Raw genomic sequence first — 72,089 nt, 5'->3', positions numbered from 1 at the left:
CAATAAGCAATTTTATTGTTATGTAATTTTCAATACAGTTCCTCTTTAACCTTTTGGGGACCGCCTATATTAGATCCTACGCTGCACTTGTGGCTGTTCTAGCCTGATGTGGCGTAGGATCTACACGACCCGCCGTTTTCTGCTCCCGACGCGATCATGCGCACCCGAGAGCGGAAATTAAGCTGTCATTTGACAGCTGACATCTCCCTTCAGTGATCAGAAGCCATCGCGTATGGCTTCTGATCACGTGATCACTATGATCGCCGGTGGATCATAGTGATCACTGTGACAGCTGCGGTGGTGGGGGGGGGGGGGGGAGAAAGAGGATCCACTCACCTTTCTGCTGTTCCCACGGCGATCGGCGCTCCCCTCCACTCTGACCAGCATCCCAGCTCGCTCTGATGTCAGTGCTGGGTCCTGGTTTGATGACATCATGAAGCCACGACCCAGAACTGAGTGGCAGTACGAGCGGGGATGCCGGCAAGAGCAGAGGGGTCCACAGCGGCTCATTGCTGGAGCCTGGGAGGTGAGTAAAGGCTGAAGCATACAGGGGGGACACCTGGCCACATGGGACACAATGCCTAGCAAGCCCCTGCAGTGATCTAGCTCCCTGACCTCCCCAACCCCCCCCCCCCCCCCCCCAATGCAAATTTGACTAGTCCTTAAGGGGGGTTAGGCAGCCGGTCCCCAAAGGGTTAAGTAGCAAACCTGAAGTGAGTTTTATCACTTCAGGTGTGCTTTAACGTCATGGTTAATGCAAAATTATACTTGCAATAAATAACACTTTTATGATTTCGTAATGCAAACTCTGAATCCATGAAATTCAGAATTCATTCTGCATTTCACATACACATTCAGAAAGATTTCTGAGTACAAATTTATGAAGATGTTTAAGACATTAACAGAGGGTTTAAATTGTGGAATGGGATTCATGACTCCTTATGCAACATGATTTACTTGGCTTCATGATCTTCAGAAACCTGCTAGATTTCATGTTTGCTTGCATGAGCTCACTGGCTCCAGCCTGCTGATCACCTGACGTCTAACTGCTAAACAGCAACCAGCACAACTGCCATCTACGTGTTTGATATTTACCTGCATCAGTGTTTTACTACAGCTAACATCTGGAAATATGCCTGAAGAAGGGGGGCTAGATCACAGAAAGCTTGCATTATTTAACTTTATCAGTTAACCATTAAAAGGTATTACTTTTACAAGACTTTGTTTTTTTCTATCTACATACAAATTCAGAATTTTGGTGGTTTCCGAATCCAGCTATTCCGACCATCCCTATATTCCACTCTTAAAAACTCAGCCCCACTGACTCCACTATCTTCTAAGAATGGGGATGACTCAAGGATAAAGAACATTGCTTCAATGGTCAATGACTTCTACTGATCCTTAGAAGCTCTTCAAAATCCCGACACTCAACTTCCATTCAATCACTTCTGCCTTTTTAGCATTCTAAAGCAACTAAAACGTTTTTTTTTTTCTTATTAACCTGCATGAATTGCAGATGATGCTAATTAAAGACCACGTTACTCCAAGTTGTCCATCAACAGTCAAAGACACAGGGTAACGTCAAGTAAATAAAAGCGTTCAAATAGTGAAATTGATACAAACCAGGGCTAATAGCGGCAAAGTAATGAATACATCATGTCAAGAATGGTTAGCTGAGGAATATTGGCTGAGCCCTTTGGAAATGACTACATTATAAACAAGGGGGAGTAAGAGAAAAAAAAATCTCGAGACGATATAAAATGTCAGATACAATCAGACTTGTTACATGATGTGTAATGAACAATCCGCATGTCTTTGATTAGCACAGCTCGATCGGAGTTCATTCAGGCAAACATTTAATAAGACCCAATCAACGTGGAAAGCAGCGGCGAGTGCGTACAAAGACTTGGAAAGCAAATCGGCCTCAGCGATCAGCTTATTTCTGTCGTAAATGGGAGAAAGCACAAGAAAGATTCATCCTGTCCGTTTGATGTCCCCATCTGACGACTGGCGGCCTTAAAAGATAAGTAATAGAGTTGGTCAATTGATCTTCTGAGTTTAAGGTCAGGACAATGGACAACCAGCTGAGAAATGTGCGGAGCACACCTGTTCAATTATAGTAGTATGATTTGCTCTCTATCTTTGCTTCAGGATGTTCTATAAGGGGGCCTTTTTCAGTCCACCATGGGAAGCTATCACACATGAGCTTGTACAGACCAATCCGAAACCGTATGTATGCATGTCGTATTATTGTGGCTCTGTACAATTAATAAGCTGACACATCATTGCATTCCAGCGGATCTGGAGGTGTGGTTAGCTTACAGGGACAACAAAGGATGATTTGCATAGTCAGCAGTGATGCATTGTGGGAGATATCATATGCTCACTCCAACCAGAATTATTTCAAATACCTTCTGTTTTAAAGCGGAACTGAAGATCTTCTAAAAAAAAAGAGTTTCACTTACCTGAGGCTTCTGCAAGCCCCCTGCAGCCGTCCTGTCCTGTGCCGGTCCTCTATTCTCCCGCCACCAGCTACTTTTGGTTTCGCCGTTGGGCCACTGCACCTGCGCGGCTCTGGCCACGTGTATCCTTCTTCGCGTTCCAGTCCATAATAGCGCTATTGCAGACAGGAGCACGGAAAAAGGATACGCTTGGCCAGAGCTGCATAGGTGTGCAGTCGGCAAAACCAAAAGTAGCTGGTGTCGGGAGAACGGAGGATTGTGGAGGACCGGTGCGGGATGGCTGCAGGTAAGTGAAACTCTTTATTTTTTGAAGATCTTCAGTTCCGCTTTAACCACCTTGGTGATAATGATGAGCTCAGTTCATCCATTACCGCCGCGGTGGATTGCTCAGCCCCTGGAGGGTCTTTTTTAAAAAAAAAATTGTGGGGTGTGTAGCTAGCACTTGGCTAGCTACATCACCGCCAACCCTCCCCCTCCCCCCCACCCCCCGATCACAACCTGGCCTCTCCGTTCCGCCACCGATCACCGCGGAATACATAACCCCCGGAGCCCGCGCAGCCTCTCCATAGCCTCCAGGGGTCGTTATGGCGGCGATCGGAATTGCGCATGACGTCGATGACGTCAGACGTCATGCCCGATCATCGCCATAGCAACGCTTGAAGCTATGGCGAAAGTCTCGGCCATCGCGGGAACGCGGCCAGGTAAATATTACCGGCGGCAATCGGAGGGGGGAACAGTACCGGGGGATTTGGGGTGAAAGTGTAACTAGCCTAGTGCTAGCTACACCAGCTTCAACACTTTTTTTTTTTAAAAACCACCCGTGGCCGCATGGCAGCTATTAATTGAACACCAGGGTGGTCAAGAAGGCAAACTTTTGTGTTACGGTAGAGAAAGTAGGTTGAGGGCGGTGAATTCACCACCCTTCAGCTGCAAGGTGCGAATGCTAATCACTACCACATTTTAAGAAAACAAAGAAATTATATCTTAGTAGTCTATAGAGCTCAGATCCCTTTTGAGGGACACATTTTCCATTATATTTTTCTCTGTTTTGTGTGTGCTTTTTTGCTGTCCATCAGCACCGTGAAACTCACTGTAAAACATGGAGTCACCGACGAACTCTTAAAAATACTTTAAAATTTCTGTGAATTTTTATACTGCAGCACACAGATGTTCTTTGGGGAAAAAAAACACCCCCTTTCTAGAAACCTTATCCCTTTGATTGTTCTGATTTGCAGAGGGCACACACCGATCTGTAAAGACTCCTCCGGTGATATTATTTATGTGTTACATAAGGCTTTTTTTTTGTACCCCTTAAAGATAATAAGACCAAGAGAGTGGCCTTATTGGCTGACATCTGGTCCGCATTGCACAGATACTTCGGAGCTAGATCCATCATTGCAGATTGGGGAATGGAGAAAATGTAGCCTTTTAACACTCCATAAAGCAGCGATAATTGACAGAAGATGCTCGCTTGAAGAGCCTGCGTATTTTGTTATAGGAATTTGACACTTACAATACCCAATAAAAGGGAGGGGGAAAAAAGAATTCTCATCATTTGGAAACTTAATGCCCAATATTGCTTCCATGAGACGAGGATGGTGTTTGGATGATCTCATTCCTTTGGGTTAAATTCACGACATGCTTTGCACGCTATGTTCCGTGTTTTCGAAAAGGAATGATAACCTTTGAAGATAAGTGAATTTATACTGTGCATATATTGAAACAGGTCATACTTCTTTCTGTGGAATAATGCAGAATTGATTTTTGCTTCCCTGGAGAGACCACCAACATAGCCTGACAAAAGCCCAAATAAAAGGGCGATAGAACGATACAAGGAACGATACCTAGAGGCAGAGCCGGGACAAGGCAGAGGCGAGACAGGCTCCAGCCTCATGCTGGGCATACACGGCAGTCACACAGGCTTATCAATCGAGCATGATAGCTCAATTGATAATTACCCGACGTGTCCGATCACTGCGGGGATCGATTCCGTGCTTGATCCCTGTGGGCGGACAATAGCAGCGAATCGAGCGGGAGATAAGAAGCACTGGCGAGGACGAGCGGGAATTGATCCGGGCGAACGCGGGGACGCGGCGGGAGTCGATCCAGCGGCTAACCGAGCCGCCGGATCGACTCGTATATGCCCAACATCAGGGCGCAGTGTAGGAGGGGGCACACAACTCACTCAACTATCATTACCGTATTGTGTTTGAAGCATAGAGAAATAAGAAAAGGGGATACATGGCGGTGACTGCAAGCCAGATAACTAGAGATGAAGGTGTTGGGGGGGTGGGGGGGGTTGGGAGCCCTGGGGTGCCTCTTAGTCTAATAGCAATCAGTGTGTGACAGCTGGGGTGGGAGGGATGGAGGCGTGCACTTTGGTGTCTCTCTTTGGTGCTGGAGGACCTTGTCCCGGCAATGTCTAAAGGACAGGAGGAGCGACAGGAGGTACAACACAACTCCCAGAAACTCACCGTCTACCAATCACTGCAGAGGGAATGCACATTGGCCCCATATCTGGAGAGGCTGCACTATCCCAAAGACAGACGACCCTGAGCCTGTACCGCATAAGCGCCCACAACCTGGAGATAGAGATGGTGGCACAGACAGACATGGAAGCCCTGGGAGGAGAGACTGTGCATCCTGCCCTACCCCCTCCCTCCCCGCGGCCGCCGCTCTGTTACCTTCTGAGCTGGTGGCCGCTTCCTCTATGTTCCTCCCCGGCCCCCTCGCCTCTGTCATAGAATACTTCAGACAGTCACAGCAGTGCGACCTGGCTGCTGTGCAGAGGAAGCAGGACAGCGGACTTCTTCAGTGGCATTATACAGGAAGTAAGTACTTCCTGTGTACTGCCCCTACCTGGGGAACCACTAGTCTGATTCCTCTGCACAGCAGCCGGGTCGTGCTGCTCTAACTGTCTGAAGTATTCTATGACAGAGGCGAGGGAGGCTGGGAAGGAACATAGAGGAAGGGGCCGCCAGCTCAGAAGGTAATATAGCAACTATACTGGGGCAACTATACTAGCTAAACCGGAGCAACTATACTTGCTATACTGGGGCAACTACACTAGCTATACTGGGGCAACTACACTAGCTATACTGGGGCAACTATACTAGCTAAACTGGAGCAACTATACTAGCTATACTGGGGCAACTATACTAGCTATACTGGGGCAACTACACTAGCTATACTCAGGCAACTATACTAGCTAACCTGGAGCAACTATACTAGCTATACTGGGGCAACTACACTAGCTAAACTGGAGCAACTATACTAGCAAAACTGGGGCAACTATACTAGCTATACTGGGTCAACTATACTAGCTATACTGGGGCAACTATACTAGCTATACTGGGGCAACGATACTAGCTAAACTGGGGCAACTATACTAGCTAAACTGGAGCAACTATACTAGCTATACTGGGTCAACTACACTAGCTATACTGGGGCAACTATACTAGCTATACTGGGTCAACTATACTAGCTATACTGGGGCAACTATACTAGCTATACTGGAGCAACTACACTAGCTATACTGGGGCAACTATACTAGCTATACTGGGGCAACTACACTAGCTATACTCAGGCAACTATACTAGCTAACCTGGAGCAACTATACTAGCTATACTGGGGCAACTACACTAGCTAAACTGGAACAACTATACTAGCAAAACTGGGGCAACTATACTAGCTATACTGGGTCAACTATACTAGCTATACTGGGGCAACTATACTAGCTATACTGGGGCAACGATACTAGCTAAACTGGGGCAACTATACTAGCTAAACTGGAGCAACTATACTAGCTATACTGGGTCAACTACACTAGCTATACTGGGGCAACTATACTAGCTATACTGGGTCAACTATACTAGCTATACTGGGGCAACTATACTAGCTATACTGGGGCAACTACACTAGCTATACTGGGGCAACTATACTAGCTATACTGGGGCAACTACACTAGCTATACTCAGGCAACTATACTAGCAAACCTGGAGCAACTATACTAGCTATACTGGGGCAACTACACTAGCTAAACTGGAGCAACTATACTAGCAAAACTGGGGCAACTATACTAGCTATACTGGGTCAACTATACTAGCTATACTGGGGCAACTATACTAGCTATACTGGGGCAACGATACTAGCTAAACTGGGGCAACTATACTAGCTAAACTGGAGCAACTATACTAGCTATACTGGGTCAACTACACTAGCTATACTGGGGCAACTATACTAGCTATACTGGGTCAACTATACTAGCTATACTGGGGCAACTATACTAGCTATACTGGGGCAACTACACTAGCTATACTGGGGCAACTATACTAGCTATACTGGGGCAACTACACTAGCTATACTCAGGCAACTATACTAGCTAACCTGGAGCAACTATACTAGCTATACTGGGGCAACTACACTAGCTAAACTGGAGCAACTATACTAGCAAAACTGGGGCAACTATACTAGCTATACTGGGTCAACTATACTAGCTATACTGGGGCAACTATACTAGCTATACTAGGGCAACGATACTAGCTAAACTGTGGCAACTATACTAGCTAAACTGGAGCAACTATACTAGCTATACTGGGTCAACTACACTAGCTATACTGGGGCAACTATACTAGCTATACTGGGTCAACTATACTAGCTATACTGGGGCAACTATACTAGCTATACTGGGGCAACTACACTAGCTATACTGGGGCAACTATACTAGCTAAACTGGAGCAACTATACTAGATATACTGGGGCAACTATACTAGCTATACTGGGGCAACTACACTAGCTATACTGGGGCAACTATACTAGCTATACTTGGTCAACTATACTAGCTATACTGGAGCAACTATACTAGCTATACTGGGGCAACTACACTAGCTATACTGAGGCAACTATACTAGCTAAACTGGAGCAACTATACTAGATATACTGGGGCAACTATACTAGCTATACTGGGGCAACTACACTAGCTATACTGGGGCAACTACACTAGCTAAACTGGAGCAACTATACTAGCTAAACTGGGGCAACTATACTAGCTATACTGGGTCAACTATACTAGCTAAACTGGAGCAATATACTAGCTATACTGGGGGCAACTATACTAGCTATACTGGGGCAACTATACTAGCTATACTGGAGCAACTATACCAGCTATACTGGGGCAACTATACCAGCTATACTGGGGGCAATTATACTACCTATACTGGGGCAACTATACTAGCTATACTGGGGCAACTATACCAGCTATACTGGGGCAACTATACTAGCTATACTGGGACAACTATACCAGCTATACTAGGGCAACTATACTAGCTATACTGGGGCAACTATACTGGGGCAACTACACTAGCTATACTGGGGCAACTATGCTAGCTATACTGGGGCAACAATACTAGCTATACTGGTGCAACTATACTAGCTAAACTGGAGCAACTATGCTAGCTATACTGGGGCAACTACACTAGCTAAACTGGGGCAACTATACTAGCTAAACTGGAGCAACTATACTAGCTATACTGGGGCAACGATACTAGCTATACTGGTGCAACTATACTAGCTAAACTGGAGCAACTATGCTAGCTATACTGGGGCAACTACACTAGCTAAACTGGGGCACCTATACTAGCTATACTGGAGCAACTATACTAGCTATACTGGAGCAACTATACTAGCTATACTGGGGCAACTATACTAGCTATACTGGGGCAACTATACTAGCTAAACTGGAGCAACTATACTAGCTATACTGGAGCAACTATACTAGCTATACTGGAGCAACTATACTAGCTAACCTGGAGCAACTATACTAGCTATACTGGGGCAACTATACTAGCTATACTGGGGCAACTATACTAGCTAAACTGGTGCAACTATACTAGCTAAACTGGAGCAACTATACTAGCTATACTGGGGCAACTATACTAGCTATACTGGAGCAACTATACTAGCTATACTGGAGCAACTATACTAGCTATACTGGGGCAACTACACTAGCTATACTGGGGCAACTATACTAGCTATACTGCGGCAACTACACTAGCTATACAGGAGCAACTATACTAGCTATACTGGAGCAACTATACTAGCTATACTGGGGCAACTATACTAGCTATACTGGGGCAACTACACTAGCTATACTGGGGCAACTATACTAGCTATACTGCGGCAACTACACTAGCTATACTGGGGCAACTATACCAGCTATACTGGGGCAACTATACTAGCTATACTGCAGCAACTACACTAGCTATACTGGGGCAACTACACTAGCTATACTGGGGCAACTACACTAGCTATACTGGGGCAACTATACTAGCTATACTGCGGCAACTACACTAGCTATACTGGGGCAACTATACCAGCTATACTGGAGCAACTATACTAGCTATACTGGGGCAACTATACTAGCTATACTGGGGCAACTATACTAGCTAAACTGGAGCAACTATACTAGCTATACTGGAGCAACTATACTAGCTATACTGGAGCAACTATACTAGCTAACCTGGAGCAACTATACTAGCTATACTGGGGCAACTATACTAGCTATACTGGGGCAACTATACTAGCTAAACTGGTGCAACTATACTAGCTAAACTGGAGCAACTATACTAGCTATACTGGGGCAACTATACTAGCTATACTGGAGCAACTATACTAGCTATACTGGAGCAACTATACTAGCTATACTGGGGCAACTACACTAGCTATACTGGGGCAACTATACTAGCTATACTGCGGCAACTACACTAGCTATACAGGAGCAACTATACTAGCTATACTGGAGCAACTATACTAGCTATACTGGGGCAACTATACTAGCTATACTGGGGCAACTACACTAGCTATACTGGGGCAACTATACCAGCTATACTGCGGCAACTACACTAGCTATACTGGGGCAACTATACCAGCTATACTGGGGCAACTATACTAGCTATACTGCGGCAACTACACTAGCTATACTGGGGCAACTACACTAGCTATACTGGGGCAACTACACTAGCTATACTGGGGCAACTATACTAGCTATACTGCGGCAACTACACTAGCTATACTGGGGCAACTATACCAGCTATACTGGGGCAACTATACTAGCTATACTGGGGCAACTACACTAGCTATACTGGAGCAACTATACTAGCTATACTGGGGCAACTATACTAGCTATACTGGGGCAACTATACTAGCTATACTGGGGCAACTACACTAGCTATACTGGGGCAACTATACTAGCTATACTGCGGCAACTACACTAGCTATACTGGGGCAACTATACCAGCTATACTGGGGCAACTATACTAGCTATACTGGGGCAACTATACTAGCTATACTGCGGCAACTACACTAGCTATACTGGGGCAACTATACTAGCTATACTGGAGCAACTATACTAGCTATACTGGGGCAACTATACTAGCTATACTGGGGCAACTACACTAGCTATACTGGGGCAACTATACTAGCTAAACTGCGGCAACTACACTAGCTATACTGGGGCAACTATACCAGCTATACTGGGGCAACTACACTAGCTATACTGGGGCAACTATACTAGCTATACTGCGGCAACTACACTAGCTATACTGGGGCAACTATACCAGCTATACTGGGGCAACTATACTAGCTAAACTGGAGCAACTATACTAGATATACTGGGGCAACTATACTAACTATACTGGGGCAACTATACTAGCTATACTGGGGCAACTATACTAGCTATACTGGGGCAACTACACTAGCTATACTCAGGCAACTATACTATATATACTGGGGCAACTATACTAGCTATACTGGGGCAACTATACTAGCTATACTGGGGCAACTATACAAGATATACTGGGACAACTACACTAGCTATACTGGGACAACTATACTAGCTATACTGGGGCAACTACACTAGCTATACTGGGGCAACTATACTAGCTATACTGCGGCAACTACACTAGCTATACTGGGGCAACTATACTAGCTAAACTGGGGCAACTATACTAGCTATACTGGGGCAACTATACTAGCTATACTGCGGCAACTACACTAGCTATACTGGGGCAACTATACTAGCTATACTGGAGCAACTATACTAGATATACTGGGGCAACTATACTAGCTATACTGGGGCAACTATACTAGCTATACTGGGGCAACTATACTAGCTATACTGGGGCAACTATACTAGCTATACTGGGGCAACTATACTAGATATACTGGGGCAACTATACTAGATATACTGGGACAACTACACTAGCTATACTGGGACAACTACACTAGATATACTGGGGCAACTATACTAGCTATACTCAGGCAACTATACTAGCTATACTGGGGCAACTATACTAGCTAAACTGGGGCAACTATACTAGCTATACTGGGGCAACTATACTAGCTATACTGCGGCAACTACACTAGCTATACTGGGGCAACTATACTAGCTATACTGGAGCAACTATACTAGATATACTCAGGCAACTATACTAGATATACTGGGGCAACTATACTAGCTATACTGGGGCAACTATACTAGCTATACTGGGGCAACTATACTAGATATACTGGGGCAACTATACTAGATATACTGGGACAACTACACTAGCTATACTGGGACAACTATACTAGCTATACTGGGGCAACTACACTAGATATACTGGGGCAACTATACTAGCTATACTCAGGCAACTATACTAGCTATACTGGGGCAACTATGCTAGCTATACTGGGGCAATGATACTAGCTATACTGGTGCAACTATACTAGCTAAACTGGAGCAACTATACTAGCTATACTGGGGCAACTATACTAGCTATACTGGGGCAACTACACTAGCTATACTCAGGCAACTATACTAGCTAACCTGGAGCAACTATACTAGCTATACTGGGGCAACTACACTAGCTAAACTGGAGCAACTATACTAGCAAAACTGGGGCAACTATACTAGCTATACTGGGTCAACTATACTAGCTATACTGGGGCAACTATACTAGCTATACTGGGGCAACGATACTAGCTAAACTGGGGCAACTATACTAGCTAAACTGGAGCAACTATACTAGCTATACTGGGTCAACTACACTAGCTATACTGGGGCAACTATACTAGCTATACTGGGTCAACTATACTAGCTATACTGGGGCAACTATACTAGCTAAACTGGAGCAACTATACTAGATATACTGGGGCAACTATACTAGCTATACTGGGGCAACTACACTAGCTATACTGGGGCAACTATACTAGCTATACTTGGTCAACTATACTAGCTATACTGGGGCAACTATACTAGCTATACTGGGGAAACTACACTAGCTATACTGAGGCAACTATACTAGCTAAACTGGAACAACTATACTAGATATACTGGGGCAACTATACTAGCTATACTGGGGCAACTACACTAGCTATACTGGGGCAACTACACTAGCTAAACTGGAGCAACTATACTAGCTAAACTGGGGCAACTATACTAGCTATACTGGGTCAACTATACTAGCTAAACTGGAGCAATATACTAGCTATACTGGGGGCAACTATACTAGCTATACTGGGGCAACTATACTAGCTATACTGGAGCAACTATACCAGCTATACTGGGGCAACTAAACCAGCTATACTGGGGGCAATTATACTACCTATACTGGGGCAACTATACTAGCTATACTGGGGCAACTATACCAGCTATACTGGGGCAACTATACTAGCTATACTGGGACAACTATACCAGCTATACTAGGGCAACTATACTAGCTATACTGGGGAAACTATACTGGGGCAACTACACTAGCTATACTGGGGCAACTATGCTAGCTATACTGGGGCAACAATACTAGCTATACTGGTGCAACTATACTAGCTAAACTGGAGCAACTATGCTAGCTAAACTGGGGCAACTACACTAGCTAAACTGGGGCAACTATACTAGCTAAACTGGAGCAACTATACTAGCTATACTGGGGCAACGATACTAGCTATACTGGTGCAACTATACTAGCTAAACTGGAGCAACTATGCTAGCTATACTGGGGCAACTACACTAGCTAAACTGGGGCAACTATACTAGCTATACTGGAGCAACTATACTAGCTATACTGGAGCAACTATACTAGCTATACTGGGGCAACTATACTAGCTATACTGGGGCAACTATACTAGCTAAACTGGAGCAACTATACTAGCTATACTGGAGCAACTATACTAGCTATACTGGAGCAACTATACTAGCTATACTGGGGCAACTATACTAGCTATACTGGGGCAACTATACTAGCTAAACTGGTGCAACTATACTAGCTAAACTGGAGCAACTATACTAGCTATACTGGGGCAACTATACTAGCTATACTGGAGCAACTATACTAGCTATACTGGAGCAACTATACTAGCTATACTGGGGCAACTACACTAGCTATACTGGGGCAACTATACTAGCTATACTGCGGCAACTACACTAGCTATACTGGAGCAACTATACTAGCTATACTGGAGCAACTATACTAGCTATACTGGGGCAACTATACTAGCTATACTGGGGCAACTACACTAGCTATACTGGGGCAACTACACTAGCTATACTGGGGCAACTATACTAGCTATACTGCGGCAACTACACTAGCTATACTGGGGCAACTATACTAGCTATACTGGGGCAACTATACTAGCTATACTGCAGCAACTACACTAGCTATACTGGGGCAACTACACTAGCTATACTGGGGCAACTATACTAGCTATACTGCGGCAACTACACTAGCTATACTGGGGCAACTATACCAGCTATTCTGGGGCAACTATACTAGCTATACTGGGGCAACTACACTAGCTATACTGGAGCAACTATACTAGCTATACTGGGGCAACTATACTAGCTATACTGGGGCAACTATACTAGCTATACTGCGGCAACTACACTAGCTATACTGGGGCAACTATACCAGCTATACTGGGGCAACTATACTAGCTATACTGGGGCAACTATACTAGCTATACTGCGGCAACTACACTAGCTATACTGGGGCAACTATACTAGCTATACTGGAGCAACTATACTAGCTATACTGGGGCAACTATACTAGCTATACTGGGGCAACTACACTAGCTATACTGGGGCAACTATACTAGCTAAACTGCGGCAACTACACTAGCTATACTGGGGCAACTATACCAGCTATACTGGGGCAACTATACTAGCTATACTGGGGCAACTACACTAGCTATACTGGGGCAACTATACTAGCTAAACTGCGGCAACTACACTAGCTAAACTGCGGCAACTACACTAGCTATACTGGGGCAACTATACCAGCTATACTGGGGCAACTATACTAGCTAAACTGGAGCAACTATACTAGATATACTGGGGCAACTATACTAACTATACTGGGGCAACTATACTAGCTATACTGGGGCAACTATACTAGCTATACTGGGGCAACTACACTAGCTATACTCAGGCAACTATACTAGATATACTGGGGCAACTATACTAGCTATACTGGGGCAACTATACTAGCTATACTGGGGCAACTATACTAGATATACTGGGACAACTACACTAGCTATACTGGGACAACTATACTAGCTATACTGGGGCAACTACACTAGCTATACTGGGGCAACTATACTAGCTATACTGCGGCAACTACACTAGCTATACTGGGGCAACTATACTAGCTAAACTGGGGCAACTATACTAGCTATACTGGGGCAACTATACTAGCTATACTGCGGCAACTACACTAGCTATACTGGGGCAACTATACTAGCTATACTGGAGCAACTATACTAGATATACTCAGGCAACTATACTAGATATACTGGGGCAACTATACTAGCTATACTGGGGCAACTATACTAGCTATACTGGGGCAACTATACTAGATATACTGGGGCAACTATACTAGATATACTGGGACAACTACACTAGCTATACTGGGACAACTATACTAGCTATACTGGGGCAACTACACTAGATATACTGGGGCAACTATACTAGCTATACTCAGGCAACTATACTAGCTATACTGGGGCAACTATACTAGCTAAACTGGGGCAACTATACTAGCTATACTGGGGCAACTACACTAGCTATACTGCGGCAACTACACTAGCTATACTGGGGCAACTATACTAGCTATACTGGAGCAACTATACTAGATATACTCAGGCAACTATACTAGATATACTGGGGCAACTATACTAGCTATACTGGGGCAACTATACTAGCTATACTGGGGCAACTATACTAGCTATACTGGGGCAACTATACTAGATATACTGGGACAACTACACTAGCTATACTGGGACAACTATACTAGCTATACTGGGGCAACTACACTAGATATACTGGGGCAACTATACTAGCTATACTCAGGCAACTATACTAGCTATACTGGGGCAACTACACTAGCTATACTGGGACAACTATACTAGCTATACTGGGGCAACTACACTAGCTATACTGGGGCAACTATACTATCTATACTCAGGCAACTATACTAGATATACTGGGGCAACTATACTAGCTATACTCAGGCAACTATACTAGCTATACTGGGGCAACTACACTAGCTATACTGAGGCAACTACACTAGCTATACTGGGGCAACTATACTAGCTATACTCAGGCAACTATACTAGCTATACTGGGGCAACTACACTAGCTATACTGGAGCAACTATACTAGCTATACTGGGGCAACTACACTAGATATACTGGGGCAACTATACTAGCTATACTCAGGCAACTATACTAGCTATACTGGGGCAACTACACTAGCTATACTGGGACAACTATACTAGCTATACTGGGGCAACTACACTAGATATACTGGGGCAACTATACTAGCTATACTCAGGCAACTATACTAGATATACTGGGGCAACTACACTAACTATACTGGGGCAACTATACTAGCTACCTATACTGGGGCTACTATATCTGGCTACCTACCAACCTTTTCTGAGGGTAAATGTTTTTTTCTGAGTGGGCAGTCCCTTATATTACATAGAAATCATATGCTTATAATTGTGCAGCTTTCTGTACCAGGGGCGTAACTAGAAATCAATGGGCCTCCTTCAAAACTTTGGATGCCCCCCCCCCCCCCCCCTCCCCTTTGATTTCTGCACAGGTAAACTGAGAAACAATGTTCATAAGTTAACAAGTGCTCACTTGTGTTTTCCCCATGCAGATGAAAACAGACAGCAGTGAAGCACTGCACACATTATCTTTATCAATTACATTAGCTTCTGTGATAAAATGTGCATGTTTTCACACATACAGACACACATGGTGTACAAAAAAATGAAAGACGAGTGTGTTCCCAGCCTCATATTACACTCACTCTGTCCATCTCTGATGGAGCAGAACTGGCGCTGCAGAATCCTCCAGCATCACTACAGTACACAGGACTTGGGAAGGGGGTAGAGAGGCTGGGGGCTGGGCGCTGTACACAAAAGCCTGTTGCACACTGTATAGGGACTGTCTGCAAATCTTTGTCTGCAAAATGTTGTATGACTCCTTATCAGTAGCTGAGCAGATGCAGTCATTAGAACAATTGTGCAGAGAGCAGAACGTTTTTCTCTGTGTGCCCTTAGTTGTCAGTCTCTCAAGACAGGGAAAATAAACTTCTTCCCCCAAGGGGCCCTCTGTGGCTTCTGGATCCCCTGTGGCTACATCCCTTGCAGGGCCTATTTTCTGACTCCCTGTGCCACAGTCCTACAATTATAGAATAGATAGCTAGATGTGCCTCCCTTTTTTCTGCTGTTATTAACGCTTCTGCACTCCATTGCAGAAAGAGGTAGAGAGGCGGGGACACTTCAGGCAGCCAGTGAGCTTCCTCTCACCCACTTGGGAGTGCAGTGGCCGTGCTGAGTGCCCTCACAGTGCTGCACCTGGGGACAAATGTCCTCCCTTGCCCCCCAACAGCTACGCCTGTGGCAGAGAGTTTTATCTGTCTCACTTTGGCCTCTAGCATCACCTGTATGGCTGCGTTGTCACTATAGAATGACATGAATCAGAGTGCAGACACGGCAGTCCAAGGCTCCCAGGCCAGACATTAGCGGGCGTTCAGACAGTTTACTGCATCTAATTGACTGTGGCGGAGAGTAAATCTCCCTGATTGGGCTCTGCCATGTTGTTTGCTGCATGCATTCCCAGACTCCTTTGAAGTATTGACCTCAGTCCTCTCTGGTCACCCTGATCTGAGTCATTCTAGGTTTCTGGTGTTCCCTTCTTGTGGGGTCACCATGTGGATTACTCTGGGCACCGCAGCAGTTTTCCATTCATGTCCATTCCGAGGCCTGATTCGTTACCCTGCTCCCATTTACACATTTTATACATTTTACGCTGCTAATCCTCCTGTCTTGTCCCAGGCCCTGTGCCTGGCTGGCTGCTTCAGGGTAGTTCCAATTACACAGAATGCGGAACAGCGTCCTAATGTACAGAGACTCCGGGTTCATTAAAGGGCAGCTCCGGAAAACAGCTAAACATACAGCAGGAGCTCAGATGTAGCAACCATTCTACTGCCACAAAGCTGGCATATACTCTTTTAAGGCCGTTAAAAAGGCCCTGTAGTGACATGAAGTAGAATGCAGTGAATTGCTCAGGATACCTACTTTTGCGTTAAATAGCCTGGTTTCAGCATCAGAAACACTACCTATCTCTTTATATTGCTGTAGTAGCCCCGCCCTAATAGCGTGGGCTGTTTAGCTATGTGGAATTCTCCTTTTAGGGAGACCAATGATTATTTTCACTGGCTTCAGAATTCTCAGTAACCAAACATTCCGCAGAGATCACCTGACAGGACTGGAACAAATTTCAGAATGTAAATAAAGGAGAGGAAAGCTTTTAGAATGGGCAAACACTGACCAAATCATTTATAAATGAATATTGTAATACAAAATGAGCTATTTTATTTATTATGTTATTTTTTTTTTTTTTTGCAATCTTATTTAAAGGACACCTAAAGTGAAAGGTATATGGAGGCTGCCATATGTATTCCCTTTTACCAGTTGCCTGCCAGCGTGGAAACCTTGCCAGAGACCAAACTACCATGCACACAATGTAATTAGGGTGCTACACGTTCAAATGAATAGTTTGATTGTCATTTAGAACGAGGCCAGGAGTTTAGCTACATCAAGGTGAGCCGCTTTTTGCCTTCACCCTGCGCCCAATATTTCCTGCTCCTTTATGATACGTATGCTCTAGGAGTGTGTCAGCGTGGTGTACAAGTGTGGTTGGTTGTCCCGCAAACGGCTGTGTGATCCTTTGTGGGAAATTGTTGATCATTGTTTATGGGGGTGGAGAGGGAAGATGGAGGGGGGGGGGGGGGGTTGTTTGCACACAACCGTTAGTTCAAATACAGTATTAACCTAGCAGCTTTATGTAACACCTGCGGCTGCGGGCACGCAGGGTGTCTCCGTAGCCACCTCAGTTCCCTGCTCGGAGGATTGTTCCGTTCCGCTGGCGTCTAGCATGCCGGGGACCGAATTGTCATTAGCACATAGGGTTGCTGCATCGCGCGGACGCACGCGTAGACAGGACCTTTATGCTGGGAGGAGGCGCGTCAGCTGACCCGCTGGTCGGCTGACGTCAGAGGGGACTCACGCCGCTCAGGATTGGCTAATTGTAGTGGGCGCGGCTGTGAGGTTTCCTCTGCTTCTTAAGCCTGCACGATTCACTCACAACCTGTCTGCTGTTGCGAATACATACGCGTTAGCGCTCAGACCTTAGACTAGTATCCGGTGTGCTTTGATCTGGGAGGAAACCAGAGATTTCACACAAGACTAGGACTATTGTTTATTGTATTATTATTGATATTCTGTGTATGACTCTGGCTTATCTCTGACTCCGCTATTGCTTAACGTTTCTGTACCTCTGCCCATCTGATCTAGTTGCTGAACCTCTGCCTGAAAACCTACTACTCTTTTGCCTACTGATTCTGTACTGTATCTGCCTCTCAGTTGCCGAACCTAACCTGTCTGACCTCTCTACTCACCAGTGGGCCCTTGCCACTGGTGAGGTGCTTTTCTGATAGTACCCACCAGCTCCTCTGGTGAGGTCTCATTAAACTAATCAGTTACTGTTGCACCAAGCACAGCTCACTCTGTGTTCCTGTTAGCTATACTTGCATTATTGGTGATTCTGCAGATCACCACATAATCAGGTATAGCGTCTGTATTATTGGTGATTCTGCAGATCACCACATAATCAGACGTCTGTGTTGCTACACCAAAACATTATTACAATCGTTACACTTTAATTGGGTTATCTTGTTTGAGATAAAGGCACTGCTTTTGCCCTCCATTCGGCATAACACGTTGTGCTGTAAATTCTTGGAATGCGTTGATCTCTCTCTGCTAACAGAACATGCAGAAAGTGAACGCATAAGCCCTCTTTCATTGTCTCACACTACTGCCCCCTTGTGACAAGTGGCCATAAATACACGTTACAGCAGCACTAATTAGAAGTAAGCAAATGTAACAAATAGGAAATAAAAATATGCTAAAATAAATTGGCTTGGAGCACTTGCAAGCCTCTAAATAAATTGGCTGATAAGGGATTAAACATGATAGGTGTTTATGAGACTCATGTGGCGTACAATATTTGCAATGACGTCATATCACCAAAGGTGGGCGACTCATCTGAGTTACCACAACGCACAAAGTGAGTTAGGTGCTCACTTTTGTATTATATGTGACAAATCACAGAGTAAATACCGGTCCTTATTACATGTCTCTGACCCCGCCTCCCATCCTACATACGCCGGTCCGCCGGCCGAACACAAAATACCAATTCTAATATTCAGAAAACAAACGTACCAGACCAGACATCTCCCATTCTCGTCATGCCTGCCTTTAATTGTATATGAAGCTCAGTTTGTGTTGAAGAACGGAATGGAAATCCACCTGAACCTCATTATTCAGTTCAGCTTTTTCCACAATGGAATAAATTCTTTTTTCTTTCTTTTTTTACATTTTGGCCCCGTTAAATACAATTAGATATGTCTGCATCCCCGCCCAGCCTTCCAAGCCATCGGTGAGACCAGGAAGCGCAATAATTGAGATTTGTTTGAACAAACAGACTGCGTTTCATCTTCCCTGCCTTCAGAGCTGTCATTGGGCCGTGCCATTGTTTAATAGAAGCATGAAATCATAACAAATAGAGGGTGAATTCCTGATCGGGGAAGGCAGAGGTTCTCGGGGAGGAGGGGGGGGATGGCCGAATCCCAGACGTCACAGCGAGATTCTTCCGCAACAATTGGAAGCAGAGACCACTGGGACTCAAAGCTGCCATCCTTACGTTTCTACTCTTTATTACCCAAATAAGAGTTTATGATGAAGCAATTACCGCGTACAAAACATGTCAGGCCGCGGATCTGTGAGAAATAAAGGTTTATTATTTCATTCGCTCGCTCCGTTCTTTTTTCCATTCCTCTCGATCCATTTCTGGCTCACCTTTTTGGGAAAAGCCCTTTTCCTGTAGTTGATTAATTTCTGCATAGCAAGGCGAGTCATTCCCAGTTTCCCATCATCCCGTTCAGGAAAACAATGTGAGTCTCACAAACGCGTAAGCCTTGTTCTGGCCACTCGCGGAACGTGGCCTCTGTGGATAAATGTTTGGAGTTCGCGGAGGACAAGACACAGGTCCAAACTGTGCTCGCTAGGCTGAGCATAAATACCATTACAGGACAAGTAAACATCAATTAGACGGCGCTTTGGGAGCAGAGATTTACAGCCGTCCTGAACTCAGAACTTCCTCTCTGCTCTAAAAGATACGCAACAGCATAATATCCTATTAAAAAAAAACACATTTCTTTGTTACAGATGATACAAATCCTGCAATACATCTGCAATGTGTCTACTTCCTGCTTTCATTGAACCAGACATAGGGTTAAAAACCTGTGTTTACAAATTAGCAGCTCTGCTGTGGCAGAGGTAATTATTGAGCTGACACAGCTGAGAGATCAAATTACAGTTGTGATTAGTCACAGATGAGGAGGGATTAAACAGGCTAAACTCTCTAAATACATACAGAGTACATTTCTTTAGATTTTCCTTCTGTCCTGTGCAAGATTTCAAGTCCACTTTAACCTTTTGAAAGGGACCTGTCAACCATCTGATTTCACCTTATTATCCCTATGAAAAACTAGACTTTTTGAAGATGTTTTGTGGGTCTATAGTACAGGTGTCTTAACCCCCTGGCGGTATGATTATTTCCAGATTTTAGGGTCTTTTTAAAAGGTTTCAGTTTCAGACCCTGTTTGTTTGCTTGCATGAGCTCACTGGCTCCAGCCTGCTGATCACCTGACATCTAACTGCTAAACAGAAACCAGCACAACTGCCATCTTCATGTTTGCTATTTCCCTGCATCAGTGTTTTACTTCAGCTCACATCTGAAAATATGCCTGAAGAAGGGGACTAGATCCCAGAAAGCTTGCATCATTTAACTTTATCAGTTAGCCATTAAAAGGTATTACTTTTACAAGACTTTGTTTTTTTCTACCTACATAGTTTCAGACCTTAACCACTTCACCACTGAGGGGTTTTACCCCCTGAGCACCAGAGCAATTTTCACCTTTCAGCGCTCCTTCCATTCATTCGTCTATAACTTTATTATTACTTATCGCAATGAAATGAACTATATCTTGTTTTTTTCGCCACCAATTAGGCTTTCTTTAGGTGGGACATTATGCCAAGAATTATTTTTTTCTAAATGTGTTTTAATGGGAAAATAGGAAAAATGTGGGGAAAAAAATAATTATTTTTCAGTTTTCGGCCATTATAATTTTTAAATAATGCATGCTACTGTAATTAAAACCCATGAAACGTATTTGCCCTTTTGTCCCGGTTATAAAACCATTTAAATTATGTCCCTATCACAATGTTTGGCGCCAATATTTTATTTGGAAATAAAGGTGCATTTTTTTCAGTTTTGCGTCCATCCCTAATTACAAGCCCATAGTTTATAAAGTAACAGTGTTATACCCTCTTGACATAAATATTTAAAAAGTTCAGTCCCTAAGGTAACTATTTATGTATTTTTTTTAATTGTAAATTTTTTATTTTTTTTTAATTACAAAAAAAAAAAAAATGGGGAGTGTGGGAGGTAATGAGTTAATTTTATGTGTAAAAGTCATTTATTTGTATGTGAAAAATGTGTAGGGTGTAGTTTACTATTTGGCCACAAGATGGCCACAGTAACTTTTTGTTTTAATGCGACCTCCAAGCTTCCTTCCGGAAGCTTGGAGGAAGTATAATGAGCATGGACACGTGAGTTTTTTCTCACAATGATCGAGCTGCCCATAGGAGAGCAGCTGATCATTGCGGGGCTTAGATCAACGAACGGGAATGGATTTTCCCGTTCATTGATCTCTGGGCGAGCGGGCGGCGGCGGTTTTACTAGCGGCGGGCGGCGTGTTTACGAGCGGGAGCGCGGGCAGCGTCGGGAACGCGGAAAGTACGTGTTTCTCCGTCCCTGGTTTTTAAAGGATGGAAAAAGGGGCGGAGAAATACGAACGCGCGGGGGTAAAGTGGTTAAAATCGTGCCACCAGAACGCCAGCAGCAGCCTCTTCTCTCGCTCACCTCCCTGGACTCCAGCACTGAAATTTTACCTCCATCTTCCGGGTGGCGCTGTAACTCTTTGGTGAGATCAATGACGGCGATCTCACCAGAATGATTTAGAGCCTGCGAAGACAGGAAGGAGAACAGCTACCGACGTCTGGATCCCCCGGGAGGTGAGTAAAAGCTCCCGCTGCGCGCTATAGCTTCCGGCGGCTAGCCCGAGCACAGCTCGGGATTACTGCCAGGGAGGTTAAAGCAGTTGAGACAGCCGTACTATCCCAGGAAAAAATATATATTTAAGTAGATAAATACTTTCTACTTACGGTACGTAATATGTGTATTGTACTGTACACATTTTGATTTCAGTGAATTTTATAAAGTAAATAAAGAGACAGTTGTTCCAGGCATTTTCCATCTTTACCACCTCTGACTGAAGCCAATCTTCCTGTCTTTTCCTCCCTTGCTCTTTTTTTTCTCCTACAAACTGCACTGTCATATCTTTTTAAACACATGTGAGCACAGCATAGATCGTATTTCAGCAGCCTCTACAGAGGAGCCTCGTGTCACACTGACCCTCAGCAAATCAGTGAGAAGCAGGAATGTGGGAGGGGTAATGACAAGCTTCCCTCTTCTCTGCAATGTACCAAATAGAGCCAGGCTGACTGAGATATGATTCATTACAACAGAAACATTTATGTCTGTATTGGAATGCTTGCAGTGCAGGGGCAGGTTGTAGACTGCATAACTAACAAAGAGCAGTGGGTAAATGGAATGTGATGTTATGGCTGACAATCCCGCTCAAATGCAGCTGCACACATGGACAGACACCAAGTTCATGCGAGCAGCTGCATTAAGACACTGTACTATACACCTGCAGAAGCAGACAGGTCCCGCAAAACACACTGGCCTCAATTCATTAAGCTTATCTCCTGTCTTTAATAATGTTTCCAGAGTGGTCACCATGGTGATGAGGCATGTCGTATTCAGGAAACATTTTACCTCAGGCAAACCTAAAGTTAACTCTTCTGTCTTTAAGTTAACTCTTCAATCCTTAACATTACTCCACAGTTAAAGACAGGCTGTTTATTAACTGTGTGTGAAAATAACTACAGAAGAGGTAAATTAACTACAGAGGAGGTAACTTAAGGAATGAAGAGATAAGATAACTCTCTCACTGTGTGGAGGTAAGTTTTCTCTTGCCTTATTATCTCCAGCATGATCTTAGTGAATTGAGGCCACTGTCTTGTCTGGTGTAAATCAAACTAAAATGTATTTCTATACCTTAAAGGACAACTGAAGAGAGAGGTATATGGAGGCTGCCATGTTTATTTCCTTTTAAGCAATACCAGTTGCCTGGCAGCCCTGCTGATCCTCTGCCTCTAATACTATTAGCCATAGCCCCTGAACAAGCATGCAGCAGATCAGGTGTTTCAGACTTTAAAGTCAGATCTGACAAGACTAGCTGCATGCTTGTTTCTGGTGTTATTCAGATACTACTGCAGAGAAATAGACCAGCAGGGATGCCAGGCAACTGGTATTGATTAAAAGGAAATAAATATGGCAGCCTCCGTATACCTCTTACTTCAGTTCCCCTTTCAGTCTGAGGTAAGGTCTCTGAGAAAAAGAGAAAGAATCCCATTCACTTTCTTGGTAAAATCACCTTAGATCAGCTTTGAACAGATTGCAGTACGCCTATTGACAAGAGTCTGAATAAAGGCCTCACTTAGGTTCCTCATTAGCTCCAGTTTTATGTCAAGGCTTCCACTCAAAGGTATAGCAGGTGCTGGTGTCAAAGGGGGTCATTTCCTGCCCTCCAAGATAGGCAGGCACAGGTGTCTTTAGAACATTGCATCCTCTCCAGGACAATCATGTGATAGGCACAAGTGTCAGTAGAAAATTACATCCTCTCCTGGACAATCATGTGATAGGCACAGGTGTCAGTAGAACATTGCATCCTCTCCTGGACAATCATGTGATAGGCACAGGTGTCAGTAGAACAATACATCCTCTCCAGGACAATCATGTGATAGGCACAGGTGTCAGTAGAACATTGATTGCATCCTCTCCAGGACAATCATGTGATAGGCACAGGTGTCAGTAGAACATTGATTGCATCCTCTCCAGGACAATCATGTGATAGGCACAGGTGTCAGTAGAACATTGCATCCTCTCCAGGACAATCATGTGATAGGCACAGGTGTCAGTAGACATTGCATCCTCTCCAGGGCAATCATGTGATAGGCACAGTGTCAGTAGAACATTGCATCCTCTCCAGGACAATCATGTGATAGGCACAGGTGTCAGTAGAACATTGATTGCATCCTCTCCAGGGCAATCATGTGATAGGCACAGGTGTCAGTAGAACATTACATCCTCTCCAGGACAATCATGTGATAGGCACAGGTGTCAGTAGAACATTGCATCCTCTCCAGGGCAATCATGTGATAGGCACAGGTGTCAGTCTAACATTGCATCCTCTCCAGGGCAATCATGTGATAGGCACAGGTGTCAGTAGAACATTGATTGCATCCTCTCCAGGACAATCATGTGATAGGCACAGGTGTCAGTAGAACATTACATCCTCTCCAGAATAATCATGTAATAGGCACAGGTGTCAGTCTAACATTGCATCCTCTCCAGGGCAATCATGTGATAGGCACAGGTGTCAGTAGAACATTGCATCCTCTCCAGGACAATCATGTGATAGGCACAGGTGTCAGTAGAACATTACATCCTCTCCAGAATAATCATGTAATAGGCACAGGTGTCAGTCTAACATTGCATCCTCTCCAGGGCAATCATGTGATAGGCACAGGTGTCAGTAGAACATTGCATCCTCTCCAGAATAATCATGTAATAGGCACAGGTGTCAGTCTAACATTGCATCCTCTCCAGGGCAATCATGTGATAGGCACAGGTGTCAGTAGAACATTACATCCTCTCCAGAATAATCATGTGATAGGTACAGGTGTCAGTAGAACATTGCATCCTCTCCAGGGCAATCATTTGATAGGCACAGGTGTCAGTAGAACATTACATCCTCCCCAGAATAATCATGTAATAGGCACAGGTGTCAGTCTAACATTGCATCCTCTCCAGGGCAATCATGTGATAGGCACAGGTGTCAGTAGAACATTGCATCCTCTCCAGGGCAATCATGTGATAGGCACAGGTGTCAGTCGAACATTGCATCCTCTCCAGGGCAATCATGTGATAGGCACAGGTGTCAGTCGAACATTGCTTCCTCTCCAGGGCAATCATGTGATAGGCACAGGTGTCAGTAGAACATTGCATCCTCTCCAGGGCAATCATGTGATAGGCACAGGTGTCAGCAGTGGTGCTCGGCAGAGCTCGAATATTCGAGTAGCTCGAATATTCGAGCTCTTTTTCAGCTATTCGAGCTCGGTATTCGAGCTCCGAATAGCTGGAGCTATTCGAATGGGCTATTCGAGTGATCTCGAATAGCCCATTCACTATTCGCGCTATTCGAGCTAACAGCGCTATTCGAGCTCGAATACCGAGCTCGAATAGCGTCATAGCCCAGATTGATGTCCTTAGAGCCAATCAGAGGGCTCCCAGGCCCTCTGACGGCAGCCAATCACAGAGGGGGACCCTGGCCAGCCCCTACCCTATAAATAGCGGCCGCCATGTTCCGTTTCTCCGTCCTTGCCTGACTTTGCACAGAGAGAGATCTGCTCCTTTGTGCGTTGGCTTAGCAAGAGCTTTATTGTGGTCATTTACCTAGCGTTTTTGCTCACATACACCTCCTATATACACCTATATTGTTGTTAGTTAGATAGACATTGTATTTTAGTTAGTAGCTTTTGTGTTACATAGAGAGAGACAGCTGCTGCAGGCTTACAGCTTTAGGCCTCAGGGCCTGCCTGTGTGGGCAGCTGTTCTCTCCTGTCCTCTGTTTATTTCTCATCTATACCAGTATTTCTGCTGTCCTTTACTACTGATTGATTGTATTTTGTATTGTAGTTATATACTGTAACTGTACTAGGACACTCACTGTCACTGTTCATAGGCTAGCTCCTGCGTGTGCGTGCACTCACTGTCTGTGTACTGTACACACACTCTATTTCCTTCTGAATAGTTATATACTGTAACTGTACTAGGACACTCACTGTCACTGTTCATAGGCTACTAGCTCCTGCGTGTGCGTGCACTCACTGTCTGTGTACTGTAGTGTACTGTACACACACTCTATTTCCTTCTGAATAGTTATATACTGTAACTGTACTAGGACACTCACTGTCACTGTTCATAGGCTAGCTCCTGCGTGTGCGTGCACTCACTGTCTGTGTACTGTACACACACTTTATTTCCTTCTGAATAGTTATATACTGTAACTGTACTAGGACACTCACTGTCACTGTTCATAGGCTAGCTCCTGCGTGTGCGTGCACTCACTGTCTGTGTACTGTACACACACTCTATTTCCTTCTGAATAGTTATATACTGTAACTGTACTAGGACACTCACTGTCACTGTTCATAGGCTACTAGCTCCTGCGTGTGCGTGCACTCACTGTCTGTGTACTGTACACACACTCTATTTCCTTCTGATTACTGATTGATTATTGTAATTTCTAGTTGTACTTACTGTTACTACTTACTGTACTAGTAGGGACACTCAGTCACTGTTCATAGGCTAGCTCCTGCGTGTGCGTGCACTCACTCACTGTCTGTGTACACACACTCTATTTCCTTGTGATTATTACTACTGATTATTTTAACTTCTAGTTGTACTTCCTGACTGTTACTACTTACTTACTGTACTAGACACTCACTCAGTCACTGTTCATAGGCTAGCTCCTGCGCGTGTTTGCGCGTGCGTGCACTCACTGTCTGTAGTGTACACACACTCTATTTCCTTGTGATTACTACTGATTATTGTAACTTCTAGTTGTACTTCCTGACTGTTACTACTTACTTACTGTACTAGACACTCACTCAGTCACCTCGCCCACCAACCCACTCCATTAAAGTACCCCACTTTTCACCCGCCCTTTTAAAAAACTTTTGTGTTTACGCCCAAAACATCGAAGATGTCTGGAAGTGGCAGCCAGCGCGGTTTGGGCAAGGGGAAGGGCAGCAAGGGAATCAGGAGGAGAGGGAGCAGCATTGTGGCAAGCCGCGGGCGCGGCCGCGCCACCATGCACAGTTCCGCAGCAGCAGCGTCAGTGGCTAACATTCCTCCTATAGCCACTGGCCGTGGACGCCTTGGGCGCCGCCCAGCAGGAGCATCTGCAACTCACGCTGCAGAGACACAGCAGCAGCAGCGTGTAGCACCTGCTCCGATTTTCCTCCAGCCGGGTCGGAAACGTCCCATTGAGGAAAAGGATGCAGCCACTGTGGTGCAACTGATGACGGAGGATGAGCAGCCCGCCATCAGCTCTGCATCCGAGGCCTTCACCCTCACCACCACCACCACCACCCCTGTTCGCAGCAGCCGCCCAGCAGGGCCTGGGGAGGAGGCCAGTTCACCGTCAGTCGCCGACCTGTCATTCAGCAGTCTTTTGACCCCAGGCATCATGAGTAAATTGTCTGCTGTTGTTGGCGATCTTGAGGAGGAGATGCTGATGGGCACTTTGGGGGAGGAGGGATTGGACAGCAAGACTGTGGCGACAGTCAAGCAGCCCATCCATGCATCAGGAGAGGAGTTTGGGGGGTCATCATCCCAGCAGGACATGTTTCAGGAGGGGGAGGATGATGATGACACGGTGACAGACAGAAACTGGGTGCCACCAGCTCCAGGGGATGTCGTCATCAGCAGCTCTGAGGAGGAGGAGGAGGATGCGCTTGTGGGCCTTGCAAGGAGGCGTATCATTGCAAGCATTGGCAGCAGTAGGCAGGTCCCCCAGCCTGCTGGTGTCTCAGGCTCAGCAGCAGCAGCAGCAGCATCTGCCAGTACCACCACCAGCCGCACCCAAGCCCCCCCCCCAACCACCACAGGGAGACAGGCAGCAGCGGTTCCATGCCGTAGGAGGTTGTTTTTGTCACCAATCTGGCGCTTTTTCACCATGCCCACAGTGTACAGCAAGTACGCCACTTGCAACCACTGTCAGCGGAAGTTGAGCAGAGGTGCAGACCCCTTAAAGTTCAGCACCAGCTCGCTCATCAACCACCTTGCTGCGAAACATTTCCACCAGCATGAGGAGTTCCAGAGGCTGAAGGCCTCTGGTGCTGGCAGTGGCACCACACCCATCACTGCACAGCCTTCAGCAGCAGCAGCAGCAGCAGCAGCAACAGCAGCCACCCGCCCTCCTGCTCCTCCAGCAGCACCAGCAGGAGTGCGGAAACGCACTGCTCCTCCCCCCTCTGCAACTCCTGCCGCCGACACTGAGGCCTGTTCTGGCAGCCAGTCCTCAGTGGCCTCCTCTGCTGTCTCCGCTGATTCCCGTGCCAGCAAAAAGCGACGCCAGAGCCTTTTGAGCGAGTCCTTCCAGGGGGTGGTTAGGGCTCTGCCTCCCAGCAGCCGTCGCGTGCGGCAGCTGAACGGCTTGCTGGCATGGGCCATGTGCTCCCAACTCCTGCCGTACACGCTCGTGCAGGAGGGGAGCGACATGCGTGCACTGCTTGCTTGTGCAGCCCCAGACTGGCAGCTCCCCAGCAGACACTTCTTCGCCTGCAAGGCCATTCCTGCACTGCCCTGCTTTGTGATGGCCAATGTGGAGCGAGGGCTGGAGCACGCGGTTGGTGAAAGGGTCCACGTCACCATGGACTCCTGGAGCAGCCGCTTCGGGACAGGCCGCTACCTGTCCTTCACTGTCCACTGGGTCAGCTTGGTGGAAGGGGGTGAGGATGGGAGAGCAGCAGCGGGCACAGCAGCAGCAGCAACACAGTGGGTGGTGCCACCCCGCAGGGTCGGGGGAACTGCAGCAGGTTCCTCCGATCCTCTGCCATCCTCCGGCACACCTGGCCAAACCCCCCGCCTCAGCAGCAGCGTGAAGGCCCGCCACTGCCAAGCGCTTCTGCAGTTGGTCAGCCTTGGGAAGACCAAGCTGACGGCAACCCATGTGTTGGCCAAACTCCAGGAGCAGGAGAGGATTTGGCTGACCCCCAGAGGCCTCAGAGTCGGAGAGGTGGTGGCCGACAATGGGGCCAATCTGGTTGCCGCAATAGACAGGGGAAACCTGACCCACATCCCCTGTCTTGCCCACGTGCTGAACCTGGTGGTGCAGAAGTTCTTGCGCACCTACCAGGGGATGGGCGAACTGCTGGAAACGGCAAGGAACGTTGTGCGTCACTTCCGGCGCTCGGCTGCAGCCTGTGCGAGCCTGGAAGACGTGCAAAAGGAGCTGGAGCTGCCACGCCATCGGCTGATCCTTGACGTTCCGACTCGCTGGAACTCCACCCTGGCGATGTTGGAGCGTCTGGTTGAACAGAAGCACGCTGTCAACCAGTACCTTGCCCTGGCCACTGTTTCCGCCGCTCAGAGAAGGGACAAGACCAGCAACATCCCGTCCATCGTCCCCGATGATGACTGGAGGCACATGCAGCAGGTGTGCTTAGTGCTGGCTCCCTTTCTGCAGGCCACTAACATGGTGAGCAGGGACCATGCTATGGTCTGCGAGTGGGTGCCCCTGGTTTGTCTGCTGAACAGGGCCCTCGATGCTTTGCTGGAACAGGGAGCGGCAGCCTTGGACCAGCAGGAGCGGCAAGCAGCTGCACAGTCCACCTCTGAGGGGGAGGAGGAGGAGGACTTGGTGGAGGTCCCTGACCTTGCTGCTGATGAGGGGGATCAGCACAGCGCAGCTGAGTTGGTGCGGGGGTGGAGAGAGGATGAGGCGGCAGAGGAGGAGGATGAGGACAGCACTGCCGCCGATGTGCCAGCAGACGTAGCCCGCCTCTTCCCAATGGCAGCGCACATGCTGACGTGCCTGCGCAGGGACCCCAGGGTGATCCAGATGAAGCAGAGGGAGGACATCTGGATCGGTAACAGTAAAAAAGGGCGCAGGAGGCTAGTGGACAAATCGGGCGCCGCCATTCACTCCCATAATAAATATCGTTTAATGGGCGCCCGATAGGAAAAAAGGGCGCCGGAGAAAAATAACGTTTTAAAAGCGGCGCCCGGAGACTTAATGTTTTATTACTGCTTCTCATGATTACACATTATTTAATGATTTATACATTTTTTAATATTATTTTTAAACGAAAAACAATACAATATTTTTTTCAAACATTATTTTTAAACGAAAAACAGTACAATTTTATTTTTTTTACATTATTTTTAAACGAAAAAACCGCACAATATGTTTTTGAAACGATATTAATGCTTATCACAGGGGGGTCTTAGGTTTAGGCACCAACAGGGGGGTCTTAGGTTTAGGCACCAACAGGGGGGTCTTAGGTTTAGGCACCAACAGGGGGGTCTTAGGTTTAGGCACCAACAGGGGGGTCTTAGGTTTAGGCACCAACAGGGGGGTCTTAGGTTTAGGCACCAACAGGGGGTCTTAGGTTTAGGCACCAACAGGGGGGTCTTAGGTTTAGGCACCAACAGGGGGGTGTTAGGTTTAGGCACCAACAGGGGGTCTTAGGTTTAGGCACCAACAGGGGGGTCTTAGGTTTAGGCACTAACAGGGGGGTCTAGGGGTTAGGGGTAGGTACAGGGAGGGTTACTTAGTAATTTTTTTTTTAAACGTTATTATACGTTTCACTATTTAAACGAAAGATTAACGTTTTTACAATTGCCGATTTAATGCACATTATTTAATGATTTATAACTTTATAAAACATTAATTTTAAACAAAATAAAGTACAATACATTTTTAAACGTTATCCATGCTTATCGTTTAAAACCCCGCGCCCTTTTTTCCCAGCGCCCCTTTTTAACGTACGCATCTGGATCAGCATGATGTTGGACCCGCGCCTCAAGGGGAAGTTGAGCCAGTTCCTGCCGCCTGCAGGAGGAGACCCAGAGCAACAAATAAGGAGCTTGCAGCAGGCCCTTGTTGAGCGCTTGGAGGAAGCCTTCCCCCAGCCTTCCACCCCCACTGTCCAGCCAGCACAGAGGCAGCAGCAGGTGCCTGCATCCAGCAGCAAGCGCCCCACAGACCTGCTGTCTCTCAGCCACGAGCTCTACAGGACTGTAGAGGCTCCGGCAGCAGTGACTAGAGAGGAGGTGCATGCAGCAGCATCCTCCTCCGGTCACAGCCAGCGCCTGACCCGCATGGTGGCTGACTACATGGGGTCCTACAGCGGGCTCGACAGCGATGCCCCTGTTGATCCCATGGAGTATTGGGTAAGCGCCTGGAGATCTGGAGCGAGCTGGCGCAGTACGCCCTGGAAGTGCTGTCCTGCCCCCTTCCAGCGTGCTGTCCGAGCGCTGCTTCAGTGCAGCTGGTGGCGTGGTCACCGAGAAACGCTCACGTCTGTCTCACAAGTCTGTGGACAGACTGACGTTTCTCAAGATGAACCAGGCGTGGGTGGAAGGCGAGTTCCTGGCCCCTGTTGTTGGCAAGAGGGGGACATGAACTGGCTGCCGGAACTTAGAACCATCATTAATGTGCCTTACCACCCTTTACCACCTCCTGGCTCCTGCTCACTAAGCCAGCCTGGTTCACTTTGACTATTACGTCACCTGCAGCCACACATTTTACAACTACAGTGGGCTGCTGTGTACTGCCCTTCTGCTGTCTGTCTGTGTTTCCCACTGCCAGGGTACACAGAATTACCTTCTGCTGCCACTCTGCCACCAGCTATTACGTCAAACAATAGCTATATATCTGTGTAATTGTAGTAATGTTGTAAAACCAAAACTACAAAACCATTAAAAAAAAAAAGGTTTAATTTTTCAGAGGTGCCCGGGTTGAAAACTGTGTTGTCCCAGTTGTGTATTGGACACGATGTGGGCTGCACGACCGCTGTCTGGGACCTCCTGTTGTGTTTATTTACAGCCCTGGTATCACCCGCTAGGTACCAGGGCTATTATGTCACGCTGCCTGCCTGCTGCCACACTCACACTACTTCTCCATTCCTCCTGCTGCTGCTGCTGTCTGTCTGTGTTTCCCACTGCCAGGGTACACAGAATTACATTCTGCTGCCACTCTGCCACCAGCTATTACGTCAAACAATAGCTATATATCTGTGTAATTGGTTGTAAAACCAAAACTACAAAACCATTAAAAAAAAAAAAGGTTTAATTTTTCAGAGGTGCCCGGGTTGAAAACTGTGTTGTCCCAGTTGTGTATTGGACACGATGTGGGCTGCACGACCGCTGTCTGGGACCTCCTGCCTGCTGTGTTTATTTACAGCCCTGGTATCACCGCTAGGTACCAGGGCTATTATGTCACGCTGCCTGCCTCATTGACTGCCTGCTGCCACACACTCATCCTCCTCCTCCTGCTGCTGAATTTACCTCCTGCTGTCTGTGTGTTTCCACTGCCAGGGAGCACATACAATGGCGCTTCCAACATGCGTGCACCACCAGCTATTTGTTACGCTCAAAAATAGCTGCATTTCTTTAAAAAAAAAATTGAAAAGAGAAATAAGTGAAGAAGAAGAAGACGATATAGAAAAAGAAGGAGAAGAAGAAGAAGGAGAAGAAGAAGAAGAAGATGATAAAGAAGAAGAAGATGAAGAAGATGAAGAAGATGAAGAAGAAGAAGAAGAAGATGAAGAAGAAAAAGATGAAGAAGAAGATGAAGAAGATGAAGAAGAAGAAGATGAAGAAGAAGAAGAAGAAGAAGTATATACAGTACTGAACAAAATTCTGGACACAACTTCTCTTTCCACCATTTTTTTTTAAAGGAACATCCCCACATAATCACTTGCTGTTGTTACATGGAAAAAAAGATGTTTCTTGCATCATTCACCCTCAAAACAAGTGTTGGAAGCTATTTAAGGCCAATTCGAATAGTCAGCTCGAATAATGAGCTCGAATACCGACTCGAATAGTGAGCTCGAAGTCCGAGGTCGAATCGAATAGTAAAAATTATTCGACTCGAATATTCGACTGACCTCAAATAATGTACTATTCGAATTCGACCAAACTCGAATTTTAAAATGGGGTATTTGAGCACCACTGGGTGTCAGTAGAACATTGCATCCTCTCCAGAATTATCATGTGATAGGCACAGGTGTCAGTAGAACATTGCATTCTCTCCAGGGCAATCATGTGAAAGGCACAGGTGTCAGTAGAACATCGCATCCTCTCCAGGACAATCATGTGATAGGCACAAGTGTCAGTAGAACATCGCATCCTCTCCAGGACAATCATGTGATAGGCACAGGTGTCAGTAGAACATCGCATCCTCTCCAGGACAATCATGTGATAGGCACAGGTGTCAGTAGAACATTGCATCCTCTCCAGAATAATCATGTGATAGGCACAGGTGTCAGTAGAACATTGCATCCTCTCCAGGGCAATCATGTGATAGGCACAGGTGTCAGTAGAACATTGCATTCTCTCCAGGACAATCATGTGATAGGCACAAGTGTCAGTAGAACATCGCATCCTCTCCAGGACAATCATGTGATAGGCACAGGTGTCAGTAGAACATTGCATCCTCTCCAGAATTATGTGATAGGCACAAGTGTCAGTAGAACATTGCATCCTCTCCAGGACAATCATGTGATAGGCACAGGTGTCAGTAGAACATCGCATCCTCTCCAGGACAATCATGTGATAGGCACGGGTGTCAGTAGAACATTGCATCCTCTCCAGAATAATCATGTGATAGGCACAGGTGTCAGTAGAACATTGCATCCTCTCCAGGGCAATCATGTGATAGGCACAGGTGTCAGTAGAACATTGCATTCTCTCCAGGACAATCATGTGATAGGCACAAGTGTCAGTAGAACATCGCATCCTCTCCAGGACAATCATGTGATAGGCACAGGTGTCAGTAGAACATTGCATCCTCTCCAGAATTATGTGATAGGCACAAGTGTCAGTAGAACATTGCATCCTCTCCAGGACAATCATGTGATAGGCACAGGTGTCAGTAGAACATCGCATCCTCTCCAGGACAATCATGTGATAGGCACGGGTGTCAGTAGAACATTGCATCCTCTCCAGAATAATCATGTGATAGGCACAGGTGTCAGTAGAACATTGCATCCTCTCCAGGGCAATCATGTGATAGGCACAGGTGTCAGTAGAACATTGCATTCTCTCCAGGACAATCATGTGATAGGCACAAGTGTCAGCAGAACATCGCATCCTCTCCAGGACAATCATGTGATAGGCACAGGTGTCAGTAGAACATTGCATCCTCTCCAGAATTATGTGATAGGCACAAGTGTCAGTAGAACATTGCATCCTCTCCAGGGCAATCATGTGATAGGCACAGGTGTCAGTAGAACATTGCATCCTCTCCAGGACAATCATGTGATAGGCACAGGTGTCAGTAGAACATTGCATCCTCTCCAGAATAATCATGTGATAGGCACAGGTGTCAGTCTAACATTGCATCCTCTCCAGAATAATCATGTGATAGGCACAGGTGTCAGTAGAACATTGCATCCTCTCCAGGGCAATCATGTGATAGGTAGAGATGGGCCGAACCTCCGATTTTAGGTTCGCGAACCGGGTTCGCGAACTTTCGCGTAACGTTCGGTTCGCGTTAAAGTTCGCGAACCGCAATAGACTTCAATGGGGATGCGAACTTTGAAAAAAAATAATAATTATGCTGGCCACAAAACTGATGGAAAAGATGTTTCAAGGGGTCTAACACCTGGAGGGGGGCATGGCGGAGTGGGATACATGCCAAAAGTCCCGGGGAAAAATCTGGATTTGACGCAAAGCAGCGTTTTAAGGGCAGAAATCACATTGAATGCTAAATGACAGGCCTAAAGTGCTTTAAAACATAAACATCTTGCATGTGTATACATCAATCAGGTAGTGTAATTAAGGTACTGCTTCACACTGACACACCAAACTCACCGTGTAACGCACCGCAAACAGCTGTTTGTGTAGTGATGGCCGTGCTGGACTGGTGCGCACCATGGCGAGAGTGCAGGTTTTGGTGGCTTTACAGCCCATATGGTCGCCTGGCTGATGTAGCTGAATGACAGAACAGTGACTGTCCAGCTGATCAAATTTGGTCTGACCACAATGAAGCAACGACCTTATTATCTTTTGTGTGCCCCCCGAGACACTCATCTAGGCGCCGGTCATTGCTTCATTGTGATACGCAAGCCCCTTCACCACGGCAAGGTAATGATCACGAAGGGGAATGGGCGCATGCACATGCCTTTTCTTTTGTTGTTGCAGCTGCCCGCAGTGCAGCCAGAAAAATTAGGCAGTCATGTACACGCACCAGAAAAATTATTACAGCGGCCGCTGCTAGCTGCGGCCTAAAAAATTCAGCAATCCGCCTGGAGTCCCGGACCCTGTTGGTGGTGGCGGAGAAGGTAGTCAAGCGGCCTGCAGGCAGACATGCTGTGTGGAGGGACTGGGAGCGACTTAGTCTTCTTGGGGCAGGCCAGGCAGCCAGTCACACGGCGTGCAGGCAGAGATGCTGTGTGTGCGTGGACTGACTTAGTCTTGGGGCGGGCAGCAGCCCTCCGGGATCCATGCCTCATTCATTTTGATAAAGGTGAGGTACTTAACACTTTTGCATCTTTTATCAAACCCAGGATTCATCGCGTGCTTAAATGTACTTTAATTTAGTTACCTGCAAAATCATACCAACAACAGTGGCTCACAAACATTAAAACATCCTAAAACCAATAACTGGCACTAGTGCTGCTTCTTACTTAACTCCCACTGTCACTGTGATATTGTCTGCCACATCGATCACCCAGCCGCAGCCTATGCAAATCGATGGGTTACACAATCACATCGGACAATTGTGCGATGGTTATTGGTTTATTGGTTATTGGTTTTAGGATGTTTTAATGTTTGTGAGCCACTGTTGTTGGTATGATTTTGCAGGTAACTAAATTAAAGTACATTTAAGCACGCGATGAATCCTGGGTTTGATAAAAGATGCAATATTCAGTTAGGGTACCCTGGAGTCTCCTCAATTGAGTAGTGTTATACTTCAAGTTGTGGCCGCCTAGATTAGGTGGTGTGATACTTAACACTTTTGTGACTTAGGCGACTTCTCTTCTCTGTGACAATGCCTCCAGCTGCGCTGAAGGTCCTTTCTGACAGGACGCTTGCGGCAGGGCAGGAGAGAAGTTGGATGGCAAATTGGGACAGCTCTGGCCACAGGTCAAGCCTGCGCACCCAGTAGTTCAAGGGTTCCTCATCGCTGTTCACAGCAGTGTCTACATCCACACTTAAGGCCAGGTAGTCGGCTACCTGCCGTTCCAGGCGTTGGTGGAGGGTGGATCCGGAAGGGCTACGGCCGCATGTCCGACATCACCATGAGATCGCTGGAGCGTCCTGTCTTTGACTGCGTGGACACGGGAGGAGGATTAGTGGCAGTGGTACCTTGCTGGCGTTGTGCTGTCACATTACCCTTAAAGGCATTGTAAAGCATAGTTGACAGCTGGTTCTGCATGTGCTGCATCCTTTCCACCTTCCGGTGAGTTGGTAACAGGTCCGCCACTTTGTGCCTGTACCGAGGGTCTAGTAGTGTGGCCACCCAGTACAGCTCATTCCCCTTGAGGTTTTTTATACGGGGGTCCCTCAACAGGCAGGACAGCATAAAAGACGACATCTGCACAAAGTCGGATCCAGTACCCTCCATCTCCTCTTGCTCTTCCTCAGTGACGTCAGGTAAGTCAACCTCCTCCCCCCAGCCGCGAACAATACCACGGGAAGGTTGAGCAGCACAAGCCCCTTGCGACGCCTGCTGCGGTTGTTCTCCTGCCGCTGTCCCCTCCTCCTACTCCTCCCCCAAAGAAACACCTTGCTCATCATCCTCTGAGTCTGACTCGTCTTCTGCACACGACTTCTCTTCTTCCTCCTCCTCCCCCCTCTGTGCTGCCGCAGGTGTTGAGGAAACAGCTGGGTCTGATGAAAATTGGTCCCATGCCTGTTCCTGCCGTAACGGTTCCTGGTCACGCTCATTCACAGCTTCATCCGCCACTCTACGCACAGCACGCTCCAAGAAGTAAGCGTAGGGAATTAAGTCGCTGATGGTGCCCTCACTGCGGCTCACCAGGTTGGTCACCTCCTCAAACGGCCGCATGAGCCTGCATGCATTTTTCATCAGTGTCCAGTTGTCGGGCCAGAACATCCCCATCTTCCCAGACTGTTTCATTCTACTGTAGTTGTAGAGGTAGTGGGTCACGGCTTTCTTCTGTTCTAGCAGGCGGGAGAACATGAGCAGGGTCGAGTTCCAGCGAGTCGGGCTATCGCAAATGAGGCGTCTCACCGGCATGTTGTTTTTGCGCTGAATTTCCGCAAAGCGTGCCATGGCTGTGTAAGACCGCCTCAAATGCCCACAGAACTTCCTGGCCTGCTTCAGGACATTCGCTAAGCCAGGGTACTTTGCCACAAATCTTTGAACCACTAGATTCATGACATGTGCCATGCAGGGTATGTGTGTCAGCTTCCCCATATGCAAAGCGGCAAGCAGATTGCTGCCGTTGTGGCGCACCACGCTGCCTATCTCCAGGTGGTGCGGGGTCAGCCACTCATCCACCTGTTTCTTAAGAGCAGCCAGGAGAGCTGCTCCAGTGTGACTCTCCGCTTTGAGACAAGACATGTCTAAGATGGCGTGACACCGTCTTACCTGGCATGCAGCATAGGCCCTGCGGAGCTGGGGCTGTGTAGCTGGAGAGGAGAACTGCCACTCAGCCAAGGAGGAGGAGGACAGCGAAGAGCATGTAGCAGGAGGAGAGGAGGTGGCAGGAGGCCTGCCTGCAAGCCGTGGAGGTGTCACAATTTGGTCCGCTGCGCCCTCCTTGCCATCGTTCACCACCAGGTTCACCCAATGGGCTGTGTACGTAATGTAGCGGCCCTGACCGTGCTTGGCAGACCAGGCATCCGTGGTCAGGTGTACCCTTGACCCAACGCTCTTCGCAAGAGATGACACCACTTGCCTCTCAACTTCACGGTGCAGTTGGGGTATGGCCTTTCTCGAAAAATAAGTGCGGCCTGGCATCTTCCACTGCGGTGTTCCGATGGCCACAAATTTACGGAAGGCCTCAGAGTCCACCAGCCGGTATGGTAACAGCTGCCGAGCTAACAGTTCCGCCACGCCAGCTGTCAGACGCCGGGCAAGGGGGTGACTGGCCGAAATTGGCTTCTTCCGCTCAAACATTTCCTTCACGGACACCTGACTGCTGCTGTGGGCAGAGGAGCAGGAACCGCTCAAGGGCAGAGGCGGAGTGGAGGAGGGTGCCTGTGAAGGTGGAAGGGAGAAAGCGGCAGAAGCAGATAATGCACCTGATGGAGGAGGAAGAGGAGAAGGAGGGTGGCTTTGCTTTTGTGTGCTGCTGCTGCTTTTGCTCAGGTGGCCATCCCATTGCTGTTTGTGCCTTTTCTCCAGGTGCCTTCGTAAGGCACTTGTCCCTACGTGAGTGTTGGCCTTTCCACGGCTCAATTTTTGTTGGCAGAGCGAACAGATGGCTTTGGTCCGATCTGAGGCACACACATTAAAAAATTTCCACACCGCTGAGCCACCCTGGGATGTGGGCACTATGGGGACCTCAGCAGCTGATGCTGAAGGGCAAGTTGGCTGGCTGTACATAGGTGGCGATACATGGTGCCGGACTCTGCCACCAGCTGTTTCTGATGAAAAGCTGCCCCAGCTTCTTTCAGCAACTTTTCTCCTCCTACTACTGTCTGACTCCCCCTCTGAACTGTCCCCCTCTTCATCTCCTCTATTGGGAACATACAGAGGATCCCTATCATCGTCATCATCGTAGTCATCCTGCCCAGCTTCGCTTGACTCAGAAAAATCCAAACATGCACCATCAGTAGGTCCTTCATCCTCCTTACACGTTACATCCATAGTGTTGCCGCGTAACGCAGACATATGAGCTGGTGAAAATTCATCTGGCTGTAACAACAATGGCTGTGCATCAGTGATTTCACCACTAAATAATTCTTGCGAAGTGTCAAATGCAGCGGAAGTGGTGCTAGTAGTAGCGCTGGTGGCTGAGCAAGATGAGGTGTTCTGTGTCGCTAAATACTCGACCACGTCCTGACAATCTTGGGACGTGATTGGACGTGCCTTCTTCCGAGCACTGTACTGTGGGCCAAGTCCACACGAAATTACATTTACACGACCTCGTGCAGACCTGCCGGGTGGCCTTCCTCTGGCTCTGGCACTACCTCTTCCTCTACCTGTTTTGTCCATATCGGGTATGCACGGAGTGGTATATCACACTGCGTGCACTCACGTAGGTAGGTGGGTTCACTTAACTGCACAGGTATGCGCACTGATGCGGTGGGTTCACTGAACAGAACAGGTATACAGTGGCGGGTTCACAGGACAGGTATGCAGTGGCAGGTTCACTGAACACAACAGGTATGCAGTGGCGGGTTCACTAAACAGGTATACAGTGGCGGGTCCACTGAACAGAACAGGTATGCAGTGGCGGGTTCACTGAACACAACAGGTATGCAGTGGCGGGTTCACAGAACAGGTATGCAGTGGTGGGTTCACTGAACACAACAGGTATGCAGTGGCGGGTTCACTAAACAGTACAGGTATACAGTGGCGGGTTCACTGAACACAACAGGTATGCAGTGGCGGGTTCACTGAACAGGTATACAGTGGCGGGTTCACTGAACAGAACAGGTATGCAGTGGTGGGTTCACAGAACAGGTATGCAGTGGTGGGTTCACAGCACAGGTATGCAGTGGTGGGTTCACTAAACAGGTATACAGTGGCGGGTCCACTGAACAGAACAGGTATGCAGTGGCGGGTTCACAGCACAGGTATGCAGTGGTGGGTTCACAGCACAGGTATGCAGTGGTGGGTTTACTGAACACAACAGGTATGCAGTGGCGGGTTCACTAAACAGTACAGGTATACAGTGGCGGGTTCACTGAACACAACAGGTATGCAGTGGCGGGTTCACTAAACAGTACAGGTATACAGTGGCGGGTTCACTGAACACAACAGGTATGCAGTGGCGGGTTCACTGAACAGGTATACAGTGGCGGGTTCACTGAACAGAACAGGTATGCAGTGGTGTGTTCACAGAACAGGTATGCAGTGGTGGGTTCACAGCACAGGTATGCAGTGGTGGGTTCACTAAACAGGTATACAGTGGCGGGTCCACTGAACAGAACAGGTATGCAGTGGCGGGTTCACTGAACACAACAGGTATGCAGTGGCGGGTTCACAGAACAGGTATGCAGTGGTGGGTTCACTGAACACAACAGGTATGCAGTGGCGGGTTCACTAAACCAGTGATTCCCAACCTTTTCCGGCCCGGGGAACACTTTCTGACCATATTTTTCTCCGGGGAACGGCGGGGGGCGCGCGGGTGTTTGCGCGACCTAGTGGACAGTGCCGTGTGTAGCAGGCTATGGGGGGGGGGGGGGGGCTGGGGTGCGGCTGCATAGCTAGCATAGTTGCCCCAGTATAGGGAGTTTAGTTGCCCCAGTATGGTAAGTATAGTTACCCCAGTATAGTGCCCCAGTATAGCTAGTATAGTGCCCCAGTATAGCTAGTATAGTCCCAGTATGGATAGGTAGTGCCCCAGTATAGGTAGGTAGTGCCCCAGTATAGCCAGTAAAGTGCCCAGTATAGCTAGTATAGTGCCCAGATAGCTAGTATGGTACCCAGTATAGCTAGTATAGTGCCCAGCATACCTAGCATAGTGCCCAGCATAGCTAGCATAGGTAGGTAGTGCCCAGTATAGCTAGTATAGTTGCCCCCAGTGTAGCTAGTTTAGTTGCCCCCAGTATAGCTAGTTTAGTTGCCCCCAGTAAAGCTAGTTTAGTTGCCCCCAGTAAAGCTAGTTTAGTTGCCCCCAGTAAAGCTAGTTTAGTTGCCCCCAGTAAAGCTAGTTTAGTTGCCCCCAGTAAAGCTAGTTTAGTTGCCCCCAGTACAGCTAGTTTAGTTGCCCCCAGTATAGCTAGTACAGTTCCCCCCAGTATAGATGCCCAGGAGGGGGGGAAGCAGCGCTAGAAGGAGGGGCAGTAGAGGCAGCGGTGGGGAGGGGGAAAATATCCCCCCCCCCCTCCCTCACCTGGGACCCCTCCTTCTGCCTCTCTCCCCCTCCATTTAGCGGTGGCAAGTGCAGGGCGGCTCGGCGGCGGGGAGACATGCGCAGACTTACCACTTCTGCGTTCCAAGCGCCGGCAGCGTCATGTCGTCAGATCTCCGCCTTCAATGCCGCCCACTGCTCTTCCGCTAATCAGGAAGCACAGTGGGCGGCATTCAGGCGGAGATCTGACGACATGACGCTGCCGGCGCTTGGAACGCAGAAGTGGTAAGTCTGCGCATGTCTCCCCGCCGCCGAGCCGCCCTGCACTTGCCACCGCTAAATGGAGGGGGAGAGAGGCAGAAGGAGGGGTCCCAGGTGAGGGAGGGGGGGATATTTCCCCCCTCCCCACCGCTGCCTCCACTGCCCCTCCTTCTAGTGCTGCTTCCCCCCTCCAGCGTACTGGACGGCACACCTGGCAGCGGTTGGGAATCACTGCACTAAACAGTACAGGTATACAGTGGCGGGTTCACTGAACACAACAGGTATGCAGTGGCGGGTTCACTGAACAGGTATGGCGGGTTCACTGAACAGAACAGGTATGCAGTGGTGGGTTCACAGAACAGGTATGCAGTGGTGGGTTCACAGCACAGGTATGCAGTGGTGGGTTCACTAAACAGGTATACAGTGGTGGGTCCACTGAACAGAACAGGTATGCAGTGGCGGGTTCACTGAACACAACAGGTATGCAGTGGCGGGTTCACAGAACAGGTATGCAGTGGCAGGTTCACTGAACACAACAGGTATGCAGTGGCGGGGTCACTAAACAGGTATACAGTGGCGGGTCCACTGAACAGAACAGGTATGCAGTGGCGGGTTCACTGAACACAACAGGTATGCAGTGGCGGGTTCACCGAACAGGTATGCAGTGGTGGATTCACAGAACAGGTATGCAGTGGTGGGTTCACAGCACAGGTATGCAGTGGTGGGTTCACTAAACAGGTATACAGTGGCGGGTCCACTGAACAGAACAGGTATGCAGTGGCGGGTTCACTGAACACAACAGGTATGCAGTGGCGGGTTCACAGAACAGGTATGCAGTGGCAGGTTCACTGAACACAACAGGTATGCAGTGGCGGGGTCACTAAACAGGTATACAGTGGCGGGTCCACTGAACAGAACAGGTATGCAGTGGCGGGTTCACTGAACACAACAGGTATGCAGTGGCGGGTTCACAGAACAGGTATGCAGTGGTGGGTTCACAGAACAGGTATGCAGTGGTGGGTTCACAGCACAGGTATGCAGTGGTGGGTTCACTGAACAGGTATGCAGTGGTGGGTTCACAGCACAGGTATGCAGTGGTGGGTTCACAGCACAGGTATGCAGTGGTGGGTTCACTGAACAGGTATGCAGTGGTGGGTTCACAGAACAGGTATGCAGTGGCAGGTTCACTGAACAGGTATGCAGTGGTGGGTTCACAGAACAGGTATGCAGTGGCAGGTTCACTGAACAGGTATGCAGTGGTGGGTTCACAGCACAGGTATGCAGTGGTGGGTTCACTGAACAGGTATGCAGTGGTGGGTTCACAGCACAGGTATGCAGTGGTGGGTTCACAGCACAGGTATGCAGTGGTGGGTTCACAGCACAGGTATGCAGTGGTGGGTTCACAGCACAGGTATGCAGTGGTGGGTTCACAGCACAGGTATGCAGTGGTGGGTTCACAGAACAGGTATGCAGCCAGACAGGAACAAGTTAAGCCTAACTAATCTTTCCCTGAGAGACAGTCTGCAGCAGCTCGCCCTACTCTCACTAACGCAGGCAGCACACGAGTGACCGTAATGGCCGCCGCTGCCTGCCTTATATAAGGGGGGGTGGGGCTCCAGGGGCTAGTGTAGCCTAATTGGCTACACTGGGCCTGCTGACTGTGATGTAGAGGGTCAAAGTTGACCCTCCATGTGCATTATGGGGTGAACCGAACTTCCGCAAAGGTTCGCCTGCGGGACGCGAACGCGAACCACTGAAGTTCGCATGGAACCGTTCGCAGGCGAACCGTTCGGCCCAACTCTAGTGATAGGCACAGGTGTCAGTAGAACATTGCATCCTCTCCAGGGCAATCATGTGATAGGCACAGGTGTCAGTAGAACATTGCATCGTCTCCAGAATAATCATGTGATAGGCACAGGTGTCAATCTAACATTGCATCGTCTCCAGAATAATCATGTGATAGGCACAGGTGTCAGTAGAACATTGCATCCTCTCCAGGACAATCATGTGATAGGCACAGGTGTCAGTAGAACATTACATCCTCTCCAGGACAATCATGTGATAGGCACAGGTGTCAGTAGAACATTGCATCCTCTCCAGGGCAATCATGTGATAGGCACAGGTGTCAGTAGAACATTGCATGCCTTCTCGGACAACCTTCTGATAGGTGTAGGTGCCATTGGGAGTTTGGGACATTGTTTTTTCTTACCTGCCATATGCATATAAAATTTTCCTAGCACCCAGGCCACGCCCTAGCTGGCAATCTTCCTTCCACATGGAGTGGTGAGGGTGTTGACTCCCTCAAGCCATAGCTCTCTACCAGCCATGTTTTCCTCATTATATAACTTCTTACCCCACCACAATCCTCAGGACAGGTTTGGCTATTTCAGAAATATGCAACCACTATTACCTTGATTGCAGGTGTATTCTGCACAGGAATCATGGTAAGGTTAGAGATGGAGTACAACAGTGACACCTTGTGTCACTTTTGCCAACTGCAACCTGGCCATGTGCACACTGGTCACATTTATTAACTGTTTACTACTGTAGGCCTGTAAAATAAAAGTTACAACTAAAAAAAAATCAAAGAGTGGCTCATTTTTCCAACTGGCATGCAAGTAAAATGCAAATTACACGCAGCTTCAAACTGGACCAATCAAAAACAACAGCAACCACATGTGATTGACCCAATTCCAAACTGCACGCACTTCACAGAAAAATTAGCATTTTATTGACCATCACTGGGTTAAAAGAGTCTGCCAGTCCACAAATTGCCCCTTTTCTCTTCCTCATGCTCCTTCTACTCATGTCCATGCAGCCTCCCACCCTGGTCATGTCCCCTATCCACCTGTACAAACAGTAGCCTTGGGGGGGAGGGGGGGAGGGTTGACATAGGGCTTGATTCACAAAGCGGTGCAAAGTGTTTGCACGCCTGTGAAAAGCCCTTTATCACGCCTAAACTCAGTTTAGGCGTGATAAGAAGAAACTCGCGCGATCTCCCGCGCGCAAAGTTTTGCGCGCGTAGCGCACCGCGCTGCGCGCGCAGTGTACCGTGCTTCGCGCGCAGCGTCCATTGAGCCCTATGGTGCGCTACGCGCGCAAAACTTTGCGCGCGGAAGCTTCGCGCGAAGAGCAGCACAAATCGGTGATAACTCAGCTTTGCACGGCTTATCACGCCTAAAGTCTTTTAGGCGTGATAACTGAGTTATCACCGCTTTGTGAATCAGGGCCTTAGTCTCTACCCAAACCTTACTTTAGGCATACCTAAAGTGAATTTTAACATAAGTTAAAAGGGTACTTATCCGTTAGCCGGGCGCATCCGGCAGGTGGCGTTAATTACTATTCCCCCTCCAGGCCGACATGGATAGTAGGGAAAGATGTAACTCTGGTGGAGTTTTGTCGCCACCTAGAGGATGCGCCCGGCTAACGGATAAGTACCGTTAAAAGTTAGATATTTACCTCAGTAGAGTGAAACCTCTGGACAGTATGGAGGCTTCCCGATCCTCCTCGTGCCCACTGATCCAGCTCTGGAACCCTCTGAACATATCCGACAAAAGCTTGTTGAATATGTTCTCAAGGCTACACAGGCGTAGCAATAGACCCTGCATGGGATGCAGTCGCAGGGAGGCCCAGAAGCCGCAGGGGGGCCTTTGGGGGGGGGGGGGAGAAGTTTCTTTTCCCTGTCCTGAGAGACTGACAACTAAGGGCACGGAGAGAAAAAGCTTTCTGCTCTCTGCACAATTGTTCTAATGACTTAGATCTGCTCAGCCACTGATAACAAATCATACAAAGTTTTGTAGGCAAAGATTTGTAGACAGTCCCTATTCAGTGCTCAGCAGGCTGTTGTATAAGGCGCCCTTCCCCAGCCTCTTCACCCCAAGTGTTCTACTGTAGTGATGCTGGAGAAATCTGCAGAGCAAGTTCTGCTCCATCAGTTTTCTTTATGTGTTTTCTGGACACCACGTGTGTCTGTATGTGTAAAAAAAACATCCACGTTTTATCACAATGTACACAATGTAATTGATAGAGAAAATGTGTGCAGTGCTTCACTGCTGTCTGTTTTTATCTGCATGGGGAAAACACATTCAAGTGTGCACTAGCCAATTGAATAACATAGGTTCTCAGTTTACTCATGCAAAAAGCGCGGGGGGGGGGGGGGGGGGGTTTGGCGTATGACGGCAGGGTTGGGGTGGCCCATTCAAAGTTCTACAGGGGGGCCCAGTGATTTCTAGTTACGCCCCTGCGCTGCATTCTGACCCGTGTGGAGTGCACTGCGCATGTGCAAGTACAATCCCTGAGCACCCAAGGAACCTAGGAGGAAAGTAATGTATTGCTCATTTTACTCTGGAAGAAACGTACTTAGTGCTGGGCTCACGAGTCCTGAAGGACTCGGATTTGTGATTCAAATGAGGCTTAATTACCTCAGCTGTGCGGGGTGGTTACTTACCCAGAAGTCCATTGTCTTCTATGTGTTCCAAATATCTTGCATGCGTCCTATTGGAGGCGTTGCAAGACTCACTACCGCACACTTCCTCCTTCTGGCTTGAAGGAGGAAGTGCGCGGTAGTGAGTCTTGCAATGTGTCCAATAGAACGCGTGCAAGATGTTTGGAACGCATAGAAGACAATGGACTTATGGGTAAGTAACCCCCTACTCCCAGCCACACAGCTGATGCAAATAAGCCTCATTTGAATCACGAATTCGAGTCCTTTGGGACTCGTGAGCCCACCACTACTTTTTATATAATAGGAAATGAAGAGAAGCGGATTCCGGCCCGCCAATGCAGAGGTAGTTTATTCATGCACGGTAGCATACCTCCCAACTTTTTGAGATGAGAAAGAGGGACACGTAAGCCACACCCCTGCCACACCCCTAATCACGCCCCAGTCACACCCCTAGTCACGCATACCATAAAGATTTCATAAGAAAAATATGTTGTTTTAGAATTAAAAACCACACTGGTCCTTTCTATCCTGGTTCATTTTCCTTCATATTAACATTTTAAAATTAGTAATATATCAATTTAAAGGATGGGAAGAAAGTTTAGAGTCAATCAAACACATTTTTAGTAGAGAAATATATATATTTACATAGAAAGAGGGACAAAGTCCTGAAAGAGGGACAAATGAGGAGGTACAAGTTATGTCGAGCGTGTCGTCCTATCCAGCAGGCACACCTGAGAGGACCTGACAAAAGGTGGTTGAGGGGTGGGCTGTATATCCACTCCCCCTCGACACCATTCCTCCTGTGCCTTATCTAGGTATTGTCCTTTTTTTGTCTCTTTGTTGGTGGAATAGCTACACCAGTGCTCCTTATACACATATGGGAAGCGCTGGGGGATAAGCAAAGACCTCCACTATTCTCAGAGACTTATGCACACATCATTTTTAGGACTTTATCAGGGGACACAGAGTTTGATGATCCCCTCCTTTGTGTATTTTAAACCTATGTAACTATTTGCAAGGGACCTATGCTTGCATAACTTGTACCTATAGGGCTTGTCCTTGGTGACCCAGTGCATATATTTATTTCCCTGGTACATCACTCGGATAGTGTCTGATCACAAATGAGGAGGGACAGAGGGACAGGGCTCCCAAAGAGGGACTGTTCCTCCAAAAGAGGGACAGTTGGGAGCTATGCGGTAGACAAAAGCAGGTTACAGAACGCCTGTATCAACAGCTATTTCGCGTGTAGTCATGCCTCCTCCGGACACCAAGGCTCACTCCTCCCTCCACCCCACCTATATACCTAGCTGGGGGGGTGGGCACATTCTTACAGAATGTACAACAACATTAACCCTTAAAGGGGAGGGATGTCACAAAACACATACACATACAATTCTATATAGATAAAACCCATACAATTACTTTAAAAAGGCTGAAATTTCATGTCTGTCATTAAATCCTAAGTTGCCCAGCGCATTAGTCATCGATATCAGAGAAGCTTCCCTGTGTAATAATAATAATTTTTCAGAGCCCCCCCCCCAGACATATTTGTGATTTTTACTATCTATATATATATATATATATATATATATATATATATATATATATATATATATATATTTACATATAATTTAAATTTTAAGATTTTCAGACAGTGGTCCTTTAATGGTTTGCTTTAATTGGGTACTCTGTAAACCTTAGTGGGCTCTTAAAGGGAACCAGAGACGAAGCACCCTTGTGTATTTTACCATATATATCAGTAAGAACATTAGAGAAAACACTTACCCTGCTCTCTGTTTCATCCTCACTGCTAAAAGTGTCTGTTATCAGCTGTGATAAGAATCCCAGACTGAGCATTTGCAGGGAATAATCTTAGCTGAGTCATTATAGCAGAGCCACAAGGGGGCAGGCTTGGGCTTGAAAAGACACCAGAGAAGACAGATTTAGCTATAATCTTTCCATAGCAAAGCTAGACTGAGTGCTCAGCAGGGGATTCTTATCAGAGGTGATAACAGTCATAATAAACAGAGAACAATGAAACAAAGAGCAGATTAGGTGTTTACTGTCATGTTCCCACTGATTTATAAGGTAAAATACAAGGGGGTGCTTCAACTCTGGTTCTCTTTAAAGCCATATATAGAGCTCTGCCCTTATCAATGCATAATAATAATAGACCTCTGCAGAGAGCCTGAAATGAAGTCAAAACAAGACATAGGTTCTAGCTCCGGCATGGGCAAACTTATAGCTCCAAAATAGGCTGTCCTTCTAAGAGTGCAATTGTTGGGACCTCTGCTCTATTGCAGAACTTCCAGCGCAGTTACAATGGCCATCCTCGGCCCAGGTGAAGCGTTTGTAGCTGTATAGTACACAACTCCAGCTGCCACAATAAATAATGTCATCTATCTGTGGTGAAAACATACAGTTGTTTTTCCACGTTCTCCACCAGACTCAAATAACAGATCGTTACTGCCCAACTACTGCTGATGTAATTAAAGTCATATTCTTATACAAACACATACAAAACGTCGGCAACATCAAAAAGAATTTAGAAACTGTAAAAAAAGAAAGAAAATTCTGGACTTCATACGGCAGCCAGATGTGCTCGCTTCCCAGCGCACGTTATTAGCAGAAGCTTCTGTGAGCTCCAGTTCTTTCTGCCGGGCGGATCGCGAAGGAACGGGCTTGTCTCAACTCATCGGATGCAGGTTTCTCTTCCAAGTAATCAGGGCTTGGAAACCTGGGCAGCACAATGTGTAAACTCACATTCTTCCCTAATAGAGTTAACCTTCACCACACAGTTCCTGGAATCTTGTGTTTCGCCGTGAATGAGGGTTCTAAGCACGTTCTGCTTCCTTTCCAGAGAATTATGGTGGGAAATAATGTATTGGCCGATGCGAACGCTTGGTTCTGGGTGTAACAATGCGGACAGCCCCTGGTCCTCACCCCTTCACCTTGGTGAGTTTAGAGTTGGGCTCTGGGAATTCAGGTTGCTAGTGGTATGCTCATCAGCCGCGTAGTCACCGGATGCTGTAAATCGAGGTGACACAAGTGACCCCAAAACTAATTTCAGGTGATCCTATCACATGTAAACTTGTCAACCTCTTCATGTAACCTCTAGTAAATCCCTACCTCTAATATTTGCCTTTTACTGCCTTCTACTCTAAGGGCTTGATTCACAAAGTGGTGCTAACCCAGTTAAAGACTTTAGGCATGATAACCATTGCACCACGCTGGTGAAAAGCCAGTTTAGGCATGATAAGTTTAGGCGTGATAAGTTTAGATAAGTTTAGATTGCGCGCAAAGTCCCGCACGCAAAGCAGCGCCATTAAACTCTATGCGAAGTGCACCAGATTTTGCTAGCGCAAAACTTTTGATCAGCTGTGCACTGCGGTGCTAACCCAGTTGGTGCCTGAACTTATCAAACCTAAACTTATCACACCTAAACTTATCACGCCTAGACATATCACACCTAAACTGAGTTTAGGCGTGATAAAGGGCTTTTCACCAGCGTGCTAACTGTTAGCACACCTTTGTGAATCAAGCCCTAAGTATGTTGTCCCATGCTGACAGCTCCGCTCACAGCCGCCGGCCTGGGGTCCCTGATGGTGCAGAGGTTGACCTCCTCTAGTGTGCCTGCGCAAGTGCTGCTGTCAATCAAGTCCTTGTTGGCCGCGGTGTACTGCGTCTGCCCACAGTACACCACGGATGACGTGGGCTTGATTGACAGCAGCGCTTGCGCAGGGGCAGTAGAGGCAACCTCGAGGTCGGCCTCTGCACCGGCGGGGATCCTGGGCCAACAGCTGAGCGTGGAGCTGCGGCGTGGGACATGTCAGCTGCAAGGGGCTGGAGGAAGCCCTAGGTAAGTAGAATGTGTGGGGGCTTGTTTTGATTAGGTTTTTTTCACAGGCTGAGTGCTCAAAATGCAGAATAGCCTGCCTCTGTGTAATGTTTACAAACAATATGGCTGCTGTCATTGAATCACAGGAAAAAATAACCATATTCTATTAAAGCAGTATGCAGAAGATTTGCTGTTTAAACCATCTAAACTTTAGATAAGATATATAGACAAGTTACCGGTTATAGTTAGTTTTTCATCTCAGATCCACTTTAAGGAGAAGGTTAAGATTTGGCGCAAGGATTGGTTATGATAGGGGGGGGGGGGGGGGGGGAGGTAGGGTTAGGTGTTAGGAAGGTGCTGACAAGGTGTTATATTAGGGGAAAGGATATAATCTGATATTAAAGATGACCTGAACTCAGAACTTCTTCTCTGCTCTAAATGATACTCAACAATAAATTAACCTTTAAAGAAAAACATTTCTTTGTTACAGCTGATGTAATAAATCTGCAGTGTGTCTACTTCCTGCTTTCATGGAGGTAGACATAGGGTTAACATCCTTTGTTTAAAAATCAGCAGCTCTGCCATGGCTGAGAAGATTCCAAAACTGACACAGCTGAAGAGATCAAATTACAGTGGCGATTAGTCACAGATGAGGGGGGATTAGACAGGCTAAACTCTCTCAATACATACAGGGTGCATTTCTCTATGTTTTCCTTCTGTCCTGTGCAAGAGTTCAGGTCCACTTTAAGAATGGTTATGTTAAGGGAGAGGTGAGGGTTAGCCATTAGGAAGAGGTAACATTAGGGTGAAGGTTAGGTATTAGGATTGGTTATCGTGAGGATGTGAGGATCTGCTGCCCGGTTTCCTGGTTGTGACACACTTCCGTTTCCACCCGCCCATCAATCCATGGTCTACCTTTCCATCACGTGATGCTCTGGCATTCGGGGGCTCTGATGTGTTTGGCGTCCTCGAGCAGATGTATTGATTTAGGCGCAGTCTGACACCCCACGCGCCCCGCTCATCCCGCTTGCTGCGCTGACGCAGTGGATACAGTGGACGCGCTTCTGGATGGAAAGTTTGCCTGTCCTGCCTATCCTGCTTGCCATTCGCTTGTCATCCGCTGTAACCCGCCTGTCTCCTGTCTCCACCTGCCCTCCTGTTTCCACTTGTCTCTGTTTGCTGCTTGTCTCTGCTTGCCGCTTGTCTCCGCTGGTCTCCGCTGGTCTCTGCCTGCCTGCCTCTGCTTGTCGCCGGTGCACCGGTGCGCTTTCCTGTGCTCTCTTGTGCTCTCCTGTGCCCCTGTACCTAGGGGCCTCTGGGCCTCTGGGCCTCTGAGTTTCGACCCTCAGTGACTCCATCTCTGTGGCTCCATCTCTACTATCCGCCGCGGACCACCCCGACTCCTGACCCCTGGTCTCCTCTGGATCTAACCATATCAGTGCAGTTGCTTCTGCACGGAAATCCGGAACTGCACGGAAACCCGCATGTTTGGCGGTGGTCATTACAGCACTCATTACAGCACTGCCTGCATCTCCTGCATCCCTTAGAGGCGGCCAGACTGGTATCGTATTGAGGGGTTACGAGGGGGGGGTACGGGGTTGTGCGAGGGGCTGGGCGGCTGGACGAAAGGTGCTCTGATACCTCTGCAGCTTGTATACTGCTGTATGAAATTTCTTCTCGGGTGGCATATGTGCATATGTGGTGTGGCGTTTACCCTGATTTTTCTCTGTGATGATTTCCATTTATGAGGTGCACCTATGTTGCATGATGCACCTATGATGCTATCTGCTATCAATTTACGGCAGGTTATTACAGGTTATTACAGCTGAAAACTATAGTTAACTGTAAGTGACTGTTCTCTCTATATAAATATTTACAATATATCACAGTTAGATCATAATTGAAGAACCAATAAGGGGAGTTAAGTGTAATCCCTTTATAGTCCTTTTATAAAACAAAGGTTTGTTGGAGCCTGTACTTGACTGTATTAGAGGCTGTCTGCTGTATAAGGGTCGGTAGATTTACAGGATTGAAATCTGGCCATGGCTACAGGTACAAGGAAAAATAAGGGAAGTCAACCAGAAAAGGGCCTACACAATTTTGGTTTTGGAGCAGGGGGGATGGGTCATGGGGACGACCCCTTAAGTAAACCAGTAACCCCGAATAGGAAAACAGAAGGTATGTTCTCTCCCCAAGGTTCAGTGACTCCGCAGGATATTAATAAACATATCAAAAAAATCTCAGAAATTTGTGAAGTGGTTCAAAAATCTGTCAAAGAAAATCAAGGACGGGGTGAAAAAAACACTAAAGAGTTACAACAAGTGAACTCACAAGAGGTGCAATATCTAACCCCTCAAGCAACTGTAATTGATGTTAATCAAGAAGCACGGGAGAGCAGATGTCAAAAGGACCACATACCTGATATAAATATAAGGGAATTAATGGAAGAATTTTCCGCAAAGATAAAAGTAACTATGGTGGAGACAGTGCAATCCACAATTAAAGAAACCGTGAGTAGTGAGTTTAAAATCATTAAGGAAGAACTACAGCAGCTCATGGATAGAATGGATAGGCTGGAGAAGAATCTGGAGGATTCGGTTAAAACTACTAACAAACAATCGAATGATCTAGCAACACAAAAAAAAATGCTAAAAGAAATCACATTAAAAATAGAGGATCTTGAAAACCGGAGTCGGAGAAATAACATAAAAATTAGGGGTTTTCCGTCAAACATACCGGCTAAAGAATTACCCTCTCTAGCACAAGAGCTTTTCAAAGATCTTCTGAAAAAAGACAACGAAAATAAAATCGTGATTGATAGGATCCACAGGATTGGTAAAGAGAGATCACAAAAAAAGGGAAAAGTACAGATATCCTGTGTAGGATTCACTTCTTTCATGAAAAGGAAGAAATTTTAAATAAGGCCCACTCACTGAGTAATTTTGACTTTAAGGGGTGGAAAATTGAGCTTTTCCCTGACCTTTCAAAACGAACTATCGATCGCAGAAGACAATTGAAACCGTTACTGGAGGCAATTAAAAAAAAGGAGGGACATTATAGCTGGGGATATCCCTTCTCATTGAGAGCAACGGTAGATGGGAATACATATAATTTGACAGATGGAGAGCCACTAGTAAATATTCAAAAAGCTTTAAAACTACCTACAATACATATCCCGGGTTGGGAGGATACTGATGTATGATATAAGGTCTACGGGTAGGGAAAGTAAATTATCTACTCTGAAATATAGGGTCATTGGGGGGGGGTGGTAGGAATAGGTGTCAAACCAGGTGGTAGGGGCTCTATTCCTGTTATCGTTGTTGTTTGACAGGTTTAGAAGAGTCCGACACAAGAAGTCAACAGGGTTGACTGTGAGGACTAGATCAAAAAAAAAAGTGATTGTTGGTTGATTGTGTAAAGTGATTGTTGGTTGATTGTGTATGATGTATGAATTAAGGATGACTGGAGTGTGTGTATGGCAGGATAGATGTACATTTCATGCCCTGGAGCCCCTCCCCCAGCCTACATCTCCTCTTGTCCATCATCGTGCACTGTCCTCCACTTGCCGTAATCTATTGCTTTTAAAAATAAATAAAGATGTGTGAATTAAAAATTCTCTCTATGAATGTAAATGGAGCCAATTCAGGCTGTAAAAGAGGAAGAATTATTGAGGTACTGCTGAGGAATAAAATTGATATTGCTTTTATCCAGGAGACGCATTTTCAGTTGGGGAAGGCCCCAACAATTTTTGATAAAAGATATAAGGAATGGATTAATAATCCTAACCGTCTCAAAAAAACATGTGGTGTAACAATTATTATAAGAACGGGTCTCGACTTTTCTGTGGATAGAATTTATAAGGATGACGAGGCCAGGGAACTTATTGTACTGGGGAGGGTAAAGGGAGAACCTGTAACTCTTGCTAATATATATGCACCAAATAGAGGCCAATCTGCTGTGGTAAGCAATTTTATCAATAAAGTCAAAACTAAAGCAAAAGGGATTATAATTTTAGGAGGCGACTTTAATTTACCGTTAAACCCCGAAAAAGATACCTCAAAGGGTAGGTCATATTTGCCCAAAAATGAAATATATGAAGTCCAAAAAACTATTAGCAATAATAGAATGGTGGATATTTGGAGGATTAAAAATCTCAACGAAAGAGATTACACCCATTTTTCACATGTGTACCAAAATTATTCAAGAATTGATTATTTCTTAGTCCAGCAGGATATCATACTGTCAGTAACAGATGTAAAAATAGGACAAATCACTTTTTCGGATCATGCACCGTTGATAATGACCATATTGTTAAAGAAAAGATCTATAGAAAGTAAACAATGGAGATTAGATGTCTCCTTGCTGGATAAAACAGAACATATGCAACAGATTGCGAATGCAATCAAAGATTTCATAGATCTGAATGAAAAATCTGTTTCGTCGTATGGTATCCTGTGGGACACTTTAAAATGTGTCATTAGAGGAACTTTAATTAGTATTAAAAGTAAAACGAATAAAGGGAAAAACAACAAGATTAATAAGCTATTAACATCGCTCCAACAAGCAGAATGCGAACACCAAAAATGCGCAACAATTAAAACCTTATCAATAGTGACCGAAATTAGAACTGAACTTAATGACCTTTTGAATAGCAAATGTTCATTAGAACACAAAAAACTAAAAAAACAATATATGGTAGGGAAAAATAAATCGGGGAAAGTTCTAGCTGACCTCCTGAAAAATAAAGGGAGATCTAATTTTATCCACCATATAATTGATAAAAAAGGTACAATAATACATGACACTAAACAGATTTCAAGAGAATTTTCTAACTTCTATAACGAATTATATAATATGGATGAGTCAAATTTGTTAAATCCTAAAGATTTTTTAGACAAAATAAAACTCCCAAAGGTAAGTTTGAAGGATAGAATAGAACTGGAATCCCCGATCTCCCTGGCCGAGTTCTGCAGGACTGTAAAGGAATTACCTAAAAAAAAATGCCCAGGCCCTGACGGATTTAATGCCGAGTTCTATCAATCATTTACGGACATTTTAGCACCCCTATTTTGTAAGCTTGTGAATAACAATGAAAATCCTACAATTTTTTCTAACGAATCAAATCGAGCAATTATCACATTGATTCCGAAAGGGGACAAACAGAACCTAAACTGTACGCAATTTAGGCCAATCTCCCTCATAAACTGTGACGTAAAAATCTACGCTAAAATATTATCAAACAGATTAAATAAAATAATTGGTAATCTCCTGGGGAAACAACAATCAGGTTTTATTAAAAACAAACAAACAAAAGATAATATATATACGGCAATTGATCTGATTCAAAAGTGTAGATTAAGAGGGAAAGATGCAGTAGTAATTGCAGTCGATGCCGAAAAGGCATTCGACCGCATCTCAAGAGGTTTTATCTTCGCAGTCCTGGCAGAGTTCGGACTTGGACCAATATTTATTGGGAATATGAGGAAGCTGTATAGAAATCAAAGTGCAGGCGTTAAAGTAAATAATCAGATCGACGACACATTTTCTATTTCTAATGGGGTTAGACAGGGATGCCCCCTGTCCCCCATATTATTTAATCTCGGAATTGAAACAATTATTCAATCTATCCAACAAGATAATGAAATTAGAGGTATACAAACGAAACAAGGCGAAATGAAGATATTGGCTTATGCCGATGACCTACTCCTATTTTTGACAGAGCCACTTAGCTCAACTAAAAAATGCCGAGACAAATTTAATTTGTTTGCAAAATATTCAAATTTTAAATTGAATAAAGAAAAAACTGAGATCCTAAATATAGGTTGCTCTATGAAAATTATAGAAGAGATAAAACAAATTAGTGGATTTAGATGTAATAACCAGTTCATTAAATATCTAGGTATCAATCTTACTAATAATCAGGATCTACTTTTTAAGAATAATTTTTTAAAAATAATGGATGAAGGTAAAAAAAATTTGAGATCCTGGGACCGCTCGTGTTTTAATTTGATTGGTAGGATCAACATCATTAAAATGCTGATCCTCCCCAAACTTATTTTTCTGCTGCAGAGTCTTCCGATAGCCATCCCTAATACATGGTTCCAGAACTGGCACAAGTTATTCCAGAGTTTTATATGGAGTAACACTAAGCGTAGAATAAATTATAAACTGGCCATGAGAAGAAAAGATCAGGGTGGACTGGCCGCACCAAACTTATATAACTATTATAAAAGTGTGCACCTGACAAGAATCCTGGAATGGAAAATAGAGACCACCACCGATATAAATAATAAGATATGGCCACGGCTGGAGGAGGAAGAATCCGATTTGGACCTTGTCTTCACTTGGATCCCTAAAAATATTAATAAAGTATATAACTTATCGTCCCATCCATTGATTAAACCTACTCTTAAATCACTGCTATGGTTTATTAGAAAATGTCAAGAAAATACAGGGTTCTCTCCCCTAACAACTTTACGAGATAACCCAGACTTTCCCCCAGGTCTTGACCCAGCCTGGTTTGGCAAACATAATATAAGTCGTGAAACTCGCCTTATTGATATTAGGGGTAGTCGTGTTCTGGGTATTAAACCGATTTTTGAAGGTAATAATCAGATTAGTTTATGGGGTTCCTCTCAGGTACGCAGCTTTACTCAAAAATGGATTCTACAATTTGCTCAGAGGATGGAAATGAATAATTTTGAGAAACATCTCTATCTGGGGAAAAAAATGAACAAATCGATTTCTAGTCTATATTCAGATATTGGGGCTGCAGAGTATGGCCGGGATTTCCCGGCGTATTGTAATAAATGGGAAAAAGAGCTGGGGTGCAGTCTGGAAGAATCTTGGCCACAAATATGGGCAAACAACTTTAAAATTCAGGATCCAAGGTTACAACTGATACAATTCAAAACAATTGGTAGATGGTATATTACACCACTTCGTGTTAGTAAGTTTGCAAAACGCAGGATGATGTGCTGGAGATGTGGACAGGGGGACGGAGATACTCTACACATGTGGTGGTGGTGCCCGACAGTCAAAAAATTCTGGGATGATATTAGCCTTTTGGCCGAGAGACTGCTAAAAGAAAAATTTGAGCTTACACCAGAAGAAGCAATCCTTAGCTATGCAGATAAAACAAAAAAAAAAGAAAGCCCCGGGTGCGTATTGATCAAAGAATATGGTACAATAGTGGCTAAAAACATCATTGTTAATAATTGGAAAAATTCGACTTTTTTGGATATAAGGGAATGGTTTGTCGGGATGGATGAACTGTGTAAGAATGAGGAACTGGGATGTACAGCTAGATTTGAGGAAGTGTGGAGAAGCCTTACAGCCAACCTTAGTTAGGTTATCTGTGAGAGAGTGGCTGGGGAGGGGAGAGGGGCATGTATAAGAGGATGGTGTCCTACGTGTAAGAGGGTGTTGGTGTATGTGTGCAGGTTGTGTTTCGAGAAAGATAGTTAAATAGCAGGCTCAGCAACAGTCGCTAAATGTTGAGGTAGGGTGTGAAAATGTTTGTATGTAGCTACCATCAAACTGTGATGATCACACAATTCAGTTCAGAGGTATGGCAAGAAAAGAGTATTGCTAAGGCCACATGTAACTGATTACTCATGAAATTGGGTCTGTGTGCTGAGTTTGAACAAGGAAAAAAAAAAAAAAAAAAAAAAAAAAGGTATTAGGATTGGTTATGCTAAGGCAGTTGCTTCATATTCCATGGACAGCAAGGTTGACAAACAAAGAAGTATTGGAACATATAAGACCAGACATGTCACTGGAGGGCAAGATCACCAGACTAAGACTCACATATTTCGGTCACGTGATACGATCAAATTCCCTAGAGAAAGACCTAATGCTAGAACTGATCAGTGGCAAAAGGCAACAAGGCCACCAGAGAATGCGTTGGCTTGACACCATCAAAGCCGACATAGGATTGAGATGAAGGCAACTGGCAGAAATAGTACAAGATCAGACAGCATAGAGAGAACTAACCCATAGAATCGCCAAGAGTCGGGCACGAGTGAATGGATCACATCATCATCATGCTAAGGCAAAGGTTAGGGTTAAAGGATACCCGAAGTGACATGTGACATGATGAGATAGACATGTGTATGTACAGTGCCAAGCACACAAATAACTATGCTGTGTTCCTTTTTTTCTTTATCTGCCTAAAAGAGTTAAATATCAGGTAAGTAAGTGGCTGATTCAGTCCTGACTCAGACAGGAAGTGACTACAGTGTGACCCTCACTGATAAGAAATTCCAACTATAAAACACTTTCCTAGCAGAAAATGGCTTCTGAGAGCAAGAAAGAGGTAAAAAGGGGAATTTCTTATCCATCATATCACACTGTAGTCAATTCCTGTCAGGACTGAGTCACTTACATACCTGATATTTAACTCTTTCACGCAGAGAAAGAAAAAAAGGAACACAGCATAGTTATTTGTGTGCTAGGCACTGTACATACACATGTCTATCTCATCATGTCACATGTCACTTCTGGCATCCTTTAAGCATTAGAAAGGGACTACATTGGGGGAAGGTTAGGATTTGGTATTAGAATTGGTTATGCTGAAGTAGAGGTCAGGGTTAGGCATTAGGACATGTCATATCATGTGTGATGGGAACTCTGAAGAAGATGCTGGCATTGATGCTCTGCCGGCAGAGGATATGCCATCCAGCTGCCCAGAACAGGTGAATATGAAAGCTCCCTGTGCTGCTCTGCATACCCTGCCTGGCTGGGGATTGGGAACGTACACTTCCCCAGCGGCTAAAAAATTGGCCCTGCTGCCACATATAGCCGCATATCCACAGCAGGTCTTTAAAGAGACTCCGTAACAAAAATTGCATCCTGTTTTTTATCATCCTACAAGTTCCAAAAGCTATTCTAATGTGTTCTGGCTTACTGCAGCACTTTGTACTATCACAGTCTTTGTAATAAATCAACTTATCTCTCTCTTGTCAGACTTGTCAGCCTGTGTCTGGAAGGCTGCCAAGTTCTTCAGTGTTGTGGTTCTGCTATGAACTCCCCCTTCCAGGCCCCTCTATGCACACTGCCTGTGTGTTATTTAGATTAGAGCAGCTTCTCTCTTCTCTCTTATCTTTTACAAGCTGGATAAATCGTCCTCTGAGCTGGCTGGGCTTTCACATAGTGAGGAATTACAGACAAGGGCAAAGCTGTTTACAGGAAGAAAAGAGCAGCCTGAAACTTCAGTGCATGAGAGATGCAGGGGGAAAGAAACACACAAATGATCTCTTGAGATTCAAAAGGAAGGCTGTATACAGCCTGCTTGTGTATGGATGTATTTTCTATGTGTGGACATACTGTACATCAACCTACTTCCTGTTTTGGTGGCCATTTTGTTTGTTTATAAACAAACTTTTTAAAACTGTTTTTAACCACTTTTAATGCGGCGGGGAGCGGCGAAATTGTGACAGAGGGTAATAGGAGATGTCCCCTAACGCACTGGTATGTTTACTTTTGTGTGATTTTAACAATACAGATTCTCTTTAAGATGAACAGCCACTGGCATGTTAGAAGAACAATGTAGCCTCTGGCATGTTAGAACAATGCTTTGCTATATGTGGCTGCTAATGGGTTACTGAGCCCCTTGCTGTCTGTTCAGAGGCGCTTATGAGGCTGGCTGGACAGTTTTTCTCCAGGAGATAAACAGATTTACAACTTTGTCCATATGATTTAGAGAAGGTTTTAGCTTTGTGAGGTTGTCCGGTCACATGACATGAAGAGGTCTTGGCGTAGTTAGCAGGGTTTATAGCACGCACCCCTCGCATATGTGGTTCCTGGGAGGTACGTGTGATATATGACCTCAGTAAAAGGACCTCTACTAGCGCCAAATGATTTCATGATACTCGTGAAACGAGGCCCGCTTTCCTACACACGCAAACATGTTACAGATCAGAGCAGACATATGGATACCGGCAAGCTTCTTGTGTGTAGGTAATGGCCTGCAGTACCGTCAGGAAGAATATCCATTGTTGTCTATCGGTGGAAGACAGGCTGGCAGAAACACTCGAAATCCCAATTTGTAGAGATAAGCTCCAGATGGAATCCCAATGGGTTTCATTCGGATGCTATCCAGATAATGCAGCTGATGTGGATGGTGATTGGGGATTAAATTTAACCAGAAGTCTTCTTCTTTAATCTGTCCCACGTCGCGTCTCACGATGCATTCCAAGCCGTGGTCACGTGACTACCAGGGGTGCTCCAATAACCCTTTTTAAAATATGAATTGATTCGGATCCGGATACCCAGATATCCAGATCCGAATCGGATATCCAAATCTGAACTTTTTGGTATCAGGGTAAACTCGGATATCCGAACCCAATATCCGGCCGGATTCGGATATCTGGATAGAAAACCGGAAGTGACCTGAAAATGGCTTAAAATGCTTCCAAAAGCCTCTTCAAATGGCAAAAAAACCTTTCAGAGGTCTCTCTCTCGCTCTCTCTCTCTCTCTCTCGCTCTCTCTGAAAGGGATTTTTGCCATTGAAGGTGATTTTGGCTTCAGCTCGGATATCTGAACTAACTATCCACCTGGATTTCGGATGGGAAATGCGACTTTGCTCTGATAGTCTATTCGGATTTTAAAAAAATATCCGAATTGCTATCCAAAGTTCGGATAGTGGAAAAAGTTCTGATTATCTGGGTAGGTCGGATATCCGAAATCTAGCTGAGCAGCACCACTGGTGACTACTAACACTTCCTCCTTACGGGTTGAATGATGAAGTGTTTGTAGTCACGTGACTGCGACTTGGAACGCAGGGTGGGACAGATTAAAGAAGACGGCTTCTGGCTAAATTTAACTTATTAACGTCCGCTCCATGCCGATTGGCGTGGAGGCGGCGGCAGTCTCAGGACTGATCAATGCCAATTGGTGTGAAGTCCTGGGGGGGGGCAAAGATTGCATGGGATCACATCTCCGCTCTGCTCCGTCATCCGTCTCTCAGAGATGATCGCCACTAGGAGACTGTTAGATGGCAAAATCGCTGTCTATTTACATTGTACAGCAATACGATCTACAGCAGCGCTGTACTGGGGACAGCCGTGTCACTCGGCTGTCCCCTCTGGAGGCACAAGAGCGATCGGCTCTCATAGGCTAATGTCTATGAGAGCTGATCGCAGGGATTGGCTGGTGGAGGGAGGGAGGGTCTAAGGTATAATAAATAAAAAATAGCAAAATAAACAGTCATCGCAGCAGGGATCAGAACCCAGAAAGATCTTTTGGTGGGCAGAAAAGGGGCGGGGGAATCACTTGTGTGATGCGTTGTACGGCCCTGCAGCGAGCCCTTAAAGCTGCAGTGGCCTAATTTAAGAAAAATAGTCTGGTCACTAGGAGTAAAGCCTGTGGTCCTTAAAGCGGAATATAACCCTGCATTTCAACTTTGCTCTAAAATATTATTTACAGCATATTATATGCAAAAAGCATTTTTTTTTACTAGACCAGCATTGGAAGGGTTAAACACAGAGGTTCAAAGGTCCTGGAGAGATATGCAGAAGTTCAGATAGATACATTCTATTTAGTTACATGTATCTATTGATAAACAGTTACACACTCTTTGGCTGTCCTCCAAGCTCCTTCTCAGTCAGAGAGATGAGTCACATTCAACACTTAGATACATTATGTAAACAAAATGTATCTATTTCAGCTTCATATGCGTCTGCAGAAATCTAAAGGAACTTTAAAGCTCTGTGTAACCCTTCCAATGCTGGTCTAGTAAAAAAAAAAATGCTGGTTGCATATTATATACTGTAAATAATGTTTTAGAGCAAAGTTGAAATGCAGGGTTATATTCTGCTTTAAGTGGTTATCCCCCGATCACTAGCCACATCAGCTGCTCATTCGGATTTCACCCGGAGCTCATGACTGCCTATAAAGCCCATTTCCCCAGATATAGGGATGATAAGTGAGATGCAAATTATCCTGAGTTGATGCAGAACTGTGCAAATTTTAATGCAAATGTATGCAGCTTGTAAATGGACCAATCAAATCCCACCACAGCTTTATTGGGTTGCTTCATTTTTTAAGCTGCATACGTTTGCACAAACACAAAAAAAAAAATATCGGCATCAACTCAGAATGAATTGCATCTCACTGACTATCCCTATAGCTAGAACTTGCACAGAGGCAAACTGGGCAAACACCCAGGGCCATAGAGCCAGCTATGTGGGCCCCGAAGCTCTTCCCTGATTTGTTGCAGAGTGCACACAGTGCACTCGAGATGCTAGCATAATATTGCCCCTGTTTAACTCTCTAGTAAGGCCACATCTGGAATATGGAATTCAGTTCTGGACACCACATTACAGGAAGGATATTGCAGTCTTAGAGCAGGTGCAGAGACGAGCAACAAAATGGATAAGTGGGATGGAAGGTCTCGCTTACCAAGAAAGGTTAGATAAACTAGCTTTATTTAGTCTAGAGAAAAGACGCCTTAGAGGAGATCTAATTAACATGTATAAATACATCAGAGGGCAATATAATAGCTTGGCGGATGAGCTTTTTGTCCCTAGGCCTTCTCAAAGGACTAGAGGACATGATCTGCGCATGGAGGAAAAAACGTTTTAGCTATTTATTTAGGAAAGGGTTCTTTACAGTTAGAGTGGTTAAGATGTGGAATGCATTGCCGTAGGAAGTAGTTATGGCAAATTCTATACTTGCATTTAAAGGGGGCTTAGATGCTTTCCTTGCGTTGAAAGACATCCATGGCTATAATTACTAGATAATGCCCAATGATGTTGATCGAGGGATTTTATCTGATTGCCATCTGGAGTCGGGAAGGAATTTTCTTCCCTTTTGGGGCTAATTGGACCATGCCTTGTAAGGGTTTTTTGCCTTCCTCTGGATCAACAGGGATATGTGGGGGAGCAGGCTGGTGCTGTGTTTTATTTTCTGGTTGAACTCGATGGACATATGTTTTTTTTTTCAACCCAAATAACTATGTAACTATGAACGTTCTCACTGTTCTGGCCAGAACGCCCATCCTTCTTCCTTCGGCATCCTTTTGTCTCCACAGATCCCTAACAGGTGGCAACATCTTTAGTACTGGCAGGTGCATCACTGTTCATAGAACTCTCAGTAAACGAACATTCTGCATAGGGAAATATGGCTTGCTTGGCAGGTGGAAACATCTGTTATTTCCCACAATGCCACGAGGTTACACAGTAAGCTGTCAGAGCCAAGGTCATGACATCACACTGTGGGAGGGGTTTCACCACAATATCAGCCATACAAACATTCCTGATAATCTATTTGAGAAAAGGTAAAGATTTCTCGTGGGAAAGGGGGTAACGGCCACTGATTGGGGTGAAGTACAATCCTTGGATAAAGTTCCTCTTTAACCACTTGAGGACCACAGTGTTAACCCCCCTAGTGACCAGGCCATCTTTAGTTAAATAGGCCACTGCAGCTTTATGGCCAAGCTACAGGACTGTACAACTCAGCACACAAGTGATTTCCCCTCCCTTTTCTCCCCACCAACAGAGCCTGCGCGCGATCTCCTGCTAGCCCCATAGACAGCCGTTCACGACAATGGGCGTGGAGCGGTTGCCCTGCGGGAATTAGTTCATGCTACATTAGCACTATCCAGGAGCGCCACGGGGAGGCTTCCCAATGCCCCCTTTTTATACAACTGGGGGGACCGCGGGGTCCCAGGCTCTCTCACTGCCTGGAAACCACAGCGGCACCCCGGAGGGGGGAGGCTAGGTGGCGCAGCCGACCCCCCCCCCAAGCGTGGCCAGCACCGGGGAGAGCCGTCCGCACCCACCTCCCAATATTAAAAACAGGCACTTACCTTAACGTCCATTGCATTCATACATTATGTACTCTTTAATTGGGAGAGTGCAGGTATGGTGAAACTTTCTAATCTGCTAAAAACTGGAATGCTATTTCAGGGTGGAGGACGCCTTTATTTTGTGTTGTACAGAAGGAAGCAGAGTCAGGTGGTGCAGCTCTCAGACAAAAGGCAAAAACAATAAACCAAAACACAACCGTTTCATTTCATATTTACATGTTATAATTGGCCGCCATTTCCTGCTGTAATTAACTTCACAGCCTTCCTCACCGCTGATTAATGTCCGAAGGACCCCAGCAATGAGTTTGTTTTATGTCCTCTGCATAACCCCCGCATTTCATGCTAAGATATTTCTATTTCTATTACTTCCACAAAGTGGTGACATCATCATGAGGTGCGTATAATTGGTTGTCGGATGTAAAAGCGGCGTGGAGCTCTGCGGGAGATCGTGGAAGGAGCTGACGCATCTGAACCCTGGCGGGAAAATGCCGAGATGGATGGAGCTGTGTTGCAGCAGTTCTGGGGGTGTCATTATTTGGGGAAAGGGAAGGGAATACATTTTCCTATGTTCTGGTGCTGTGATTTCTCAAATACAGAACATAAATGTTAATTATGCAAAATGAATGTATATATCAATCTAATTAACAGAAAATCTAGAAAACAAGAACAATACGCTGGAGGGAACATAAACACACAGTACACACATGTACACACGCATGCAAACACATACTCACAAGCACACCCACACACGTGTACTCACATAGACACATCCACATAGCTCCCAACTGGCTCTCTGTTGCAGGGACAGTCCCTCTTTGGGACCCCTGTCCTCCTGTCCCACTTTCTTCCTCATTTTTCCCTCTTTAAGAACTGATGTACAGATCGGTGTACATAATGTATTATTCTACTGAAAAGTGTGTTTTTTGGGCCTGCGTAAAAGGCAGTTGTAATATCCAAGAATTACAAATATCAAAAAATAGGCAGTGTCCCCAAAATATATGTAAACCCCCTTTTCTACTCTTTTTCTATAATATGCCCCCCATTTTTTTTTCTTTTTATTTGCTCTAGTTTCCTTTGCCTAACAGCAGGAACTGTGCAGCACCATCACATACCGTGTTTCCCGAAAGTAGGACATCCTCTTAATGTAAGACCTAGAATATATTTCGGGGATTCTCAAAATATAAGACCTACCCTTAAAATAAGCCCGGCCTGTCCGTCTGCACCCCCCCCTTTCCCCCCGCTCCCACTGTACCACCTACCGACCCCTCCCGGCTCCTCCAGCAAGTCCCACTGCCCGCCACTGGCGTAACAATAGGGCCTGCAGCCCCTGCTCCCGCGGGGCCATTTTGTGGGGGCTGGAGGGGTGGCAGCATGAGGGAAAAGCCGTGGCCACAGTCGGTGGGGAGAGGGGAACTTCCCCCCCCCCTCCCTCACCCTCGGGGCTCTCCCCTCTGCGCTCCCCTCCAGCTTAAATGTGTGTCCGTGGGCAGCGGTGGACAGGAAACAGATACATACCTGCCGTGCTCTCCTCCGGCCTGCGTTCCTCTCGCTAGCCTCTGACGCGACTTCCGGTATAAAAGGAAGTCACGTCAGAGGCTAGCGAGAGGAACGCAGGCTGGAGCGCACAGAAGGTATGTATGTTTCCTGCCCGCCGCTGCCCACGGACACACATTTAAGCTGGAGGGGAGCACAGAGGAAAGAGCCCCGGGGTGAGGGAGGGGGGGGAACTTCCCCTCTCCCCACCAACTGTGGCGACGGCTTTCCCCTCATGCTGCCACCCCTCCAGCCCCCACAAAACAGCCCCGTGCGGGCCCCAGGGGGGCACTCTGAAAATCTGCAGGGGGGCCCGGCGGGGCCTAGTTACGCCCCTGCTGCCCGCCGACATATCTCAACTGCAGATCAGCGTGTTAAACTGCTGATTCCCCCACCGCTGCTTCTGGCCCCGTTCTGCACTGCCTGCCGGCATAATTTTAAAACCGCAGATGTGCGGTAAAGTGTGGTGAAGAAAGCTAGTTACACTGTAACAGCGCTCCCATGTACAGGAAGTGACATCTCTGTTTACTTCCTGTACACGGAAGTGCTGTTACAGTGTAACTAGCTTTCTTCACCACACTTTACCGCTGATCTGCGGTTTGAATTATGCCAGCAGGCAGTGCAGAACGGGGCCAGAAGCGGCGGTGGGGGAATCAGCAGTTTACCACGCTGATCTGCAGTTGAGGTATGTCGGTATGCAGTGCGACTTTTTAGAGGAGGGGGTCGGCAGAAGGTAAAGTGGAGGTGGGGGAATCGGGGAGCACAAAAATATATAAGACCTCCCCGAAAATAAGACCTAGGACATGTTTTGAAGGAAAAAAGAATATAAGACAGTGTCTTATTTTCGGGGAAACACGGTATGTGGAGAGGCTTTTTTTTAAACTACTGTATCAAGCATGCAAATTACAGAAAGCTTCCTGTTTTGGATAAGATAAGGACACCATGTCCAGAAGGTAATTGAACCCCCCCTCCCTTTGAAAAGTTTACACAGTAATGTAAGCCTGTGATCTAGGCGATGTTTGCTGTGGGAGTGACAGTAAGGCCATGTCAAATTTTCTTGGTGAGTTGGGAGTGCAGGATGCTGCGCACAATGATTTCATTTTGACCTTATTGAATTTCTTGCTAACTAATAACTTCTTTACCTTTGATGTAGAGAGATACCTCCAGGTTCAGGGCGCGGCGATGGGAACAACGTGTGCCCCATTGTACCACCTGTACCTGGGGGACTGGGAACGAATGGTATTTTCTGATGATGATTAGTCCGAGTACCTGTGCCATGTACTTTCATGGCACAGGTACATTGATCACATTTTAATTTTGTGGACAGGGACAATGGTACAGGTAGCTGATTTTGTTAAAAAACTTTAATCAGAACGATCGGAATCTGAGATTTCTACTGGAGGTACAATTGACGACCATCTAATTTTTGGACATAAATATATAGAGTACGGAGGATGGCCGTCTTAGTACGGCCTTACACTGCAAAGCTACAGCTAGCAATGCGTTGTTCTGCGCAGACAGTTTCCATCCATCGCATACCATTAGAGGCATACCGATTGGACCAATATTTGAGAGCCCAACGGAGCTGTTCGGACGATGAATCATTCCTATGCGAAGCAAGAGATCTACTTTTCCAGGCTCGAATGCCAGGCGCAGACAGCCATCCCCATACCCTCTTGCCTATATTTAAGGCAAGAGGGTATGGGGATGGCTGTCTGCGCAGGGCATTCAATCGAGCCTGGAAAAGTAAAAGAAGTGATCTCCTCCAACCACGTAATAGGAGAACAGATTTGCATTTTTTCACGAGGTATTGTGCACAGCATCCTGCACTCAGGGGTATCCTTAATCGACATTGGTACCTTTTACAGAATGACCTGGTATTTGGACCCATGGTGCCTACACGACCTGACTTAACCTTTCGGAGTGCTAGATCCCTAAGAGATGGACTTGTACGTAGTCATTTCTCACTATTGTCCTCCAAAAACGCTGTTCAACTGTGGGCACTTACACATGTGGGGGATGTGACTACTGCCAATATGTTCAAGTGGGTTAGGCTTTTTGTCTGGCGGGTGGCAGGAGAATAGTTCTGTCCCACTTTGGTAACTGTAAAACCATCTTGGTGGTCTATATTTTGTTATGCCATTGTGGTGCATTCTATATTGGCAAAACGAAACGTGCGTTACGTGAACGTATGTCTGAGCATATAAAGAGTATTGAGAAGGGGGACAGCAATTCCCCTGTAGCCAGGCATTATGCCCTTGAACATGTTGGCAGAACTAATGATGTTAAATTTATGATCTTGGACCGCATGCACCCCACAATTAGAGGGTGGAATTTAGATAGACTTCACCTCAGATGTGAATCCCGATGGATTTAGAATTTATATGCTGTGAGGCACCAGGTTTAAATGAGCAGATGAGTTTTGCTCATTTTTTGCCCCCATGATATTTACCGCTGTGCGTCTTGGCCCCCCGTGGTGCTCTGCTCTGCTGACGGGGTTCCAGTGAGTCCCGGTCGCCTCCTCTAGTTGTGCTTTTTTTGAGCCCATGATAAGGCCTCATCTTCCCTGGGTATGGATTTATTCCCGGGATGGATGGAGGTTTCCATTGTCCACTAGTATATATTTTTCGGGAAGTTTCCTTATAGCCCCCACTGGATTGCAGGTTTAGGGTGCAATACTAACATTATAACAGTTTGCGCATTTTTCTACAATCCACTTAAAGCGGATCCGAGATGAAAAACCAACTATAATAAGTAACTTGTCTATATATCTTATCTAAAGTTTAGATAGTTTACACAGCAAATCTAGCTGCAAACAGCTTAAATAGTATATGATTCTCTCTTCCTGTGATACAATGACAGCAGCCATGTTGTTTGTAAACATTACACAGAGGCAGGCTTATCTGCATCTTGAGCAAAAAAACCTATTCCCCCTCCTCCTCCCTCCTCCCCTCTCCCTCTCCTGGCTAGTAATACCACCCTCTCCTCCTGCCCAGACTGAGCTCCCATGAGCCTTTGCTACTGCTACTGATAACGTTTGGGCCTTTTTTGAAATAATACATTTTGATACTATTTTGAAAAATAGCTAATAAGCCACTGTCAGGTCTGTCCATGCTGCCAGTGCCACTGTATTTGAACAGGAGAGGGGGGACGGAACGGAGCTTTTTGCCCAACTCCGCTCTACCCATCTCTCTCCCCCTCATTCCCAGGCATCAGCGCGCCACCCCCAATGCCTATGCATGCAGCTGCTGTGAAAGGCCTGCCAGTTGCAGCGCTGCGTGCAGGCAACAACAAATACGGCAGCAGGCGGAGAGCGTGGGACTGGTGGGAGTCACTAGCCTGGCTGTCACTGCCAGATGCGCGGAGCATAAGGCGGCTCCTGGATCATGACGTGAGTGGGCGTGGTGAGCGGTGGTTTTTAATAGTGAAGAGGGACATTTCGGATGCTGCTTTTGCCCTATAACTGCGCTTGTAGGCACGTGCCTACAGTGACTATTGGTAAATCCGGCCCTGGGTGGGGCTCCAGGAGGGAGTGTAGCCTAATTGGCGACAATGTGCCTGCTGACTGTGATGTAGAGGGTCAAAGTTTACCCTCATGATGCACTATGGGGACGAACCGAAATTCCGGAAGTTCGCCGGGAACCATTCGCCGGTGAACCGTTTGGGCCATCTCCATTTAATGTGAATCCCTTTGTGATGCCTAATATAACTTTCCCCTAATGTCAACCCCTCCCTGGCACCTAACTTTACCCTTCCCTCCTTAATGTTAAGACCTTCCTAATCTTAACCCTAATCTGACACCCACACCTCAACTTCCCTTCTGAACATTAAATTCTTCCCAACACCTAATATAAAGTCCCACAAATATTTTAACCCCCTCTGGACACCCAACCCTGAATGTCACTGTTGAACATTAACCAATAGTCAGTCTCTTTCTTCTCCCCCAAGGCACTGAATCCCAGCCCTGGGGCAAATATCTTGTCAAATGTTGCTACAGCTATAAAAAGGCCAAACACCAACACCTAAATAAACCGGTCACAGCCCTAAAGCTCTAAAGCCATATGTGTGGGACATTCTAGGGCAATGCATCCTCCGTCCCAAAAAATCTTGCAGGTTGGGTTTGTGCATTGGAGAGAACTGCGATGGCCAAACTCAGACACAGAGGTGAAGGACATGTGTGAACGAGTTTGTGTTTTTTTCATAGGAAAGCATGGGTTCTGTTCCGTGTGTCTGTTGGTCTGCTCTCCAGAAGCTGTAGGGCAGTGTGGTCCTTGCACACTTCTTCAGGCCAATACAAGTGGCTGTAGATCTTTCGGTCATGAGTGTGGGTGCCTATTTTAGGTTTGTTCTTCTTAAAAGGTTAGACGTTACACTTCTTATTTACATAACAATTCGTAGCAGTATATCACCAAGGATTCCCCCAACCGGTGATCTTAGAATAGCCTATAGCCCAATGGGTTCCTAGTAACAAGGACCTTGGTGTCTTTAGCCCTTATCCAGTAGGAGAGCAACCGACCAGCATCTGCACCAGCAGATCTGGGACACTGAGTGGAGACGGTTACCTTCCCACAGACTCAGTGGGTGGTTATGAGTATATTATCTACACAAGTAATATTATGCATATCTCCTTGTCCAATGATATTGCACCATTGGGCTCCTAGGTCCATATGCAATTAACTTTTTCTCCTGACTTATCTCCTAGGTGATAATTTTAAAGTTGTCAATAAAATGCCTTATAAGCCACCAGAAACAAGAAGATACTAAAAATAATTTTGATAGTACATTTTCACCTACTTTTCGGTACACATTCAGTTGAAAAGTGCTAGAAAGTTCTTTGAAACAGAAAATGAAAAAATGATCTCCTAGGAGAAAACTCATATGATGGGCACCTGGGCGCATATGCAATTAACTTTTTCACCTGAATTTTCTCCTAGGAGATAATTTTTCAACTTCTTTTTAAAATAAATTATCAGCATTTTGTAATCTAAAAAGTACCAAAGAGTAAAGAAAAAGTACTATCAAAATTATTTTGAGTATTTTCTTGTTTGCTGGTGGCTTAAAATGGATTTTATGACTAGGTGTGAAAATGTCAACTTGGAGATAACTCAGGTGAAAAAATTAATTGCATATGGGCCCAGGAGCCATATGCAATTCCCTTTTGCACCTGAGTTTTCTCCTAGGAGAAAAAAATTCATCTTCCATTTAAAATAACATTTTAGCACTTTACAATGGAAAAAGTATCAAAAAGTAGGTAAAAAGTACTATTAAAATTATTTTGAGCATTTCTTTGCTTGCTAATGGTTTAAAAATCAATTTATTGACAAGTTTCAAAATATCACCTAGGAGAAAAGTCAGGTGAAAAATTCAATTGCATATGGGCCCAGGTCTCTCTCATTTCACAGATACTTGAAGGTTAACCATCAAGGATCGATACTTCTTCCACTAGAACCAGCCCTTCAAAAACAAAACTTCAAAAATGTTGTGATATTTTATAAATAAAAATAGCATTGGTTACAGAAACGGAAAGTATGCACAGATTGGACTCTGGGTTGCGTTAATCGATTCTGATTTTTTTTAAGTTCACATTACATCTTGGTGAAATTCTCATCCCTCGCTTCGGATGTTGGTTTGGCATGATGTTAAACACGGAGAGGAAATAATATTTCATTGAGTTCCCATTGCTATTTACTGCCTGCAACACATTAAAAAAAAGAAGGGGGAGGAGGGGATCTATAATAGGCATCTAATTTGGAGCCCAAAAGCTCTAAATGTCTTACTTTGATCCCAGTCAGGTAAATATTCCAAGAGCCATATGTGCGGGAGGCTCCCCCTCTTCAGATATACGATACCTCCCAATTTAAAGCTTTTCTTAATGTTTGACATTCTTTTCCCCGATGTCTATTTTAAGCTACATTGGAATACATTTGTAACTTTTATTTAATTTTTACATTTTTTACATTTCGGGTTTCACTCTGAAAGTCAATTAAGATTTGGCAGATCGACTGATTTTTTTATTTTCAGCAATTACCAAACAAGATTCAAGACAAAAAAGGATTTTGATTTTTATTTTAAATAATTTTTAGGGGGAATAAAAAAGTTGACAAACCTCCAAGCATCTGTCTGCCATGCCTTGTAAATGCCGCTTTCCCCTTTTTAGTCTCTTTCTGAATGAGATTTATTGAAGAGGACTTGACTTTTTTTTTTCTTCTTTTCAATTTTTTTTAATCGCTGAAATCAAAAAGAAGGGTGGGGCTCAGGAAGTGGGGGGATTGCCCCTTTCTTTTCCATTGGAGCAGAATCACAGGCTCGCTGGAGGAATTTCGAGGCCTTCTTCTGCTGTTGTAATGGGGTTGACATTCTTGAGGAGCGTGGTTGAAACAAACTGAACAATTTCTGGTGTTTGTTTTCACAGCGTGTCAATCTGGTAATCAAAGCAGCAAGTGCACCGCCCGTGTCTCTCTTCCACTGATCCCAGATTACAATAACACCCTTTCCTACTGGTTAACGAGACCACGAGAGCGATAGAAAATCCAACCACGCTTTAATGAGGAGAAACCAAATCAATGAATTAAGGTTAATGAGCCATTTAGTTACGGTTTTCATTTTTTTGACTTATAATCTAGGGAGGTGACTAAATAGTGTTTTTTTTTTTATTATTATTATTATTTTTTTAGAATCTTTTTTTAATCTGAATGTCCTGACTTCAGTAAGTTAAAGAAGAACCCTGTGAAGTGTTATTGGGTTGAGCATTAAATAGACAAGACAAGACACAGAACATTTATAGACATAGTTACATAGTTACAGTTATTTTGGTTGAAAAAAGACATACGTCCATCAAGTTCAACCAGAGAACAAAGTACAACTCCAGCCTGCTCCCTCACATATCCCTGTTGATCCAGAGGAAGGCGAAAAACCATTACAAGGCATGGTCCAATTAGCCCCTAAAGGGAAAAATTCCTTCCCGACTCCAGATGGCAATCAGATAAAATCCCTGGATCAACATCATTAGGCATTACCTAGTAATTGTAGCCATGGATGTCTTTCAACGCAAGGAAAGCATAAGACAGAACAACAAAAGTTGTTTAGGTGATTCCTTTGATGACTAACTGTACAAAAGTTCTTTGCAAGTAGTGATGAGCAGAAATTACACCTATG

Source organism: Hyperolius riggenbachi, chromosome 5 (genome assembly GCF_040937935.1).
Source record: "Hyperolius riggenbachi isolate aHypRig1 chromosome 5, aHypRig1.pri, whole genome shotgun sequence".
In the NCBI taxonomy this organism is placed as follows: Eukaryota; Metazoa; Chordata; class Amphibia; order Anura; family Hyperoliidae; genus Hyperolius; species Hyperolius riggenbachi.
The sequence above is the reverse complement of the archived record's forward strand: the minus strand, read 5'-3'. Positions refer to the sequence as shown.